We start from the raw sequence: 71,855 nt of genomic DNA on the forward strand, positions 1-71,855 counted from the left end.
CAACATCATGAAAGAGGATATTCACATCACTTACATATTACCTATTCAAAATCTCTAGCTACTGGTCGTGCTCTCGGGAAGATAGAGAATGGGAGTCTGGAGCGGCACAGTATCTGAACAAACCATCCATCTTCATAACAAGAATGCCTTCTCCGTAATCGGGAGAAAGCTTAGCCCCAGAGAGTAAGATGGTGAGAGGTGCTGCATTAGGTGTGGCTCCAGGAGTTGACCTAACTTGGACACTGAGGGAATAAACACATGAGAAACACATGGACACAGAGAAAAGCTGGGATCGGGTGGCCTAGGCTCTCTGATGGAGAAGCAATAGCATCCCAGAATCCCAGTGTTTACACAGTTGAACAGGAAAGGAGACATGGTTATTACATACAGTTGGACAAGGAGGTGAGGGCATACATACATAAAGAAGGAGGCGGTATTATTCTATACGGCTGTAATTATATACAGCAGGAAGCAGGTTTAGCTAATCTAGGTAGGAGCAGTCTCTGAAGGGGAACAGTCTACAGGCTGCAAACATCCAGAGGGAGAAAGTTGTGGAAATCATTGTCTACACGCAAGGTCAACATTCCCACTCAGAACCAGTGACAGCTTCCCCATCCCTCTTAGCCTCACCCCGAGATGGGTTTCCCACTTTCATAGGACTAAGGCCTGTGACTGCTGATATCAAACAATATGCAGTCACTCAAGACTCCAGTTGCTCCCTACAAAAAGGAGTGGCCAAACACAGGTAGAATATGACCTAGTGGCCAAACACAGGTAGAATATGACCTAGGTCAAAGATATAGGATAGAGTCAATAAGATCTGTAAATGCGTGATTCCTCCTACTCTGGGTGATTCAGAAATGCTGTTCACAGAAATGAAAAAGTCCAGGCATTTTCTGAAGAGAAAACGGGGGTTGAATTTCACCTCTGCTGCCCTTCCAGCAATAGCAGAGATGGAAATGTCCCAAGAAATATATTTGGAATCATCACTGAAAAGTTGAACCTTTCGGAAAGAACATGGTTTCCAGGGATGCTCCCAGGTCTGACTGGTGGGCTGGCTCTGAGTCGGCAGAGCTGCAGGGGGAAACAGCAGGTGCAAGGCCGGCAGGGAAAGACTTCTCAAGAGAAGCAAGTCATGGGGGAAAGAAATCTGGCCTCCGAGATAATGTAAACAAAGATAGGGAAATGATGTGAGAGAGGAATGAACTCAAGAAGGTGCTTTTCATAGTGCAGTAGGAATAGAAGCTCAAAGCGGAATCAAAAAATTTAAGAGAAAATAGTGGTAATGAGATGTGCTGGATAAAGGTTGTGGAAACTCCTATGATGTGCTAATCATAATCCCTCCAAATGGAACGTAATCTTCAGCAACACTTTAGAGCAAGGAAGAGACGCTGGTATTAGACATATTGTTGCAACGATACCACTTCACTAACAATGAAAGAAGACTATCTGGAGGGACCAAACAGAAACTTTTGACATCAAAAGTTTCTTCTTGTTTTTTCAATAAGCAGTCTTATTAAGCCTAGACCTGTGATTTAGTACACTTGAGTGTACTGGGGTCCTGGGTTCAATGCCTGGCACTAAACAAAACAGATCGCAATGTCCTGTGAACTAGAAACCATACCCATCTGTCTTGGTAACGCCTCTTTCAGGAAGTGAGAGTAGCTCCGTTGCTGTGTGGTTGCCTTGCATGTGCAAGCCCTGGGTTCAGTCTTCAGTGCTACATGAAGAAAACCTGGGGAGGGGATTCGAACCTGCAATTCCAGCACCCTGGGAGCCAAGGTGGTGCCCGTGATCAAGGCAATTCCCAGCTACATTGCAATTTAGAGGCCAGTCTGGGACACATGAGACCTTGTCTCAGAAAGAAAGGAAAAGGTTAGGGAGGAAAGGAAGGAGGGAGAAAGGGAAAGAAGGAGGGAGGGAGGGAGGGAAGGAGGAAGAGAAAGAAGGAAGGAAAGAAGGAAGGGGAAAAGGAAGGAATTTGAACCAACATTTGCCTTCCAGCAAAAAGAATGATTCTCTCAGTTTATCCATATCTGAGAAACAAACAAACAAATAAATAAAATTAAAGTCCACCCTTACCACGCTGGGTGGGTTGGCCTTAAGAACATCCAAGCACCCGCTGCAGATAGCACTACAAAGGACAAGTGCGTGACAAAGAGATGGGACTAATTAAGTATGCATGCAGTAAAGAGATGGAAGAGAAAGTGAAGCCGAGTAGTGTGTACACTGTGGAGAAAGGTGGAAATGGAGACTCAGAGGCAGTGAGGAACAGGCGGAAATGAGGAGGCTGCATGACCACCTGAGACCACAGTGATGTCTGTGGTCTGTGCTGCCACCGAGGCCCATATCTACGTCCACGATCCTGCTGCCGCTGGGGTTCTGTGTTGATGCCTGTGGCCTGACTTACCACCAGTCCATGGTCTGGGCTGCCATCAGAGACCATGTGGATACCCGAAGGCTGTGCTGCTGTGGGAGGACATGCGGATCTGAGTGGCCTGTACTGCCACCTGAGGCCATGGGGACATCCAGCCCCATGTTCCTTCTGGGAGCCATGTCTGGGTCTGTGGTCCTATGGTAGCTGGGGTCTGTGTTGATGATCCAGGCCTGTGTTACCACTAAGAGGACATGTAGATATCCCTCTGCTGGACTGCAGTCTGAGGCACTGTGTGGAACTGACCCGCTTCTCATCAACAGCCACAATTAAGAGAGCTGGCACCACTCCTCATCTGGACAGCACTGTAGAGATGACTCTGATGGCTGGGGAGCAGGTGAGCTGTCCTGAGGCTGTGAACATAGGAGAGCTGACCCCGCTCCTTGTCTGCCTGCTGTGGGTTGGTGTAGAGATACCCTCCCTGCCACTTGTCCCTCACTACCTGCAGCAGCCAGGTGAGCTGGCCCCAGGGTCAGGAAAGTGGAAGAGCTGGCCCCACCCCTCACCAGGTGCAGCACTCCGGGGAATGGGCACCACAGCACTTTGCCTGGGCAGCATGAGCTGGCCAACCCTGAGGGCATGATGGCAGGAGAGCTAACCCTGCCATGCTCAGGCCATGCTGCAGAGCTCACCTTGATCTTGCAGGTGCAGGAGGCTGGCAGGCTGACCAACTCAGCTACCTTCCAGGCCCAGATCCAGGGCTTTTGAGTTGGCCTACACAATATCTACCCCATTTATGAGATGCTGGAGTTCATGAAAGGGCCAGACCTACAGATCCTCCTTGACGCAGGGCCACAAAAAGATATCTGAGAGGAGTCCCAGGGAAGCTCCAGTATCAATAGTGTAGCAGAAGCCAGAGGCCTAGAAACAGATCGATGCCTCATGCAATGAGCACTTGCAAGTAAATTGGGTGAACAAAAGGGTATCCCGTTACTGTGGGACACACTGTGACACACTACAGCTTCCGTAAGATTGTTTTTATTCTATCTTATTTTATTTTCCTTTGTGGGGAGAGGCCTTAATGGTGGAGGGAAGATATGAAGGAACGGGGGATAAGCAGGATTGGGGTGCATGATGTGAAACTCACGGAGAATCAATACAAAGGTTTTTCATTTTTTTTTAAATAAGGTCCATAGAAAAAGTTTTGTTGGTAATATATTCCAGTGTAAAATAGTCAAGAGAAAAACCTACCATTGTTCCTATCAAGTGGCTAATAATCCATTGTGTGGTAGGGATTCATACTATTAGAGTTGCATATGTTTGACTGCCTCTTTGTTGGCCTCAGGGTCTAGCTCTCTTGCAAATGCCTTAGTGAATATTTATGGGTCTCTCTTTCTCTCTCTCTCTCTCGATCTATATATATATATATATATATATATATATATATATATATAAAATGTAATCATGTTTTATATATACTTATGCACACACGTTGTCAATAAATTTGTGTTTCAACATTTAATAATGAACTTACTGGAGTCTAAACACATTAACATGTTGATAATGCTAAATTTAAATAAAAATATTCTCTTGGTAATGTGATAGAACTTTTATCTCTGCTCTCCTCCATAATATATAAAGTCAATTAAAACAATTTCTCCCAAAAATAATTCCTTTTGTCCCTTACATTGAAATGCCCTTACATTGGTCAAATTGAATATAGGGCATAATTGGTCACTTGAATATAAACTAGTTCAAGACAGCAATTCCAATAAAAAGAAATGTTATGGCCAAGCTCAAGGAAGGAAGTAACCTATACAGGCCCCAGAAAATGACTGTGACCAAGTGTGTCAGGGAACACAACCACAAACTACTTACTGAGAAGAGGGCTTGTCAGGGTACCTGAGTCAGAGAATTGCCATTACTTAGCTGTTTGTTTGGCATTTAATTAATAACTGCTTTTAAGAAATGTTAGAAAGAAAATATTCAACATGTCTATAAGCACACAACAGGCTAATACTGTTAAATTTAAGAGAAAAAAAGAATATAACTAATCAGAACCATTGGAAATATAACCACATATCTTTGTCATTACAGTTTCCAAATGAGCATACAAAAGACAAGGCAATTTTGTAATCATGTTTTATAGAAAAAGCTATCCCATCTTTTGGGATATATAAAAGGGACGTATATATAATTTGGGATGTATAAAGGAATGCCATCATTTAATTATTTACTTCATAACATTTCTGCAGCTCTTTAAACACTGTCTACAGTCTCTAGTTCACTCAGGGAAAATGCTATGAATATTGCATTTTAAATAATTTCCCACCGTTTTCCTTTTAAGAAACAATTCTTGGTTGCCGAATTCAAACAACTGCTTGAAATTCCGAAATACCTGGGTGCTTATCAAAAACACACACACACACACACACATACACACACACACACACACACACACACATACACACACACTTCATAAAGGGCATTCATTTTACAGAATTCAAGTTTATTGAGTAACAAATCTAACTGGAAGTGATAGACTTCAAGTCAAAACACTGAATGCCAAGGTCAAAGCTGAAAGTTCCTCATGGGTTTTATTACTTTGGAGAAGGAAAAGGAAAAAATAAAAATGATAAAATAAATGAATCTCACCTTTGAATTTCTTTATTTTTGTCTATTTGTCATAAATCACAACTTAAAATGTCCTCAAATGTTAATGTTTTCTCATTCTACATGACAGTATAAAAAAGATACATTCATGCATGATATGAAATGACAGAGACCAGAGCATCTTATGTGTAGGAAATTTTATTTCAAATAACCATAAAAGGTATCCAGGTACTCTTCAGAGGAATTTCTGAGATCATGCATGATGTAAACAGAAAAGTCTAAAAGAAGGAAACATTCCGGACGGTTCTAACAAGTGAGCTGAGGGGACGCAGAGACAGACACCAGAACCTTCTACCCAGGGTAGATGCCTGGGTCTTTATCCTTGTCTCTTTCTTGACATTTCAGCACAAGATAAAATGTAATATGGAGAAGCAGAAATCAACAGTGCAAGAGAAGAGAAACTTGCCAATGGATACATGTTTTAGGATGGTTAACTTCTTTATTACTGTTCACAGAGAAATGTAGCAAGCAGGGGATGCTGTCTGATTGAAACATCTATTTTGCAACACAGTTAATAAGGAAATGGACCCTGGCAATTACCTTGCTGCTTACATCCCATTCAGGGACTTCCTTGAGCATCGTGCACAGTTCTGAACTTTTTCTTTTTTTGCTATGAAATTCAGTAAAATAAAATGGGAATGTTCCCAGAAGGCATTGAAAAGAATATTTTAACTTGAGATTTTATTTTCAAGATGAAGGAAATCATATTGATCTGAAAAATATTACAAAGACAAAATAGGCATGACTTTAAAAACACCTAAAAATCAAGAGCAAAACAAAGAGATTCCGTTCCAATTTTTTTGACATTGCCTGTAAAGCGAAGAATTGTACATCAGAGTCCTGTTGTTTTGGGTGTTATTTTTCTTGCAATCTTCAGAATTGACTTCCCATTAAAAATAGAAAATAGATTTACCCACAGGCCAATACAGACCTTCTCTATATGCACAGTTTCAAAGAAAATGCAATATCATTTCTTTAGTCTAGACTAAACCCCGTTGTTCTTACTGTCCCCGGATGTCTAGTGACCATAAAAGATCTTGGATCTCCTTGACAGGTCATAATCTTCCTACAAGTGAAGCTACTGTGTTAGTTACACAGTTGAAAATGAAATAAGAAAACTCTATCCAAAACTTTATACTTGTATAACAACAGCATTATCTTTTGTGTTTCCTTAAAAGCCTAAAATGATAGAACGCCATATTTTTGTCCCAGCACTTCCTACTTCCGATGCCTCACATCACGGTGTTTCCTGCAGGCATACTGCAGTAGAAAATGACGCCATCTTATACATGGCTGATAAAAGCGGCTTTCACTCTGAAAACTGTACAGCAAATTCCACTGGGACTTGGCTAAGTAAAGCTATTGACGTTTTAGGTCATGGAAATCACCAAGGCTTTAAGACTTGCGTGCTTTGGTTTCTCTGTTATGAAGTTTTGCCCTATTTGAAGTATCAAAAGCCTACCTACTAAGTCAATATTACAGTGGTACTCAACCGAAGTTCACAGATACTATCGGTAAAAGTCTGTGTGCCAGGATCAATTTGCCAGAAGTTAGACTTGCCTAGGCACTGGGGAGGTAGAAGCTATAAAATCTGGTGCCCTGTGCACCCATCTAAAATGTCCTCAGGCTTCCATGCCAAACGCTAAATTTGCAGTTGCCCAGACTGAAGACTGTCGTCCATCATAGGAAAGTGAGCTGGACCTTCCAAGTCTGCTTCACGTGCTTTTTCCTCTTCCCTCGCACGTAATTAGTGTTCTTTTCCTCTCCTTTTTTTTAAATGTGCCTGTTTCAAATTTGTATTATTTTTTTCAGATGTCTAATGTCAGCTACGTTCTTTCTCTCTCTCTTTGGTCTCTTCCCACACTTCACATACCAGACAAATAGTTAAAAGTCTGCAAAACCAGGCGAACTTCCAAAATATTTCAAAATGAAACCACCCTCTAGGTGACAGATCAGGAAAAGAAGGCAAAGCTTCCAGGACCAAGATTTCAACACTCTGGCTGCAAACGTGTTGGAAAAATCCATTCAGGTTGCTAGCGCCACGCAAGAGAGTCTGAAGACGCACGGGCATCCAAGGGACGGACAAAAACCAACATGGTCCATGATCACTCAAAGTAGTCCGCTTGTCGTGGTGCATTCTGGGAGCATTGCTAGTAAGCTGGCACCTGTCCTTGAAACTTTTTCCCCCTCTTGTTTAGCATTCAGGAAGTGAAAGTGTTTGAGAAAACATTCAAAATTCTGACAATGAATACAAGTGAGATTATTTTTTAATGTCTGTCATTCGTAAAACTTACATCCTTCGCATACGGTTTATTTGTATGTAATAAAAATTTCATAAGGAAATTTTTTTTCTGGAAAGCGTTCTACATGCTAACTTGCTTAACATTTGCTTTGGATATACAGCTAAGAGTAGCTTTACAAAAATTCTTCCTTCAAGTAGTCCCTTTAACAGTGGGGGGGAAAAAGCCTCATCCCTAAATAGATGCTCTTCTTTCCCATTGGTCCCTTGTTTCTGATGCCTCGTGCACCCTGAACTACACAAAGAACAAAACTTCAGAGCTCAGACTATACTTGTATGCTTCAATAAATCTGCTCATTGCATAGCGAACATGTAAACTCCCAGAGAATCTATAAATGTTTACCCTAGCCTCTAAAAACGGTTGCTGAAATTTTACATAGTAATTTATTCTGATGTTTATTTTTGTTGTAATGTCGGGCTTACTATTTCATTTTCGTCCATGTGTCAACTAAATATAGTAAGTGAAAATAATCCATCAAAAGTTAAAAAAAAATAATTTCACCTCATTCTCTAGTCTGGATCTTTTTTCCCCCGGGAATAACAAATTAAAAGTCTACTACTGTCCTGCCCCTTTAAGACAGTGCTCAAAATTAATTTCAGCGGTATGTGCTTAACATAAAGTTAACTATGTTTGCATCAAATAAAATGTTTATTAATGAAAGCTATTTATCATACAGGAAACGCAGAGTCATCATTACAGAGGTGTACACTAGAGGTAACAGATGCAAATGTGCATGCAGAGCCTTCTGTTAAGAAAGGAAGTATAGACAATAATACGAAAATGACTGGCTTCATCCCTAGCCTCTCATTAAAGGGTAAAAGATATTCTCTGAATTTACAATTGGAAAAATGCCGTTAACAGGTAGGACTGATACACATTAGCAAGCAGATGAAATGGATTTTTTTTTCTTGGACTTTATTTTACAGTTATTGTGCTTGACAAATGTGTGGTATTGTTTCGGTAATGATTTTCTCCAAACGTGGGGAGGGCATGTTAATGCCGGCTTGCTCTGGTTTTAGACATGGTTTCTCTCGCTCTTTTGTTAAACCACATGAGGCTAAGCCTTCGTTGGTGTCAGACATCATAAAGAACAGGTTTTGTTAACATTCAATAAATGACACTTAAGTCTCACTCTCTCTTTCTCTCTCTCTCTCTCTCTCTCTCTCTCTCTCTCTCTCTCTTTCTTTTGGTTCAATAAACTTTTTAATGTATGATTATCATAACCTAATAGTGTCTTTGTCTTCACTGCAGTGGATTTCCGATCAAATCTTTCCCCTTCCTTTAATACTTTAGGGAATTTTCAAACGTCGGGATGTTTGGCTGTAATGCCCCAAGATTTGTTCTCCCTGAAAAAAAATCATAGTGACAATTTATTAACTACAGAGCAACTTGGCTTTTAGGGGTCTGCAATTTCTATTTAGATTTACAAACATCCACTTGTGCTCAATAGACCTGATATTAAATCTTAATCATATTTAAGTTTTCTTTTCATGCAACTACAGATCTGCTCATTTATTTTCATTCTAGAAATTGAACTGAGTCAAATCAGTGGGGCATTACTTTTATTATAAACACGAATATTTAAGAGTATTTCAAGATTGAGTCAGATTTTTATATACAATGGTGTGTGCATTTGATATGAATCAGAAGTTTGGAAACCTAAGAACTATCTGTCCGTTTGAATTTTTTTTTAATGGAGCTGCTATTTCTTAGCTTTTACACGTAGATATTGAAAACAAACTAATCCAAGTGAAACTTAAATAAAACTGATGGGAAATAAAACTCCTTAGATTCAAGATGGTTTATTCACACAAATTTAATAGGATATATCACAATTGTTTGGTCCATAAATATTTAGGGGAAATAGTTTCTATACAATGCATTTATCAATAAACAAAGGAACATGGACAATTTTGCTAGACCACTTACTGTACTATAAACACGAAGCTCAATATATAAGGTTATTGAATTTATCAACTATTTTTGAAAGAGTGCACAACTGCTTTCTATGACATGTTTGTCCCCTCTAACAGGATACACCATAAAAAGAGTTTCAGAAATAAGAGGTAAAACAGTACAAAACTAGTGAGGTGCCGAAAGGGTTAACAGTTAATTTAACAAACAACACACATAGATCCTGATTTCTCACAAACTTACTTCCAAGTTATATCATAAGGCACATAGGAGAACTGAGTTAAAGTCTGTCTACTTAATAAAGCAGACCTGTAGTACCATATATATATATTGTTCTGCCAAAGAACAAAATTTATGTGTCGATATTTTACCTGTAAAAGTGTGTTATATAAGATCTCAGCCTTACCAAGATTGTTTGGTCTGGTTAGTGGTAAATGCCCAAAATGTAAGAGAAATATGAAAGGTCAAGATTTAAGCTCCATAGAAGATGACCACACTTGCTAAATATATAATGGCGATCACACTTTTCTTCTGTTACAGTGTTAACTTCTCTTCCATCATCTTTTTTTTTTTTTTTAAAAATAAGCTACTTTCTGTGCTAATTTTCTAAAGACCCTGAGCAAGAGTTACAATAATGCACTTCAATGTGGGCAGTGAACTGTCGATAGGTAACCACACACTTATACAACCAGAAGGGCACCTTTAAAAATCTATTAAATAGCCACTTCGACCACCAGAGGAGATTTAAGGGGTGCAAAAAAGTGGACGGCATGTGCAAAGTTAGTCTTAACAATCCACTAAAGCAAGACATAGATCTTGACTTCTTCTATTGTTTTAGGAAATCCACAATCTAGTTGGTTTGTTTTTGTTTTTTGTTGTTTTTTGTTTTTTTAAACTACAACAGAAGCAGAGAGATGAACATTCACCACTGCCCAGACCGTTAAGATTTCACCTTAAATTAAAAGGAAAAGAATGCTACTGTAAACTAGGAAATATATTCAGCTTGGCATCCACAAGGCTTCTGAGTTTATCTACTTTAAGAGTCACAACTTCACATCTGTAATGTTAAAAGGATTTCAGACATGAATCAAACCTGTGCCAAAATCAAATAAAGAAAAACCAAATAATTCTCATTGTTGGTGTTAGTTTACTAAGTCGGTTTAAAAAAGAAAGGAAGAAACAAGGAAAAGACATTATTTAGAATGCCAGATACAATGTCATGGTACAGCTGAAGCCAATTAATTAATTACTAATAAATTATGCCAATAATTTTACTTCTTAAAAAATTACATTTTGCTTATTTCCATTTCTCAAGGGAAAAAAACAGAAAAGTAGAAAGAATAGTTTCAGAGACTGGATGAGTTTTCTTTTCTTTGTGTGTGTGTGTGTGTGTGTGTGTGTGTGTGTGTGTGTGTTGGGAGGTCAAAAGTATAAAATTTCAAATTTTAAAGTGTAACTTTTTAGGGACTTTAAGATTTTTGTTTTTGAAAAGCAATAAAGAGTTGGGAGGGGGGCTGTACAACTCTAACAGCAGGAAGTCACATTCCTGAGTTAGACTGCCCACCCAGCTAATCATTATTTAAAATTGATATTAATGATTTTGTTTAATTATATTCTTCACTCGAATTAGTAGTTCAAGGTAAAAAAAAAAAACCAGTAATAATATATTTGGTTTTTTTAAAAAAATTTAATATAAAAACTTTTAATTGTAAGGTTTTAAAAAAACAATTAAGTATATGGTTGCTTAATAACCTGATCACAAGAACAGGAATATAATTTGCCCATCGTAATAGCATTCTTTTTTTTCCCTTCGAGATTCTGGAAATAAGTAACATAAAATTTTAAGAGGCACTTATTAGACTGATTCAAAATCTTCCCTTACCAACTGAAAAAAAAAAACTGATTAAAGAAAAAAGGTCAAATACATCCTGGAGACCAAATTTGTTCACTTAAAAGCGACAATACTGTAAACTCATAGCCAAGGGGTGTAGATGCTACACGCCAAGCTGCTATTTTATTCCCCAAATATCTTGTGGGTTAGAAGAAGGAAAAAAAAAGTCTTGTAAATAATAAAATAATAATATTACAATAATAATAAAAAGCGGAAGAATCCTTTAAAAAAAAACAAAACCCAAAAAAAACCAAAAAAAAACAAAAACAAAAAACAAAAACAAAAACAAAAAAACCCAATGTTAGAAAAGGTTCGTTAAGGTAGTTTGTGAGGGGCTTCCGGATTCGTGGCTGTCCATGTTAGAGGTCACAGTTGTCACTACAGTGACAGTGGGATTGGTCAGGTCTGTTAAAGTGGTCGCAGTGCCGGGTGGAGTGAGAGCGCCGCTGTCTGCTGAGGGCGGGGCCGGAAGCGACGTGCCGTCAGCTTTATCAACACCCCCATTCTCCTGCCGCAAAAGGTTCCTTCTGAATTTGGCTCGTGCGTTTTGGAACCAAACCTGCAAACCAATCCCAATTGATTTCTTTATCGATTTTTTTTTAAGTTCTTTTCTCTCTTCCTTTTTTCCTCCTTTTCTTTTTTTTCCTCTATTTCTCCTTTTAGATATCATTTTCTTTTTCTTGGAAAGAAAGTGGACTTTTTTTTTTTTTACTTCTTTCAAAATAAACTAATTCCAGTAGTAGAATAGATTTATACGCTCTTAATTTACATATTCCTGAATTAAATGTGCCACTTAGGATAACTGATGCTGGAACAGAGATACCACAGAAACAAAAACATGGAGTCTAGGGGGAAATACACCATCCCTCAAAAGAATAGGGAAAACATGGTCACTAAAAGTGTCTCAAAGTAGGACTACTCACTTGAAAGGAACACCAAAAAGTTTAGGCTGTTGGCTAGTCTGTCACCTGACAAATGCTGTAAAACCATAAAATTCTTCCCAGTCACAGACCCCCAAACTTCCAGAGAGATTTTGGAGAGCAGAAAATGTCTGCTATTGGTCACTGAGGAGAGGGAGATGGCAGGTCACTCATGGCAACCCTGTATAACTTTATAGTTCTTCCCAAAAGTCTGGGGAAGCAATTCAACACCAGGAAGAACTCCGGCTTTTTAACTACGACTTGGTAAAATGGAAAAATTCCCAATCCAACTGCTCGCTGAGGTACTAACCTTATTTTTGACCTCTCAAGTGCTAGGGGTGGGCCGCCTGAATGTGGAAAGGCATGACATATGAGTAGGCTGCCGGGAGTTTGTGGATATGGGACAGTAGCTCCTTAGAAACTAGCACATTAAACCCCGCCTGAGTGAATATCTCTACAGGCAAAGCTTGTTTAAATAAAGTCAACGCCATTTATACAACAATGAGGCTTTGGAGCCCACCTCTCTGTCTGTAGGGAGAATGTGAATCCTGGATGCCTCCCTGAGTTCCCTCCAGGAAGTCCCTGTAGGAAGATAGCTAAGGAAGGAGATGACTAGGAAGCAGAATAGGAAATATCCAAGTGATTAGGGAAGAGAACTAGTCGCTGTCCGGGGGGAAGGGAGGAGATAGAAACAAAGCCAATGATGGATGTGTCTTACCTGCAAAACTCTTTTGGTCAGGCCTGTTTTTTGAGCAAGCTGTTTGAGGTCCTTGGCATCTGGGTTATGGTTGATGGCGAAGTAGGATTTCATGGTCCGAAGCTGGTGGTGCTTGAAAGAAGTTCGCATCCGTTTGGTCTTCTGGGAAGGTGGATAAGGCTGCTGGTCCCGGTCCAAATGGTCTGCCTCGTTCTCATTACAACCTGTTGCAGGAACAGGGAACAAGCAACAGCTCAGTGGAAACTTCTACACTGGCTTAGGGGACGTGACAGGCAGGGTGCATGACAATGCTGTCTTCATAAAGCAAAAGGCTGTCAACCCAGTGGTGAATGCTATCTGGACAAGAAGACAATGGCTATGGTCAGCTAACCTAGGCTATTTGGACACAGCTGGTTTATATAATGGAAAACATAAGTTAAATCCTTTCCTCTGCTTGATGCTTGGGGGAGAGGTGGGAAGTAAGAAGAAAGACAACATCAGAAGAGGGGGAGGGAGAGGAGGAAGAGGAAAAGGAAGAAGGGGAGGAGGAGGAGGAGGAGGAGGAGGAGGAGGAGGAGGAGAAACCTTTTCTGATAGTTTATGTGGATCTTCACCCAGGTGTGCACATTCACAGGGTCTTTTGAAACCACATGTTTGCCAGTTTCTTGATTCCCATGTCCTGTGTGAAGGCACTGTTCTTTATCATGATGAATATGGCAAATCAGGTTCCAAATTATCAAACAGCACAACACACACACACACACACCCACACACACACACACACACACACACACACACACACACACACACACACACACACACACACACACACACACACACACACACACAAACACACACACACACACACACACACACACACACACACACACACACACACACACACACACACACACACACACACACACACACACACACACACACACACAGACACACATACACACACACTGTCTCGCACACATACACACACACCACAGGCACACATACACACACATACACACACACACCACACACACGCACACATACATAGAACATACACACACACACACACACACACACACACACATACACCCCTAAAGAATGACCTAAACCATTTTCTTATCCTAATAGAGCTTTCTCAACCAAGGAAAAAGAACATGGTTGGAAAAAGGAAGAGACTTGAGAAAATGACCTTTTGTTGTGAATGTCTTAGAGAATCAGAAGAGCATTGTATTTGAAGAGTTCTAGCTATAACTAGTTAGCTTGGGCTATGCCAGGAAGAAAACACTTTTCCCTTGGAGTTCTTCTAATAAATATTTCTGAAGGAAAATGAGCCCAGCCTTCTCTTCCCTCATGCCTGAGGCATTCCCCATAGCTCATTGCTGAAGCAACACAGATGGTTTCTATCCAGCCTGGTCCCCTGTGCTCTGGATGCATCTAAGTCAGCCTTGAGCTGTGCCACTCACTGGTCTGACAGTGAGAGGGCAGCACCTTCTCTGCTCCTGGAAAATCCTCCTTGGCACCAGGGGCAAAATAAGTCAAACTTTAAACCAAGGGGAAAGTCTTCATCCTCAGGATGTAAACACTCCTCCTATTTAAAGCCAAGGTGAAAAACATTTAATAATACTGACTTACCTCTGTAAAAATCACGACTTTGGTTCTTTAAAACCTTATTTCATATATTTATCTGCTCTGTTGTCAGATCTGAGCATCCTGTGCTTCGATAAATTACTTAAAATCAATCTGACCATGCCGTTATGAAGGAAAAGCTTAAATTTTGAAAAGAGGGAGGCATCTCTTAATATTACCCTTCTCCTGCTTTTTGCAATGTTGTCTGCCTTCCAGGCTGTGGGTAGAATTTCTTTCAGAATTTTTCTAGCCTATCAGTATGTCTGTATATACATGTGTGCTCAGAAAGCAGCATATATACATACATATATATATATATATATATATATATATATCGTGGTAATCAACCAGGAAATCTACTTTGAAAAAAATCTCGTTTAAGTGAGAAATTGTCCCAAATAAAATAAAATGAATTATGACCTCTCTGTGCCATAAGACACAAAGGGGGAGGGGATATGGGAGAGCAGTCCTGAGTTCTCTGAGGGAAAGGATTTTATCAAATTCTCCTTTGGGTTCCCTAGGTCAAAAGCAAGGCTATGACTGAACTCAACAAGCATGAGCTGTTTGCTCACCAAGAAATTACAAGCTCTTGCTAATCCAAAGTCACATCAGTTGGAGACAGTGTCCATGTCAGATGTATACTGCTGAACTTTGAGCTTAACTTCTTAAGCCAGCCAGAATGGAAACAACATTCCCACAGCTAGCAGAGAGGACATATTTTACATGTTACCCTATTTCATCCCAGGGGGGATATGTCAACTTCAAATAGTCTGCGGAATAGCACTTTCTGATCCTCAGATGGATGGAGCAGGATCTTGTGACTATAAAAGTAGGTTATCTCCAGTAAACTGAGCCATATTTCACAGCCAGATTACAAATATACCCTCAGCAAATGGTCAAAGAGGCGCATTCCATTCATCAGAGACCTCTTCAAATGAGATATCCGCCCTAGCCTACGTGAGCAACTTTCCCTGAGCAACACATCAATGGCGACAGAGACATTAACTTGATGTTTACATAATGCACTTACTTAGTCCCCCTCTCCCAGGATAACATTTCCTAAAAATGAATATTATCCCCAACTTAGCTATCTAGCTATTCACCATTGAAATGGATCTAAGGGGAAAAAAAATAAAATAAGATTTGAGGAAATTGCTCCTCCATGTACTCTCTGTTCGGATTTGCCCATTGCAAACTCGATATAGCGGTTGAGTGCATTAGAAAAAACGTTATTGTGTTTGCTGCTACAAACCATCTCCATGCAGAAGAACTGTGCGGTTTTCCTTTCAATATATGATATCCATGTGGCTTTGTTTGCTCCTACATTATCCATCATGATAGAGAAATCTATTTTTGCCACCGTTTAAGTCAGCATATCCAAGTTGCTTGTGTTTAATGGCAAAAGCTTTATGTAAATTAGCAAGTGATCATTTCCCCTGTGGGTAAACTTTAGGGATATTTCCCCCTGAATTATAAGAACAAATAACTCTCTTTAAATCGCTTCAGATTTCCACCTGCAGCTGCACATCTGTTGTCACTAAAGTTAATGAGAGGGGCTAAACGGTTTACATTGGGTTGCTGGGGAGATGGTCACCTATCTAAAAGGAGTTTCTGTTCTGAAAGGTTCGGAACCTTCTGAGAATTAACTAATTCCTGGGAGACCACTAGGGGTCAGTGCCAGGCTAATTTAACAAGAGGAATTTTGCACATTTAGAGGAAAGAACCTCAGGAGGGAGGTTGTGAGAGGTAGCAAAAATCCAGTTTCTTCGTTAACGGTCAGCTACCCAGTGGACACGTCTATCCTAGGCTAATCCTTTCACCTCTGGAGGGTTTTACTTCAATACAGCATTCCAGATAAATTATCTATGCCTCTTTCAAAAATATCAGCCTGAGTAATTTGATTACTATGTTCAGAGAGGTGGAAACTGAGCTAGGGACATTCTCATCGAAAGGTAGCTGCCCTGTGACAAGCACTAACAAGTCTCACAGGCTGATATGAACTTATTTGGGTCCCGTTAGTGCTGTTCTTTATGAAGCTTTACACTGAAGTGGAAATAGAAAACCCAGAGCGTGCCCAAACTCATGGGCTTTGCATGTAGGGGACTTGTGTGTTCTATATTTTCACGTCTTCAACTTGCTCATCCACACACCCCTGCTCCACCTCCATCGACTGTGTGACAAGGTACCATTGGAGTCACACGAACTTTTTGTAAATGGAGGTGATTGGGGTTAGATTACTTTAAACCAGTTCCTCCAGGCTCTCTTCACCTAATCTTAAAGAAACGTGTGCTGTTTGCTCATGCCTCTGGGAGTACCCAGGTAAGGGAGCGCATGTTGAGGAGCTGTAGTGGGTTAAACAGCCTGGGCCACTTTTTGGCTCCTGGAATAGGACAAGTTACTCAAAGACTGAGCAGCCCTAAGGAGCAAACTAAGAATCCACAACAGATTTTTTTTTTTTTGCCTGCTCTATTTGTCTTCAGAAAAGTAAAAACCAAGTGAAGCTAAAGTCTATTATTTTGAAAGCTTCTTGGGTCTGTCTAACGTAATGTAGATCCAAGGGAAAACCAAATTTAGCTAATTAGATTAAATGAAACAAGCAAACAGCCCAGCTCACTCCCAGTTTCACTAGAAATCCCCACCCCTCTGGAGGGCCCTCTCTCCCTACTAGTTGTCTAAAACCCTGTTTCCCTCCTCCCTTCCCTCCGACTTTCTGGTCCCTCCTCTCCTCTCCTCTCCTCCCTCCCCCTCCCTCCCTCCCTCCCTCCTCTCCTCCCCAGTAGCATGGTCAGATCTTAGTAAGTGGCTGGAACTTTCAATGTCATCTTCTATTAATAAAGAACAATTAGTGTCCTGGTTGTCTTCCCTTGGGTACCATGCATCAGAGAATATGGGATGTGTCCTGGGCAATTGGACCCTAGGCAAAGCTCTACCCCAGCTTAGCAGGGGTCCCCAGACCAGGGCGTAGCCAGGCACAGCCACTAACACCCTTGGCCAACCCCTGGGCTTAGCTTGCTGCCCCATGCTTAGCCTCTAAGTTGGCCCCTTTCCCTTGGTCCAGCCACTGCCCAGATGTGAACTCACTAGAGAGAGATGCAGCCTCCTTGAGCTACGGGTTCCTTTTCTCTGAGGTGTCATCTCTCTGTGCCATCCCAAAATGAATTCCTTTAAGTTGGGAAGAGAATCCCAGGACACAACCTAGCTTAATGAACGCACCTGCTCAGGACACCTGAGAAAGAGGAAGCCAGAGTGGGGCTCTCAGTTCAGATGTTCACAGTGTCTGTGACCTCAGGCAGATCGCTTAACTAGGATATTGTCCCACTATCTTCAAGCTACAAGTCACACGCCACACCAGACATTGAAAACTGGAAGATGATAAGTAACAGATACTCACAGCTAGTATGTCACTTTTAGTAGCCCAAGTCCCCTGTGTGCTGAGTTCCCAAATAGGTTTGGGCCAGGGCATGGGAAATCAGAGCAGTCAAGTTCCTTGGGTTTCCCCAAACCAACCTGGTTTCCTTTCCCTTTGCACTTACTCTGAATAAGAAGCTCAGGTCTTCAGGGTCTGCCAGCATCCTGACCTCGAAGACTTGAGGTGGGGACAGGCTATCAACAATAAGTAGCCTCACTTTTTTTGTGAGGCAAATTGATAAAAGATAGGTGTATCTTCCAAAGCAAGGGCGTCTTAGGGACTGCTGTCTTTACTCTGCTTCGAATTGGGAGAAGACTGGCAAAGGTCACACAGCAGCCTGAGAGAACATTAAGTCACCCCAGTGGGCTTGACCTAGAGGTTCCTCTGGCTATCGGAGGTCTAGATGACCTGATGATCTATCAGGCCGAGAGTGAGGAGGTTAGATGAGTAGCTGAGCCTTCAGAGGCACAGCTTTGCAAAGTGAGTCCCACCCTACAGTTGCTCATTGCCAAGATCAGAGATTCAATTTTTCAATACCCTTGCCAACTATGTTGCTGATTAACTTCGGGCTGGTGACCACAGCCTCTGCCCCCTCTAGACAGAGTGGAGCTGGGCTCTGAAGTCTTTTCTTTTCCCCCCATTAACTATTTAGGAAAACCTCCTCCAGGATCTATAATTTGGCTCCAACAAAGGAATTGCCCTGGGGCTGTTTTGCTCCAACCGAGAGCCAGAAACTAATGGGCTCATTAACTAATGGGCAACGAGGATTTGGCTTTGCCTGTTTGGGGGAAGTCACTTGGGCCTCAAGGTTATAAAGCACCACAAGCTCACTAACCAATAACCCATCCTCTCTCCCCTCCCATCTCCTTTACTTCTTTCTCTTCTTCAGACTGAAAGGGGGTTGTGTTGAGAACAGGTTCTGGTCTTGGAGCAGAACCTGCACTGCCAAATCGTCCTCCAGCAATGTGAGATCTGAGCTGAGTGGGTAAAGTTAAGAGGCCCACCTGAGTTGTAATTCACGATGTCCACTCCCAGAGCTGGGCTCTTCCGCTTCCGGGGCCGCCCCTTCTGCACTGTGCCAGTGCCATTGAAGTAAGGCAGAGCTAAGCCGCCGCTCTTGGCCGCCAGCTCCGTGTAGCTCAGCTGAGGTGGATATTCCCCTTGCAAGAGGGTCTCAAAGTGTGCGCGGCAGTATACCAGGCTGTCCTTCATACCGAAATGGTCGCCCGTGGTCAAGGTCTTGTTGCAAGTGGAGCAAGTGAAGCAGCTCAGATGGTAGACAGAGTCTCGGGCGCGCATGACCATCTCCGAGGCGGAAATGCCAAGGTGGCAGCGGGCACATCTCTGCACAGAGAACCTTCTGGAAGCAAACAGGAGAATCAGGGAGCCAGCTGGTACAAGGAGGCCCTAACTCCCATTCGCAGCACCAGGGCATAGTCTACAGGGGCAAGGGACTAGCTAGGGAGTTCTGGCTGAGGACCTCTTTGAATATCGGCTTTCCTTGCTCAATGACCTCTGGTCCTAGTGAATCCGTACATTAAAGTCCGAAGAACCAGGAACTGTGCTTCTATTTCTTTCTTTCTTTTTTTTTTTTAAAGCAAACAAACGAAATTCTGAACTGGTCAATTCACAGCGCTCTTGAAAGAATATTAAATTGCAATGCCAAATGAAAAACCCTGATCTTACTAATGACAAAATAGTATTGAATGTGCCTGTCATCCCAGAAAGAAAAAAAAAAAAAAAGCAAAAAACCGGTAATTCTGCTAAGAAAAAGCTATCCTTTTAGCACCCCCCCTGCTTCTGCTTAGAGGGAAGCCAGATAACTTCCACAGACACAAACATTTCCCAACCTGGGATTTTTGTTTTGTCTTTTTGTTTGTTTGCTTGTTTGCTTGTTTTTTGTTTTGTTTTTGTTTTTTTTGCTTGTTTGTTTATTGGTTGGTTTCTTTTTGTTCATTTGTATGTTCGGGTTTTTTTTTTTTTTTGGTTGTTTGTTTCTTTTGTTTTGCTTTCTTTTTGTTTATTTGGCTGTTCGTTTGGTTGGTTGTTGGTTGGTTGGTTTTGTTTCCTTCGATCTGGTTCTGACTAGCCATTTCCCGAGCAGTGGCCTCTGTGACTTTTTCATAGCCATTATAGGACCTTTGTCATCCACCTGGTTGCTGCTGCCTGGGCCAACAGGGGGTAAGTTGACCAGTTCATTTTAAAAGGGGCCAACAAAACAGAACAACAGCAGCAGCAGCAAAAACAGCAGCAAAACCTTCTCTTGGTTACCTGATACCTGTCCATTTACTCTTCTCCCAGATTTTTCCAGGGGAGCTGTGAAGAACTGAGAACCCTGATGAATCTCACTAGACCCTGTGATCCTTCTCATCCATCCTCACCAGTGGGGTATACACGGTTTTAAGGCAATTTCCCCATTTCAGAAAAACAAAAACAAATACAAATACAACAAACAAACAAACAAAAAACCCCTGCACCCTGAATGAGCCAAAAATGGAGGGCAGCGAGCGAACTCCGGATTCCGCAGTGCTCTATCGGGTCAGAGGAGTAAGTAAATGGGCAGGGGGTGGGGGTTTGGGGGGTACCTGTAGTAATCCTCCTTGCAGTAAATGCTACCGTCCTTGGCAAAGCAGGTGAGCTCCGATTCCAGGGCCAGCTTACATTCACAGCACTTCAGGCACCTAAGGTGCCACTGTTTGTCCACAGCCAGCAGATAGTACCTGTCGGAGATCTTACCCCCGCAGCCGGCGCACAGAGCAGGCTTCTCGGGGCTGAGCGGGGGCATACCCTGTGAAATAAGAACAAGACTGAGAGGGGATTCCGGGCGTTGCCGCACAACCCGGGACGTCTTGGCAGAACAAATCCCCAGGGCTAAACCGAGCGCATCGCTGCAAGGGCCACAGCACACAAAAGCAAAAAGTGAGGGAAACATTTGCAACTTCTCCCTTCTCTACGTCCAGTTTCCTTTCCTAGCATCCCGAGCCCCCTAGTCCGGTGACTCTAAAAACACCTCGATGTCTTGAGCTTGCTAAGAGTCTACAGGATGTTTTGATGGGCGGTCCAGAAGTAGAATAAGGTTAAAATGTGTGACTTTCGAACAATACACAATATAAAAAAAAAAAAAACAAAACAGAAACTGTTGTTGAGAACTACAATTCTGAAGTATGTGGATCTTTTTTTACACAAACAGTACTATAATTCTACTTTTTCTAATGTTTATAGGCGGAATAATTTGGCAGACGTTGTGGTTCGGACATTACTTAGCAGATCTTGCTGTACTCTCCGTTCAAGGCCGGCGCCCTATCCCTGGTGAGAAAGTGAAGATCCTATCCTGAAAGAAGGACCCGCATCCATTCTTTTCTGTACACTGGCTCTTTTCTCGGGCCAGCATAAACAGCACAGATAATTATCTTGAAATTTTGATTCCCGAACTAAGACCTAGGTCACAAATGAAGCTAGCTAAGGCGGTAAAACTCACTCTGAGGATTCCAGTCGGGATGTTTTAAAATAAAACAGCGGTTAAAAGTAAAAAGAAGCTCACCACTGGACCCTTTCCTCAGACTAGCATAAATAGTTTTCCCCTATTACATTTTGGCGACATGGAAAGGATAAATTTCGCCGCTTACTCGGATATTGGGTTCTCATCGAATTAATTGTACAAATGGCGATAGTGGGCTATTTTAACCCAAAACCTCGCTGATTGTCTAGCGGTCAGTTTGAGCTACAGTCCCCGCTGTGATGCAGAGTCTACACAGCACTCTTGCCCTGCCCGGAATCATCTCTGCGGACTTCTGTAGGTTTTTTTTCCTCTCCCGTCGGTAAGTGGAAAGGGGACACGTTTGGGTTACTAGTACTTTCACAAAGACATAACTGCTGTTTCGCGAAGAGAAACAGCAATGGTTGACTACATCTCTTGAGGTTGTAGAGTTCATGTTCTTGATTTTAGACTAGGGAGCCGCTCCTTCGCGTTTTATTCGATTTCCCCGTATCCAATGCACCCGCCCCGTAAGGAAGAGAAACTCAGTTTTGTGACCAGGGAAGCTGAAGAGGCATGCACAGCCCCTAACAATCTCTGGTGAGCTCCGGGAGTCTGAAGACCTGGAAACGGACCAGCGCTTTGGGTTCTACTCTGAAGGTCTGCTTTTTATCCCAGAGATTGGGAATCCCACGGCTCCAGCCTGTCACGGACGCAGTGCTGGCAAGTGGTCCCCTATTACCTGCACCAAGGCTTGCCCTGGGGGCGGTGGATCGGGCCTGGCGGCCAAGTCGCGAGAGACTGGAGTTTGTGGCTGTTGGGGAGCACGCCCGCTCCTTCCAAGACCGGCTGCCCTATCGGCCGGCGATCAGCTGCTATACAAAGACTGGAGAGCTCAGGACTGCAACATCCTAGACACCTCGATTCGGAAAGGGAACCTTGCCTAGCAAGCACGCCTGCGGGGAAAACCTAGCGAGCATCCCTAGGCAAACGTCCCCGGGACCCGCCATCCCCAACCTGGGCGGGCCGGAGATTCGCAGTTTTCCCAGCGCTGCGCCCGGGCTGGTCCTTACCGCGTCGCGGCCGTTGAGCTGAGTGCCTTTGGCCAGGCGGGACTCGGTCTTGGATCTGCGCTCCATTTCCTCCATGATACCTTGGATGTGGCCTCCGGAGATTCCGTGGAAGAGCATGGCTGGGGGGCGGAAAGGACACGAATTGTTTTCGGCTCGGCACCCCACTATTTCCATAAACACACGCCTGGGGCTCTCAGTTCATTCGAGTGAAGAAGCAAAGGCGACCGCACAGGGCTGCGCGGTGGAGAAGCGTAGAAACGCGTGGGGACAGGGACAGGAGAGAAAAGAAGAAAACGACAGAGTAGAAATAGCTCTACTTGGGAGGGAAAAGACTGGGGCAAAAGAACAACGGGGAAGGAGGAGGAGGTGGGGGGGGAGTCCAGCGTTTTCCAGAAGATGTGCAGAAAACAAACAAACGCGGACAGAGGGGAAAGCAGGCGAATCTTACTGCAGTGAGAGATCGAGTTACTAATGGGAAACAACTGCAGAGGGGGGTTGAAGTGGGGGGAGGAAAACAAAATCTAAGGAAGAAAGAAAAATAGTTTTGAACACAAAGAAAGAAAACGAAGTGCTATATTCAGCGGTCCCCGGCTGCCTGCAAGTTCCCAGTGCCTGTAGGTTGCGTTGGGGACTGCTCCAGCCAGAGCTGTGTCCAATTTGTTAAGAGACTAAAGCCAGCCCATTTTTGATAATTTAGTAGGAGGAGTCCTCTCCCTGGAGCTGCCACGGATTTTTATTCAGACAACAAAGACCTGTCATACCTCCTCTCAACCCCCTGGTGATGGGCAAGCAGGGACAAACATTACAAAGGGGTGGGGGACTTGGGGGGGAGTCAGAAGGAGGGGGCCTTTACTCCCTTCCCACACGCGCGCCTGCACACACACACACACACACACACACACACACACACACACCCTCAAGCACATATCCTTCCAAGAGTTCCCAACAGTCATGTTTTAAAGCCGTAAAGGAGCCCTTATTGTCCGCATCCTGGATGGAGCAGAAGACAGGGCCAGCCTCATTTGATCCTAGTTCATCTGACCCCAGCCAGAGGCGCACAGAAGATCCACTCCAAACCTTAAGGTTCCTTCTCATCTACAGACCTTTTTAAATCCCCATTTTTCAAGGCTGTCACCAGAAATGTAGAACGTCCCCCCCTCTCCGCGCGCGCAGACTTTGAAGCACTCCATAGAAACGATACTTTTAATGCGTGCTCCCTTCCTCCCCATCTCTGCTTAACTTACTTATTAAAAACACTCTTCCGACAGTTGTCTGCTAGCCTAACCTTCCCGAGGGCAGGCAGTGCCACCACGCTCCGAGATGTCCACCAAAGTAAAAAGGGGGCGTGGAGAGCCTACTTTTCTGAGTAATACTTTGGGATACATACATATATATATATATATATATATATATCTCCATCCCAATAAATATATCCATATATATGTATATGTATATGTATATATTATTTCGAGTGTAAAGGCCAGGCCAGGACATGGTTTTGTAGACCTGTATGCTAAACAGAACCTTAGCCCGAGGAGTGGGTTACTCTTTTACCTAATTCTAGATTGAAGGTAACTCTTGGAGATTCTAACGTCCCCTTTGGAATTTGTCAACGTTCACGGGTCTTGGGTGAGCTGGATTCCCGCCTGAGGTAGGACGACCAGGCAATAGCCGCTAGTGGTCCGCACACTTCGGAGGGTGTGAAAGAGGCTCCGGGTGGAGGCGGGGAAGTGAGAACTAACAGGCAGGATGGCAGACTGCTCCTCACAAGAGATGGTATTGTTCTGTTGCCCTCTGTTCTTGTTAGCTCGGCCCTTCCCCTCCCTCTGGACCCATTAAAAAGCGTCCACAGTACCACAGGACTCTGATATTGTGGATTCACTGGGGGGGGGGGGAATCCTAGGATCGTGATGCGAGGAACAGCGACAGGAACTTAATCCGAAAGGGAAGAAAGACTGCTCCCGCTCCTTTCTCCCTGCTCGCCACTCGTTTCACCACCACTCTGCGGCCTTGCGGGGAGCAAGCCAAGCCAAAGCAGCACCCCGCAGCACCGCCGCTTCTCTCCACCCAGGCAGCTCCAAGTGGAACTTTAGCCCAATCTGAAAGAAAGGCTGAGAAGAAGAAACTGGAAAAGAGGGTTAGCGAAGGAAAGGAAGAAAGGGGAGAATAAAGGAACCGGGTGAACGATAGGGGACTTGGGAAGGACGGAGGGAAGGAAGGACAGGAAAGGAAGAGACGGAGAAGGATTGACTAGAAAAAAACAACCCACAGTGCAGCAGCCTAACTTCCTGTCCCAAAGCTTTGCTTTCTGAGGTTCCTGGGGTCGCGTCTTCGTGAAACTCAAGTCTCCACTATTTCCTCACCTTTCCCCTCCTCCGGGTCAAAATAATGTTATTTGCAGAGTGGACGCTTTTAGGGTCCTCTGGGTGCCAGAATACAGCTCATAAAACACAATTTCACACAAAAAAATGAAGCCAATCAAGTGAACTAAGCTGGACCCCCCCCCCAATTTTGGCAGCCCTACCTGACAGCAGGACGGCTATTTACTGTAAGTAATGTAATTAGCCCCTTTGGATGGAAATCAATGAGCTCTCTAAACCCACGTGCACACAGGAAGGGCCCCAAGGAGGGGCTGGGTCAGGGGCCCTTTCAGAGACAGCAGGTCTGCTCACAAAGGGGCAGATTTCCTTCATACAAGTCAGTAGTTAAACTGACTCAGAGCCCAAGGAGGAGGAGAAGAAGGAGGGGTCTACCCAAAGAAGTAGTCAATTAACCCAAGGAGGCTAGAAGTACAAAGTAAATATTGGACTGTAGTCCGCTCTACCTAAACACTCCCCCACTTTCAAATAGAAGTGTTTGGAATTGACCTTGGATGTTGGATGTTGCTCTGTCCAGCAAGAGCATTAAAAAAAAAAAAAGACTGCATAAAGGAAAACTGAAAAACATCTCTCAGAAAAAAGTTATAACTTTAGGCCAAGCACAGACATCTTATAAGCCTGCATTCATTCATTCATTCTTTCATTCATCCAATCTGTTTTCTCTACACATATCTTTAAATTGCCTGTAAGTGCAAGCATTGTAGAGTATGTCCTGCAATCCTGATCCTAGCTGAAAGCTACCTAGGACTGTGCTTTCTTATAAAACTCCAGTAACACATTCCAGGGCCAACAGGGATTGGCCACTCCCATAAAGAAGCCAAAAGCCAAGATTTTTTTTCCCTTGCTATGAGGATGCAGGAAGTCTTTGGAAAGGTGGGAATGAGGCAGGGGTCTAGTGGACTTTGGGAGGTCCTAGTTAGTTCTAGGGAAATAGCTCCTCATAGGTCCAGCCCCGTCTTCTCTTACAGTTCCTCAAAAAGAAGTCCTACTGGAGTAGAGGTGTTAGATGGCCCGAGAAGTAGGTGCGTCACACAGAGTACGCTACCTTTTTGACTAGGAACCCGAAGAGACTGGTAAAGAACCCTCTTACCTGCTTTTCTTCTTTTAAAGGGCTCTCCAGTGCTTTAAATAGGGAAAGCATCCTGGGAAGCTTTGCCAAGTAAAAACACTCCTTTCACCCAGGAAGTGTTTCTCTTCCTCCCAATTCCAGACTGAATGGGTGGCTCACGTTCCATGGAAACTAGAGCACTAGAACTTCAATTCCAGAGACTACGACTTCACCTCGGGACAGGTGCACACAGTGGGGACTGCATGGCCTGCATTTGCAGTAGGATCTGGAGTCTTCTTTCCAAACCCAAAATATTAGAGGTAGTGGGACAGAATCCTGGCCTCCTCCCCCTAGGATAGGGAAGAGCTACTGTACTCTTTTTCTGTTCTGTGGCTATCCATAGGGCTATTGTTAGAACTCTCACTAAAGTGGAAGTCTGGATGCTAATGAAATAGAAGGTTTTATATTTAGTGTACCAGATTACAGCATTTTCACAAGGGCATAGGAAGAAAGGATGAAGGCTTATTATTTAGGCTCAGGCAGTCCCACCTGGGCAAAGGTCCCTGGCTTAGTTGACTCCTTGGGGAATGGAGGGTAGAAGAGGAAAAGTAGAGATGCCCTAGTTTGCTCCAATGGCTGTATGACTTTAGACCCTAGAGAGGAAAATAACCCAGCAAGTGCTTGTTATTTAACTGTAAGAGACTCCAGGTCTTTTTGACCTGAGTTTTGGTAGCCCTGATCCAATGCTTGCAGATTTGGCCATTATGGTTCCTTTCCTTCATATCCTAAGAATAGTGCTGTTGGAAAGGTGAAGCTATGGAGATCTTGCCTAGGTGCTGGCATGTGGGAGTATCCAAACAGCCAAGAAAAGTCAGAGGTGTTATGAAGCTAGGAGCCCTGCTTTCACTGGTGATGCCAACTGGCCTTGGAAGATAGGGCTGCTCCCTGTTAGAGGTGAGCAGATGGCCAGCTCTGGACAGCTTTCTATGAGTAAACCTTCTTCGGAATGATACTGGCAGGTCCAGTCTGCTTCTGCATCACAGAGCACCTCCGATTCCTTCCTAAGAGCAAAGTTTTCCTCTAGACATGCAAGTGAGCCTTCAGAGTTATGGCCGCAGGAGCCTGTAAGATGCTACTCTCCCGGCAGACCCAGGCCGCAGTCCAGCTGCACTCACACTGTTGCCTGCTGTTCTCTGGGACAGATGTCTATGCGGGTTAGGGACAAGCAAGTCTATGCCCTGTTAGTGCACGAACACCTGCGACCACAGAGGCCCATGACAACTGCTTGCTGTCTTCAAATCCCCGTTCTTGAATCCTGACCCCACCTCCACCCCCAACAAGGCTCCCACCCAGTCTAGAATACCCGAAAATTTGAAGCTCTTTTTCCTGTGACTTACTGTGCCTTCAGAGTCCCAAAACAAACAGGAAATTGTACGCAGGACAATGGATTAGTGTTGAACAACAAAACAAAATGAGAATAAAATAAGTTGCCATTCAAGCCCTATAAGGAACTTGCTTTCCGAAGCTCCACCAAGGGTCACAAGTCCCTCATGACTGCTCTTTCTTCAGGTCCAATGATACCCTGATCTCTGCCTAGAGTCCTGACCCTGGTCTCGAAGGAAAGTCAATGGCATTGAAGAAAAGAGCCAAAACGCGGAGTAGGGGAAAGGGGCAAGTTTCGGGAAGCCGAAATCTTTTCTAGCTTCCAAAGCATAGCTTAATTTTAAGACAAATACGGACCTTCCACTCAGTAAAGACATGGTCATGGAAGCATACTGGGACACACACACACACACACACACACACACACACACACAAAATCCCCCCCCCACCTCTCTCTCTCCATTCTTATCTGGAACACACGCCCAAGAAAACGTTGGCAAGGAAAATACTGAGGAAACTGCACCAAACTCACCTGCCTCTAGAGTGGTGCCGTTCAGCATTCTCTTTGCAAGAGTAGCGGACCGCGCAGTGAAATGCGGTTGTGCTGTTAGAGAAAGAAAACCTGGTGTGTCAGCTAGACATTACCGCCGGGGAACCAAGAACCTTCTCCCCTTGGCTGGGCCAGACTGTTAAGATTTGGGGACCCAGGCGGTTATAGCCTAACTGACTCTTCCTTCCAGAGGTCCAGGGACACCCCGGACTAGAAGCGCCTCTCCCCCACCCTCCACATCCCCGGGGAAGAAAAGCACACCCCACCACAACCTAACGGGATGTTACCTTGATGTCTCTCGTCTTGGTGTCAGGCGTTCTTCTCAAGAATTTGGTTCTTGGAGAGGAGGTGGCCAGAGGTGGTGGTCAGGGGTTTGGGCCAATCCCCACTTCTCACTCGGTTAATCAAATAAATAAGCCAGTGAATAAACTTAAGCGTCTCTCTCTCTCTCTCTCTCTCTCTCTCTCTCTCTCTCTCTCTCTCTCTCTCTCTCTCTCTCTCTCCCCCCCTCCCTCTCCCCCCCCCTCCCTCCCTCCCTCCCTCCTTCCCTCCCTCTCTCCCTCCCTCCGCTCCTCCCTTCTCTTCCCAGTATTGACCTGAATCTCTCACCTCTGACCTTCAGCCTCCTCCACCTGTCTTTTATTTTCTGTTTATGCTTTCTCAAATCGGAAAAGGCGGGGGTGGGGGTGGCAGAGGGCTCAGCCTCCGGCCAGTGCCCCGTCACCCGTTCTGAGGCCACGCTCAGCCCTGCCAGCCTCTCAATAATCCAAGGAGGTGTTAATGGAAGACTTGGCGGCAAGGGAACCTCATAAAGCCACGAGCATCCCGAGGCTTGGGCGCAGCCGGGGTGGGGAGTGGGAGGGGAGCTGGAGCCCCGCAGTGCACCCTGGGCTCCCGGACCCCTAGCCTGCCTTTGCCATGCTGAAGCTGGTACCTAAAAGATGCTGCCACCAGCTGGTGCCCGTTACATAGACGGTGAATGGTGGTGGCTCCTGGGGAAAATGGGCTAAGCTATTGATTGCTCACACACCATCCCCGCCTTCCTCTCCTTTTGCTTCACTCAGTGTGGGTGCTCCGAAGCCAGGCGTTAGAAACCCAGCAAGTTGAAGAGCATTCTGCTCCGGATGGCGGCCTTTGAGATCGGTCCGCGAGGGAGCCCAAGACACCTGTCCCTCTTGGGTCCTTGAGCAAGGGCTGAAACTAACCTTTTAGAAGGAAACCTACACTCAAACCCGCGTAGATGGCTATCGCAGAGATGCTTGGGGACCCGGGACCAAACGAGGCCCCTGTTACCTGGTCTCAGGTTCCACTGGGACTGCGTAGCCCCGGGTTCCCACGAGCCGCTAGGAAGTGGAGGAGACTCGGAAGCCAGACCTCTGGCCAATTATTTACCCCACTCCCCACCCAGGGCACCCCTCGCAGTCGGGGATGGGGAGGCGGGGGATTAGCCTGGGCTCCCGCGCCTGTGGTGAAGGAGGTGTGAGCAGAGAGATTGGCAGCTCCCGAACACCGGTCAGCGCCGGCGCCGCCCTCCCCCACTCGTCTGCTCTCCAAAGCCTCGCGGTCTTAGCGGCTCCTTGACTTGGCATGGGCCGAGGACTGGATGGGCTAAAGGCATTCGTGTGCCTCGAAGCCACAGCAAAAACCACGGAATTGTGCGGGGATGGAAGCCAGCCAGTCCCAAAAGCTCTCCACAGTTTGGAGGCTTTAAGGGACAGCTCGGGAATGGCGAATCGAAGCCCCCCACTCCCATCCCCCAACGCGTGCTCACTCTGCATCTTGCGCTGCTGAAGGTCGCTCGGAGACCTAGGGACTGAGCCTCCGGTTCCACTGGACTTCGTGAACTAGTCTCTTCGGCCAACCAGGCTTTCCCAGGATCACCCTGGGCTGTTCAGCTTGTTTTTTCTATTGTACCCTCCTGGAGGAAACGAGACTCTTGGGTTCAGCCTTTATGCTAATCATTGAACGAACACTAGGAACTCTTAGAAGTTCTGTCCTATGCAGTGCCTTTTAACTTCTTTTGGGTAACCGTTTTGGGTATTTGATAAGGATATACATAAATACACACACACACACACACACACACACACACACACTCGGGGAGGGGGAAAGGAGAGAGAGAGAGAGAGAGAGAGAATGAGAGAGAGAGAATGAGAGAGAGAGAGAGAGAGAGAGAGAGAGAGAGAGAGAGAGAATGAGAGAGAGAGAGAGAGAGAGAGAGAGAGAGAGAGAGAGAGAGAGAGAGAGAGAGAGATCTCCCCCTCCCAAAGGAGAGAATCCTTTTAAAATCTGTAAATACATCTTGACTGTTGTAAGATAGTGAAAAGGTAACGGGGAGCTTTTAGTTCTCCACCATTGACAGATGACAGTTCACAAGCTTCTGCCATCGGTGGAAGGGAGAGAAGAAGTGACTGAGGCAAGAGGAGTGAAGGGTAAGGTGTGGAAGGCAACGTTCTTTTTGGGCTGACATGGAACCCCGAGTCTTTTAACCGCTGGGCGACACATTGTAGCAACTGCCATTCATCAGGTAGGTAGGAAGCCTCCTTCCCTAATCTTGTCTGGAGATAAATCAAAGCCCTACCAATTTTTGATGTTGCACAGCTGGCTGTGTTGAGCAAAGGACTTAGCGAAAAACAAAAACAAAAACAAAAACAAAACAAAAAAACAAAAAACACCCTTGGAAGAGGGGCACTTTGCTGAAACAAAGACCCCACTAAAAACTTCAGCATCTCATCTGTTGCAAACACACTATTTGGAACTTCAAGTTTTACTTTTAAAAGATAAAATGATTCTTCTCGAACTTCCTAATCAGGGATATGGCCCCTGAAGAGAGGGGATTGTCATCCACAGCTAGGGGTGCCTTCTCCCAGCTGAGAGAATGTAGCCTCAAACATTCATCTCCACCCTCTTCTAGTAACCTTAGTTTCCCTTGAGTCGTTCTGTGTTAGTCTCTCTTGATTTATTGTACCCTGGGGCAGGAGGAATCTCTAGAAACCTTGAGAGTGGAGCTACACCAGAGTTGATTTATATGGGGATATTGGTATTTCTGGGCATCTCCATGTGTTCGCATCTATGCGCCCACTAAGAGACCGGCAAGTTTTTACTTTACAATGTGTGAAAACAATATAGCTTAAACCCTCTTGCAGCAAAGTCCGTTTATGTGGCAATATCGTGTTTACTGTGGAAGCTGCTGCCCTGTTATACCATTCATTGTTCAGATGAATCAAAGCCCAACTTTTTTTTTTTTTTTTTTTTTTTTTTTTTTTTTGATGTTAGGACTTTGTTGAGCAAAGGACTTTGCAATAAATGCCTTTGGAGGGGGGCACTTTGCTGAAACAAAGACCCTTGGTGGAGCCAAGGCAGGTCTCTTCAGAACCATAGCAGACCTCTCCTCCTGGCACCAGGTGTAGGCCCTAACCCAGCAGCTACTAAGCTGCACATTGAAATCTCAAGAATTGCCAACCTCCATAATGGCCAGTGTTTTTGTTTGCGAGGAATGTACTAAGAGAGAGAAAGGGTGTCCCTGGGCGTTCCGTTGTTGTGGGTTGGCTCTAATGCTATTTGTATTAATTCAGCTCCCCAAATCATCCAGAAACCCTCACATCAGCCTGCTCAGGGTCCCTGCCCGCAATTGGCTCTAATTGGTGAATAAATTTGCCAGTGGCCAATGGTTGGGTAGGAAGACAGAGGCGGGACTTTAAGCCCACCCCACCCCCACCCTCCCACCCCCAGCTCTGGGCAGCAGCCTCCTATTACTGCCTAATTCTTCCAAGGTCAAGGACTTCCTGGTAGTTGTTGTCCTATAGAAGCTGAGAAGATGTGAGAACAACTCCCTGGGAGAGCCTGCCTCACTGGAGGCTGGGTTCCCACAGGGGAATCGCCACAATGGACTGTCTAGAGTGTGAATGAAGAACAGAAGCATGTCTGACACCCACACCCACACCCCCATCTAGAGTGTGAACAGTCTAAGAGAAGCATGTCTGACCCCACATCAAGAATGATACCAAGGTTAGGCTGAAAGAACAGATGGACAGATGATGGGAGCATCCCTTGCTGTAGGGTACCATTTTCTGGATATTCATATGCTGCAATCCATCGTACTGTGTCCATCTCCTTGGGCTGAAGATACAAATAAAGAACGTGCTTGCTATTTGCCAGCGACCTTCCTTGATGAGAAAACAATGGAAGAAGCAAAGCTAAGGAAAACTCAAAGCTGCTCCTCCACCTGACAGCTCCTTTCATGCAATAAGACAGCCATTATAGTCTCCTTCAGAGTGTGCCCATGGTCATGCAGCAAAAAGGGGGGGGATACTGTGCATTTTATGGGTCTTTTTTTGGATATATGCACTTAATATTAACTCAATGTTCAAATATTCACAACAGATAATTCTAGATTAGGGCTTTATTTTCTTTCTTCCTTTTTTCCAAAATTTTAAAAGGTTTTATTTATTTACTTCATGTATGTGAGTCCACTGTTGCTCTCTTCAGACACACCAGAAGAGGGGATCGGATTCCCATTACAGATGGTTGTGAGCCACCATGTGGTTGCTGGGAATTGAACTCAGGACCTCTGGAAGAGCAGTCAGTGCTCTTAACCGCTGAGCCATCTTTCCAGCCCCAGGGCTTTATTTTCAAAAACATCAGTTTAATTTGACAAAATAGATGTGAAGTTGTTGTCAAACATAAAAATAGGAGTTGAATTGCTTCTTCTTAGATGGATCTTTCACATTGACTTGGCCATATGGACACTGAAAAAGAAGGATTGCAAATTACTATAGATTTCTTAACTGTCATTGTAAGAAAGTACAAACAAGTGCTGTTGGCAATGGTTTAAATCACTTGATCCACATGTTTTGGAGACTCAAGAATACAGTGGGAACTTTGGGTAAATAGCCCTAATTAGGACCAAGGAACCATTTCCTAAGTATATCTTTCCAACCTGAAGAATTTTATTATCAAACACCCATTCTTACAAAATCCATGGGTGCTAGATTTACACCTCTTACGTATTAGATTAGAAACAGTTCATGGCACAGATAAATGAATTCATAAAAGTGAAGGCTGACTTTTAGAACACTGCCTACAGTTCATAAGAGCATTTACTGTCTAGGCTTCAATTAGAAAGTGGACTAGTAAAAGGAATAACATCTTCTTTTAGAAAAAACATACAAAATGTTCTGTAAACAGACGTTATCTGGTTATAATCTTAACCTATTAACAATGTACCTCAGAGATATGCCTTCCATTAGGAAACAAATTTCTTCTTTGCTCAAAATAGGGGAAGGAATAGTTCATCAGCTTTGATTATTAAACATCTCTTGGAATAAGCACCCTCAGACCTATAGCACTAACTTTGGAGAAATCTAGCCTCACACTTACTTTAAACACAGACTAGAAGAAAGCAGAAAGAATGAGGTGTGGAGGGGAGAAGGGAGGGACAGGAGACAGAGATAGGCAGGCAGAGAGAGGGAGAGACAGACAGAGAGACATGGGGACAGGCAAGCAGAGAGAGAAAGAGAGAGAGAGAGAGAGAGAGAGAGAGAGAGAGAGAGAGAGAGAGAGAGAGAGAACCAGAGCCAGAAATAGAGACAGGCAGGCAGAGAAAGAGACAGAGACAGACAGGCATCAAGAGAGTGAGGGGAGGAGGTCGAAATACAGAAATGGAGAGACAGAGAAGAATATGAACTACAGAAAAGCTGAGGCCCAGCACTCAGATCTGTAGGCTGAGGGAAAGCACATAGAGCAGGGAGTGGAATGGCAGGGAAGGAAGAAATCTTATCATTTCAAGGTCCACCTTCAACCTGGGGCAAATTTCTCCTTCTTAAGGTAGCAGTATTTTTAGGATCTGGTCTGCAACACGTATGTATATATGTATGTATGTATATTTTTGGTTTGGTTTCTCTTCCCACCTTCCTCTGTGCATGCCTAGTGAAAACACCTTCTTTCAGACTTTGTGAGAGCTTCCCTCAAAATAAAGAGCTCCCCTGAATCTCACATCTTAGCATTTGGGGGAGTGGATGCTTGCAGCAAAACGTTACAAAATTCCATTAACTTTAAAGGTCCTGTGTTGGTACTAACAGCTTCATTGTCCTTTGCTAAAACAGCTTGTGAAAAGCGCACTCTAGGTCTACTTAGCTTTTTTTATTTGACTTGTTGTTCAAATAATAGGTATTTATGAAGTCACAGAAGCTCAGCAAACTGCCGGGGTAATTCGAGAATTGTTACTCACGTGTCTGCAGGCAGAACCACAGCAGGCACCTCTCTGCAAGTGGGCCAGCCTGGTGAGAACCACATAGCCAGTAGCTGGATCCAAATAGCTTAGCTGGCCAGCCTGAAGAGTAATAAAACAATGCATCAATCTTCATTAATGTGCATCATATCTCCCTAGTAATATTTTTAGGCCAAAACAGTTGTAAAATTTTTTTAAAAAAAAAGAACAGTATTAAATTTCTTTTCCAGTAATTGTGGTGGCGTTTGCAATTAAAGAGTGCGTGCATTTCGATGCTATATACAAGCTAACCGTATATGATTAGATGGAGAAACATACAGTTTGAGTAAAATGAGACGTTGATGGGAAAAACAAGAACTCCTCTGTATGCGACAACTATGTGGCTGCCGCTCTGATATTTTTCATTCTGCCTCAAGGTAACAAGCTTAATAACAGGTGATTTAGATGACTTTAAGAGCTTAAGAGGCTGGAAATGAACTGCACTCAGAAGCTGCAGTTACAATTTCAGTACTTACAATATGTGGATAATGATTTAAACTCACAGAAAAGGTGCTAATCAAAGCCAAACAGGCCTCACAGACAAGCATTGCCTTTGCCGGTATTGAATCTTTTCTATACCTTCCCGATGTGTTACCTCAAGGCAAGGTCCAGAGTTTTCCTGTCCTCTCCCTCACCAGTGTGGTCAGATCTAGTCTTAACTGAAAAGGTATTGTTTTGCCACGTTAACACTCACTGGCTTCACAAGCTTGATCAACAGCGACTTCCAGTACACCACCTCAGACTTCAGGGATGCATTTTCCACCGATATGCAATTGTGATTTAAAACATAAAGCCTCCAAAGCACTGTGTGTGCAGGGAAAGGTAAATTGTAACTTCTCCCACGGATGTATATCACGTTAATGATGTTTCTTAGCCTCCAGATTTTATAGGAGAACTTCCTTATGGGCTTTTCTACAACACTTTAACCATTAGTAACAGTAACTCAGTGTAGCACTCCTGCATATAGACTTTCGTGAAAACAAGCATGAAGGCAGTAGGTCTTCTAACATGCATATTCATTCTCTCTCTCTCTCTCTCTCTCTCTCTCTCTCTCTCTCTCTCTCTCTCTCTCTCCTTCCCTCCCTCCCTCCACACCCCCCTCTCAGATAGTCTCACTATATGGCCTTGCCTAGCCTAGAACTATGTAGACCAGACTGGCCTCAAGCTCACAGCCAACCTGTCTGCTTCAGCCTCTCGAGTATTGGGATGTAAGGACTGCACCAGTCCTGCCAGCTCAGGCATACATTTTCCAACTGGTCATGAACAACTTCAGCTATCTGGCGTTACACTTAATGATGTCACTCATTATGGTTGACATTTAGGTCAACTTATGTTAGTTCAAGTCTAGTTTCACTCATAAAGGCATTCCTGCACAGATAGATCAGGGCAGTAAGAATCCAGCAAGTCCCGATGCTGGTGGTCTCAGGGGCCACTCAAATCCTGAGGCTATGTGACACCAGATGCACCCAACACTGCTTTAGAAGGACCCACTGTCAGAACCTCATTTCCTTTTCTTTTCTCTTCCCCCTCCCCACAGAGCTCGCGTTTGACAAACTGGAAGGCAAATACACAACACTGCAAAGTCTTTAGACTCTTCACTTATCGTCTGTGCGTTTCCTTGAGACAATGATCTGGCAGCCTGGAAGCCTAACAGGTTGCTCCGCATGTGGATGGTGTACCTCTGAGTTTGCTGACTTCCTACCCACAATTCATTTCTTCGCATTTAAATGAGCCTCGGATAATGAGGCAACAAAGAAGAGGCAAGTTTGCTGACAATGTGACTGGAGAGTGAGATGTCCACAGAAAGCAAGATACCCAGTTGTAGCCACAGGAGAGAGGTAAGGCCGCTATCTCCCTTGAGGCATGGAAAAATACCCTTGTTTGGGAGTTCTTCTTTGTGGGAAAGAGAAATACCAAGCATGCTTCGGGGCTTGTTTCCGGTCTCCTGGACAGTCACGAAACCTGTGAAACCCATGATGAAAAAGTGGGTTCCCCAGTGCAAATACCTTCCTTCCTTTTCCTATGTTGATTTGAACCACTCTATGCCACTGTTGTTTGCCTTGAAAATCATGAGACTTTTGGCTTTTCCCCGCCATATTTGTATGTTTTGTGGAAACGAACTGCATGTGTTATATTTAAATAAGAGCATAAGCAAGAATGGTCAAAGGCTGTCAGTAATCTTTTGATAAATCTTTATTCACTTTCAACACTGAAAGGGTTAGATGGTGGATTTTCGGGGCATACTACTCCCAAGGGAGTGTCGACCTTAGGAAACATTCAAGGTTTTCCTCTGCCTCTGTGGTTCAAGCCAAACAAAACAATACTCAGTGGTCTGATCAAGTACTAGCCAAACACAGAGCTTAACACATAGGTTTATTACAAACCACTTTTATATCATTATAAAACTTAAAATATAAATAATGCTATCTTCAAATATTGTATTCTAAAGTGTCAGGAAATTGAAGGGAGATAAGGTTAGATATTGGTGGTGACAAGCAATTGTCAAATCCATAAACCAGAAGAAAAGGGTTATTTAAGAACGCCCAGGGAAAAATGCAAACATGGCTGACTATAATTTCTTTTGCTCTCTTGTACTGGAGGCAAAGGTTGAGAGGACGTAGAGCAAAAATGTAAAGCGTCTGTCTTATGTTTTCATTATTAAAGTCAATGGATGGCAGGCTATTCAAGCTATCACATGCCTGTGCAACATACTTTTCCAGTAACTGCTCAGTCCTTCTACTCTCAGTTCCTTAACACCCTTTTCCCCACCCAACACACTCACACACTGGAGGGCGCGCACACACACAAACCCCGAGACAAGCCTTTAGTTGGGACACAGATCAGAAAACGGGCTGAGCCACCAATCTCAGGGCAGACACCTCTCTATCCGGAACGCAAAAGTGCGACCGGGTTTCTCGCAGGACCTTCTGAGCGAACGCACCAGGCCGACCCGCCCAGGCCAGAGGCCCAGCACCTCCGGCCCGGGGCCCGCCTCGGGGTCCGGAGGCCGGACGCGCGCAGGCGCAGAGGCCGCGGAGCAGGCAGGAGCGGGTCTCACCGCGCAGGCGGCCCGGTGCAGCTCGGCGATGTGCCTCTCCGCCGGTGTTAACTCTCGGTTTGCTGGATGCCTCTGTTCTTCTTCGGCCGTTCCCCAGGAGCCGGGCGCGGAGCCGCCGCAGGCTCCCTCGGAAGCGGAATGGAGGGTTGAGTAGAGCTGCTGTCGGAAGTCTTCGGCCCAGGGCGGTGACCTCCCAAGTGCTTGTCTCGCCAGCGCCCGGATCCCCTGGGCGGCCATGGCGCCGGCGCGGTGGGAGGCGGGGTCGGGAGGTGTGGCGTGGGCATGGGAGGCGGGGCCGGGTCTAGGGGGCGGGGCGAAGAGTGGAGGCGGAGCACTGTTTAATGAAGATCGAGCTGCTTCAGTCTCCTGGCTCCTCTGCTGGGAAAATTATGCTCTTGAAGTGGAAGAAGGTACCTTCGCAATTCCTAAAGTCTCTGCTATTTTTTCTCAAATAAAGGGCAAATGTTTTAATTTCCTGTCAGGCTAGATCATATTTTGTTTTTAAAAGAAAGCACCTTCACCCCATGTAGAAAAGACTGCTTGTTTGCTGGTCATGTGTGAGAGGGATGAAGCTGCAATCATAAGCTTGGTGACATGTTTTATTGGCCAACTCTAGAATGAAAATCAAGGAAAAGTCTCACACGAAGAAAGGGTGCTATTTTCGTGTAGTGAAAAACCAAACATAAATCCTGTCTTAGAGAGTGACACCTATACTCCTATAAAGTTAATTTAGTGAATTTAGCACGAGCCCAGGAAACAAATTTATGCCTTCAATAAATTAACATCACCCCCAGCCTGAACACCACAGCCTGAATTTCAAGAGAACTCAGTATTGTTGAGTAATTTTGTTAGTGTTCTTGGTTATAAAGAACTAATGGCAGGAGTGGATCCTTGACAGCAGAAGTGGGTTAGTTGGACAGGAGAAAGGTGTCTAGGCCATCACAGACCATCCCAATTTCTTTTTACACTGTCTATATTTACCCTCCAACCCTGAGACCACAATTTGATGTTCTTTTGTTTTTTTTTTTAAAACCCACAATATCGAAAACTATTCTCAACAATAAAAGAACTTCTGGGGGAATCACCATCCCAGAACTCAAGCTGTATTACAGAGCAGTCGTGATAAAAAACTGTATGGTATTGGTTTAGAGACAAGACAAGAGACAGTGGAATAGAATTGAAGACCCAGAAATGAATCCACCCAACTATGATCACTTGATCTTTGACAAAGGAGATAAAACCATCCAATGGAAAAAAAAAAGACAGCATTTACAACAAATGGTGCTGGTTGAACTGGAGGTCAGCATGTAGAAGAATGCAAATTGACCCATTATCTCCTTGTATAAAGCTCCAGTCCAAGTGGATCAAAGACTTCCACATAAAACTAGATACACTGAAAATAATAGAAGAGAAAATGGGAAAGAGCCTCAAACACATAGGCACAGAGGATACTTTCCTGAACAGAACACCAATGGCTTTTGCTCTAAGATCAAGAATTGGCAAACGGGACCTCATAAAATTGCAAAGCTTCTGTAAGGCAAAGGACACTGTTAATAGGACAAAGCAGCAATCAACAGATTGGGAAAAGAACTTTACCAATCTTACATCTTATAGAGGACTAATATCTAATATATACAAAGAACTGAAGAAGTTAGACTCTAGAGAGTCAAATAATCCTATTAAAAATGGGGTAAAGAGCTAAACAAAGAATTCTCAACTGAGGAATTCCGAATGACTGAGAAGCACCTAAAGAAATGCTCAACGTCTTTAGTCATCAGGGAAATGCAAATCAAAACAACTCCCACCTCACACCAGTCAAAATGGCTAAGATCAAAAACTCAGGTGGCTGCAAATGCTGGCTAGGATGTGGAGAGAGAGGAACACTCCTCCATTGTTAATGGGATTGCAAACTGGTACAACCACTCTAGAAATCAGTCTGGAGGTTCCTCAGAAAATTGGACATAGTACTACCTGAGGACCTAGCTATACCATATTCCTAAAAGATGCCCCAACATATAACAAGGACACATGCTTCACTATGTTCATAGCAGCCCTATTTATAATAGCCAAAAGCTGAAAAGAACCCAGATGTCCTTCAACAGAGGAATAGATAAAGAAAATGTGGAACATTTATACAATGGAGTATTACTCCGCTATTAAAAACAATGACTACATGAAATTCTTAGGCAAATGGATGGAACTAGAAAATATCATCCTGAGTGAGATAACCCAGTCACAAAAGAACACAAATTGTATGCACTCACTGATAAGTGGGCATTAGCCTCAAAGCTTGGAATATCTAAGAAAAATTCACAGATCATATGAAGCCCAAGAAGAAGGAAGACCAAAATGTGATGCTTCATTCCTTCTTAGAAGGGAGAACAAAATACTCATGGGAGGAAATACAGGGACAAAGAGTGGAGCAGGGACTGAAGAAAAGGCCATCCAGAGACTGCCCCACCTGGGGATCCATCCCATATGCTGCCACCAAACCCAGTCACTTTTGCTGATGCCAAGAAGGGCTTGCTGACAGGGGCCAGATATGGGTGTCCCCTGAGAGGCTCTGCCAGAGCCCTACTGATACAGATGAGGATGGCTGTAGCTAACCATTGTACTGAACAAGGGGACCCCAGTGGAGGAGTTAGAGAGAAGACTTAAGGAGCTGAAGGGATTTGCAACACCATAGGAAGAACAATATCAACCAACCAAACCCCACCAGAGCAGGAGCTAAACCATCAACCAGTGAGTACACATGGAGGGACCCATGACTCCAGCCATATATGTGGCAGAGGATGACATTGTCCAGCATCAATGGAAGGTCCTATGAAGGCTTGTTTCCCTAATGTAGGGTAATGTCAGGGTGTTAAGGTTGGAGTGGACAGGTGGGAAGGGGACCATCCTCATAGAAGCAGGAGGAGGGGGAGGGGGAGGGCATATGGGAGAGGAGGGAAAGGGAATAACATTTGAAATGTAAATACATAATATCCAAGGAAAATAAAAAAAAGATTATGTATTCATTTGTTTGTCTTATGAATGTGACTACACTTTTGCTCTCCTTAGACACACTGGAAGAGGGAACCAGATCCCATTTCAGATGGTTGTGAGCCATGATGTGGTTGCTGGGAATTGAACTTAGCATTTCTAAAAGAGCAGTCAGTGCTCTTAACCACTGAGCCGCCTCTCTAACTCCCAATTTGATGTCCTTAATCACAGATTGAAACAAGTTTATTGATATATTGTAAAACTCAGTGATTTAATAAGTTGGAATCCTGTGTTCAAATGCTCCTTTATATTGGAATAATAAATTTGTGATTTGGAGACTGCCTGGTGTTCTGAGGGGCTTTAAGGAAATCTGGAAGGATGGGACCCAAGTTAAACCCCCTCAAAATGAATATCATTAAGCATGAGTACTTAAACATAAGTCAGGTTCCCATTCATCCCCAACCAACACCACAAAATTAAATTTATGGGTTCAGGAGGTAGAGGCTTGAGAATTATGTTTGTGGTCAGCCTGAGCTACAGTGAGTTACAGCATAGCAAGATCCAGTCTACGAAAAAGAAAAATAATTGTCCTGGTTAGTCTATGCCTCTGGGCACACGATTTTTGTATTAGTCACATGACACCACTGTTTGCATTCTTACAGATGCATCTTTAAAATGTAATCAAAGTTGAAACATAATGAAGTGAGATGAGAAAATATCTCACTACTAATAATTCCAAAGCATTTTAATGATCTATTTTCAGTATTCGTTTGATTGTCATATCCAGTTTTCTTTTCTGTGTCTCTTGTTTTGGAAGGCTCCTGTTGGCCTTGAATTTTAGCGCATTCTTGTGTGTGTTCTATTCTTTTCAGACGCTCCCTGTTCACAGTAGCCAAAGCTACATGAACGTGAGAGCATCAAGTCCAACCTCAGAAGGTAGATGTGGAGTTTAAGTGAGAATGATCCCCATATACTCACGTGTTTAAACACTTGGTCCACAGTTGGCGGAACTATTTGGGAAGGATTAGGAGGTGTAGTATTATTGGAGGAAGTGCGCCCCTAAGGGTGGGCTTGGAGGTTTGAAAGACCACACCATTCTCATTTAGCTTCCTCTTTGTCTCTGTCCCCCATGCTTATGAATTAGACATAAATTCTCAGCTACTGCTCCAGCATCCTGCCTGCCTGCCTCCTGCCATGCTCTGCACCATGATGGCTATAAATTATAACTCTCTAAAACTCTGAGCCACAAAATTAAACACATTCGTTAATAAGGTGGATTTGTCGTGGTTCTAGAAAAGTAAGTGAAGTTCTCATTTTATTCTGAAGCTATTATAGTTGGATTTTCAAGTAACATGATATTGAGTAGATTTTCTAATTATTCCCCAAATTTTGGGTGTGTATGCTGACTTAAACACGTTTTTTCATGTTTGAAGGTGGGTTTCATGGAAATGCACTCCCACTAGAATTCATTTACATCAATTTTGAAATAGATATGTTAGAACTCTGGGTTGCAAGATTATACACACACACACACACACACACACACTCGCATACATTTACATACATACATACATACATACATACATACATACATACATACATACAGCATACAACTTAGTCCGGTTAGAATAAAAGAACTCTGTTTACTTAGATAATCATGAAGAATAAGTGGGATTAGCATTTGATGAGTTGACCAAAGCATGGCTCTCTCCATTTTCTCTGTCAATTCTGTTAATTCACTTGCTACATAGGTCCATTTCTTACTGGTGTAAAGTGGGTGCCAACAGATTGTAAGGTGTCACAGATTCTCAGACTTTGCAATGAAGCTCCAGCTTAGACGTTCCTTGCCTCATAGAAGTTTGAGCAGTCATCAGCAGTGTGAGAAATAAATATTTTCCATAAGGTTTCCATAAGGTTTTTCAAATGGTTTTTACTGTTAGTTGTCCCTCCCCACGGTCCCTCATTTACCCTTCTCTCCCATCCTTGTCCCTATTTTATGTGAAAGGAATCTAAATAGAATCACCAAATAATAGGGAAGATAGTGACCCAACTAAATGTCATATGCTATTAAACCTCCAGTGCCAGGCATTGGCTGCATCTTGTTGGATAGTTCTCACAGGGGTCCCATGAACGCCGCCCCCCAAACAATATGGGATATTGATAGGGCTATTGTTTGCCGAATGCAACATTTAGCTTTACCCCTACTAACTAGTGTTCATAGTACTGCAAGGTACTGTGCACACTAACAAAGAAGAAATGTAATCATCAATATGTCCATGCTGCAAACCCTGCAACCTACAACAGCGACCTGCCTGCAAGCTATGCTGCTCCAGTAGTGGCACAAATGTTATGGGAGCAATCACACACTTTCTGATGGAACTTAGGGCCAACTCCATGAGATGGAACCCTACCCTGACACTGCTAAAGTGTTCAAGAACCTCAAATTAGATAGACCATGGAACTAGGGGTGGGGAAAAGCTGAATACTATTATTCTCCTAGAGGAACATAACAATAAAATGACCCCTAATGAAATACTGCTACACCCACAGATCAGTGCCATGCTAAGCCCACATACGGAAGCTTCTTCTTGCTGTAGATGGAAATTTACACAGAGACCCACAAGTGGACAAAGTAAATAGAGTGACTTCAAGCACTCAACCTTAAGTGGGATGTCTTTATCTCTCCTGTCAAGACTCAAGAATTTATGTAAAAGAGGAGGCAGGGAGATTGTAAGAGTCAGAGGTAATGGATTACTTCAGGGAAACAGCATTCTTCACACACAACAGACTGATGCCCATATGAACTCACAGAGACTGTGTCAGCAAGCACAAGACCTGCACAAGTTCAGGCCAGATGGGGTTCCAGCGTTGAGAGGAGGAAGAGGACACACAATCCCATCCTTTTACCAAGAAGCCATCTCCAGAAGATAAGTGCTATCAAAGGGCAATTCCGTCTCTCTCCTTCGGAGAGTCACTGGGTGTATCAACCATACTCCAGGGTAGGCCTCATGTCCAGGAGCAATTGACCAACACAAATGGACTCAATGATATTTTTGTGGACCTTTTCCTTTTGTTTTGGAGTTTTCTAAAAAAAAGGAAAAAACAACTCGTTAGTTTTTAACCTGTTTTATTTTATTTTCATTTGTGTGTGTGTGTGTGTGTGTGTGTGTGTGTGTGTATGCTCTCATATTTTTTTTGAAAGAGAGGAGCATTAAGTTGGGTAGACATGGAGGTAGGTAGAAGCTGGGAGGAGCTAGGGGAGGGCAAACGTGATTAGCATCTATCTATCTATCTATCTATCTATCTATCTATCTATCTATGCTAATTTATTGTTTCATTAAAAAAAAAAGCGCCATAGCCTCAAGCTATAGAAAGCGAGGCAGTTTATTTTGCAACTTTGGAAGTTTGGCATGAGACCAGGAAGGCAGGAGTATTGATTGAACGCAGAGGACAGTTTTAAACCAGAGTGAAAACAAAAACCCCTTCCTTCCTCTGCCCTCTGGCTGAGAAATCTGAGGGGACAATGCTAGGGGCCACCTGTGTCCTACCTTTCCGTCTGTCCATTACTTTACATCCTTTTGATTTTTCAGCTTATCAGATGTGTGCTCACGTAGGCAAGCGTGGCTATTAGTACTTCTGCATTCTAAACTATTCGTTTTTGAGGGCAGAAAGTTAATCAGAGTTTGGGTGGGTGGGGGTGTAGCCAGACTATCAGGCTTCAGTATGGGTCTAATATTTTCTGGTTTAAGGGCCCCATGAAAATGAACCATCAAGTTTCATTTCTTACAACCAGGGTCATATTCATTCTTGAGTCAGTCTTATAAGAGAAGGTTATGTTTAATCCAATCGGGATTAATCTGGACCTACCTGTGTGTAACCCACCGGTCCCTGTCTCAAAGTGGACTTCATTAATGTCAAGGGCACAATTAATAAATATCTACTACGGTGCAGCTTCCAAAAGCAAAATAAATTCACCAGCCCACCCAGAGATTTTACTGTTTACATTTCCATCTTAATTTTTTAAAGTTGTTCCTCTCATTTGCCCTGGTTGTTCCTCCTTGACATTTCACAATCACACATACCCTTTTAGTTTTTGGCATTGGATCCTCAAAATACTACAAGCAACGTGTAACATGCCCTTTCCATCTTCCCATCTCACGGCCCATCATGCTCTTCTGCGTGTAGTACTGTGAAACCCAGCAATGAACACAAGATTTGCGGTTGCATAAATAAGCCATTGTCTTCCTCCTACACACTTGTCAGAGATGCCATCTAGAATTGTAAGTTTTCTATAGATGATAATGCATATTCAAGCAAATATATATTACTTGGAAATAATTGTTTTTGAAAAACCTAAATGAAATGATACACTGTGAATTCTTAATGACTGGGTTGTTTTTAGTTACAGCACCCGTGCGTACCTCATCATGGATCTGATCTGAACCCCTAAATTACTGCCTCTTCAAGTAATATTTACATTACGATTGTACTGAGCTGTGAGTGGACAATTGGAGCCTGAACACGCTTCTCGGCCGAATACTTCCTGTTACGTTCATTTATTTTGGATGCTGCTTTATGTGTTTGATGTTTTTCAAATAGCCTGATGTTGTGTGGTGACACAGTCTGCTCCATGCAGATGCACCCTCAGTATCAGTTCCAATGACTGAGAGCAAATGTTACCTGCCCCTGAGGTTGCCTATGGGGAATTTTTTTCTCTCCCATTTAATCAAACATTGACTAGCACATGTTTCACAGAACTGGTTTTTTAGAAATTTCTTCAGGGAATTCCAACTATTTCTATTTGCAAGCTCGGCTGGCTTCCCAGGAGATGCTGCTCCACCAGTGTCACATGCCTGGAGCATAGCTGTCCTTACTCTCATGCTCCTATTTGGAAAGTGTAGGTGGGCCACGTACCATGAAGCAATCTAGACACTTCATCTCCCCATGCCCTCCTCTCTCTTGACTGTTGGCATCGACCTCATTGCCTGTTTCCAGTCTTTCAGATGACTTGATTGTACAGCACGATCACGTGGTACCTAGTTGACTAAGAGATGCTGGCCTCTTCACACACACACACACACACACACACACACACACACACACACACGCTCCCATTAGAGTCATCTCTAGGCGTTTTGTAGTTTCACTTGTCTAACATTACTGCACCCGTATTTCCCTAGGCCCCAACCTGTACCTATTCTGGTAACTTCTCGAACAGCTCACTTTGCTTATGGTTTCCAGTCCTCTCTACAGTCCTCCCTACCTTGCTGATCTCCTAATATCAAGAGCACAACTACATTTGCACTCACCTCTCACATTATTTTGTTTATGAGATTTTCCCCCCTTTTTCCTGCTCCTTTACTGTTGGGTCTTTAAAGATAAAGGTGGTCTTAATTTTATCTGTGGTGGCACGAGTACATAAGAAATGGTGAGAAAGAGTGAGAAAGAAAGAAGAAAAACTGGCCCAGTGAACAGATGAATGTCATAGCAGTAAAGCCCAACTGTTAATTGCATCATCAAGAATACAGTTGCGTTTTCTCCTAATACGCTATGGCTATGAATCAGCTTTGGACTTTCCCAACACATCAGTTTTCCATAGGTTATTGTTCAGAGACATAGTGTACTACGATAATAAAGTAACTATGATTTTATTTGGCAATCGCTTTAGTAAGTTTCCCCGAAACTGTCATTGAATTAATAGTGAGCACTGTGTATGGGCTACACTCCAAATGAAATAAGTGCATGTTGACAGAGAAGCGAAGCCTTGTTAACCCTGAACAATCATTCCAATTATAAACTACACGCACACAATCACTGTCACATGCAGTATCCACACTAATTACTTCTAGCCCTTCTGTTATGCAAGCATTAAAAATGAAACCTACAATTGTGTCTATTCAGTATGAATTGTGGAATCTCCCAAAAGGGCGTGGCTAAATTAAGAAATACATATCATTTTATTAAAATACATGGATTTGATTTCTACTTTGAAAGTGTATGGGTAGCACAGTTTTGCAGACTTTCCCACATAACAACACATTTGTAACAGGCATCTCGGCTAAGTCCACAAACACAGCATACAAATCAGAGAGAGCTGCTCTCTGCACTCTCATTGCTGCCTGAGGGGGAATGCATGTCCACTGTTCCATGACTGGAATGAAAGGCACACTGAGTTTCAGGTCAAATATCCATGACATTGACATGTACGACTAGTCTACTGAGTATGATACATGTTAATATCTTCCCAGTGGTGAGTCGGAATGATACGCTTCAGTGGTCAGCACAACACATGCAACCCCTTTAGGGTTTCCACAGGTATAAAGCTGACTCACCTTCAAAGACTGTGGAATGCAATTCTACTTCTGCAGTAATGTGGTCGTATTTGTTTCCCATCTAAGTACTAACCAGGCCCGACCCTGCTTAGCTTCCCAGATCAGATGAGATCAGGCACATTCAGGGTGGTATAGTCATAGACATTATGGTCATATTTGTATAATTTATTCAAGATGCCATCCACTTTAGTTGCCCTGTCTGATCATGTTTCATCCATTCATTTATTCTTAAAGATTTATTTATTTTAAGCTTCATGTGTATGAGTGTTTTACTGCCCGTGCGCATGTGTACCACTTGTGAGCTTGAAGAGGGAGAGCATCAGATTCCTTGAACTTGGAGTTGTAAACAGTTTTGTGTCGCCATCTCTGAGCTGGGAACTGAACTCAGATTCTCTGCAAGGGCAGTAAGTGCTCTTAACCTGGGACCCATTTCTCCACCCTCTATTTATGCACTTTTGAGACAAGAACTCGCTCTTGTAATCCAGGCTGACCTTGAACTCTCAGGATAGTTAGAAATGATCTTGAACCCTTGTCTTCACCTCCCAAGCCAGGACTATAGGCTTGAGCCCTCTCTTCTAGACTTAATCCAGTACTAGACGCCAGACCCAGAGACTCAAGCATCTGAATTTGAGGCAAGCAGTGTAACAGTTGAGCATCGTCCCCAACCCTGATAATGTTCCATTATGGCACAATTGGACAGTGTTCCTGTAAACCTAACTATTTTCATTAGTTTTCGGAACCAGTAATAGAATTGGATTCAGAGCTTCATGACTGATTAAGCACTGTAAAGTTTGTGCTGTATCTACACAGTGAGTTCTGAAATGATGGACTATTGGAATGTGAGAGTGTAATGTCCTCTACCAGATTTCATGATTGGTAGTAAGAATATGTACATTACACCTGCAATTTTATTCTGCATTTAAGAGCAGTGGCTAAGCTGGGTATAGTGACACATGACTTTAATCCCATCATTCTGAGACAGAGGCAGGCAGACGTCTCTAAGTTTGAGGCCAATCTCGACTACATAGAGAATTATAGGCCAGCCAAGGCTGCAAAATGAGATCCTGTCACAAAAAAACATAAATAAATGAATTAATAAAAACTCTGACTAAGCCATAAGTCCATGAGTAAATAAATTCTTGAGTGGTATCATGATGTGGGGAAAGGTAACGCTGAAGTCTTGAAGAACTGGAATTGACTTGTAACCTATGTACCAACTTTTTCAACTTGTGAGAAAGGGATCGTTAAAACCCTGTAAGAACGTGAACCTTCCTCTGTGAAATGTGACAAATATCCCATCTTTAAGTTATTGTGAACACTCACTGAAGTAATATGTGAACATCCAGGAGGATGCTGGGCAACCAGTGTGGGCCAAACTGTAAGTCGATTTACAGCACTAGAAAGCCCACTTCTGTGCTTCAAGGCTTAGGACTTTAGCTGCCTGCTTTACCACCCATCCTTAAAAGCATGAAACTTAGCTTGGTTGAATGATTATCAATTTTTATTCACAAATGATAAAATCTGGATATATGTGTTAAACAGATTTTCCCATTGATACAAGACAAATGTTTGTATAGCGTCCAAAGGTTACAGCTTAGAATTCCAGAAATCATGTCAACAAACCAGCTTACTTATAAGAAATTAAATTACATAGTCATTTAACAAACCTAAATTGAGCATGTGATAAGGCTATTTAGAAAACCACTTGGTGAGGAAAAGTCTATGACAAAAGCAAAATTTGAAGTATTAACCAGGAATATTATGAATATATATCATGAATATAAGGAAGGCTTATACTTTTAATACCATTGTTAATGTAGGCAGGCCGGAAGCTTTGTAGAAGAGAGCTTTAGTATACGTTATTAATTGTAAACTTTTAATTATAAATAGTTACAAAGACCAAATTTAATTACTTAAAGACATTTAGGATGAGAATGTAGCTAAGAAGCAGAATACTTGCTTAGTATATCTAGACCCTGGGTTCAATCACTATCACAGAAGAAGAGGAGGAGGAAGAGAAGGAGGAGGATGAAGATGAGGAGGAGGAAGAAGAGGAGGAGGAGGAGGAGAGGAGGAGGAGAAGGAAAGGTAGAGAGGAGGAGGAAGAAAATAGAGGAAGATGGAGAAGAGGCAGGAGGAGGAGGGGGAGAAGGAAGGAGAAGAGAGGAGAGGAGCAGGATTTAAATGCTGATCAGGTCTGAACAGAAAGTCCAGAGATGGGTATAACATCTTGGATTGGCTCAGCTTCGTGACAGCAACAGGGAACAAAGTCATTTTCATTCTTCAGCTCTGGTTTTCTGCTGAGTCCAAGGACACACAACAACATCCTTGTTGACCTCAGAAGGTCAGTGTAGTTTAGTGCCAGTTTAGGATCATATCTAGACAAGCAACGTCCAGTGAGGGAAAAATGGTCAAAAAATACTGTTCTCTCTAAAAAGGAGACTCTGTAGTGTGGAGATCAAGAGTTTGAGAATAACCAGTGACACATAATGAGACCTCATATGTAAACATCAATCAACCCAACAATGACAGATAATCAAACCCAGGAATCAGAGAGTGGATTAGTGGTTGCCAGGGGCTGAGGAGATTGAGAAACAGGGAGGCAGTAGTCTCCTTTCACAGAGTTTCAGCTATATAGGATGTGAAGGCCCTAGAAAATTACCCACAGGTAATGGCCTCTCTTCTCTTTTGAACCCATGCCCATGCCATCTCTTCCTTTCTCCTTCACCCCTCCCTTAAGGTCTTTTTCCCCCTTTCATGGTTCTATCACACACACGTGTACACACACACACACACACACACACACACACACACACACACACTGAGGGAGAGGCAGGAGAGAGAGAGAGAGAGAGAGACAGAGACAGAGACAAAGAGAGAGAGAGAGACAGAGACAGAGACAAAGAGAGAGAGAGACAGAGAGACAGAGAGACAGAGACAAAGAGAGAGAGAGAGAGAGAGAGAGAGATTTAAATCTAAGGTTCACATATAAAAAAACGGGTGTAACATTTGTCTTTCTGAATTTGGCTTATTTTGCCTACTACTCCAGTGGCGGCCATTTTTTTTCTGCCAATGCCAGTTTCATTTTTCTTTGTGGCTGAACAGAATCCCATCTTGTATACATATGACATTCTCTTTATCCGTCTATCTGTTGAACATCTCAGGTGGTTTTAGTTGCTTAGCTATTAGAATAGAACAGCAATTAACATGGGTGAGCAAGTGTCCTTGTCATGGGACTTAGACTCTTCTGGCTATATGTGATGGAAAGGTCTAGCTGGGTCATGTGGTACAATGTTTCGGTGTCTGAGGAGCCTACACACTGACTGTACATTGACTGCACAGTTTATGTTCCCATCAATGCTGTGCAAGGATTCCACTTTCCTCACAACCTCACCAGCATTTGTCACCATTTGTTTCCTTGATGATAAGCATTTTTTCTGGGGTGAGATGGAATCTCAATTTGTTTTAATATAGTTCCTTGATAGCTAATCAGTTAAGCAGTGTTCCAAAAATGTTGTTACCCATCTGTATTTCTTCTTTGGAGAAATGTTCTAATCAGTTCATTAGCTCCTTTATTGATTGGATGATTTAGGAGGGTGTTAATTATTGTAGTTCTTTATATTTTATATATTCCTCCCCTGACTGGTGATTGTCAAATCCCCCCCCCCATTTGTAGCTGTCTCTTCACTGTGACAATTGTTTCCGTGGTTGTATAGAAAGCGCTTCATTCCATGTGATTTCATGATTTACGCTATTGGAGTTCTTTTTTAAAATTATCATTTTTATTTTATTTTATGTGTATGGGTGTTTTGGCTGTATGCATATATGTCTGTGAACCACAGGTGAACTTGGTACCTTTAGGGTCAGAAGGAGGCATTGGATCCCTGGAGTAGAGTTAAAGACGGTTGTGAGCCACCCTGTAGGTGCTGGGAGTTGACCTCACAGTCCTCTGGAAGAGCAGCCAGTGCTCTAAACCACTGAGCCAACTCTCTAGCCTATGAGTCTTTTTTAAAAAGAGCTTTTGCTTATGCCTGCACATTGAAGTGTTTAACCTGTGTTTTTCTCTAGCGGTTTCAAAGTTTCAGTTACTGCATTATGAACTTGTATCCATTTTGAATTGATTTTGTCCGAGATAAAAGATATGTATCCAGTTTTATCCAGTTTTTCCATCACCATTTGTTTAAGAAGCTGTTTTCCAATATCTATTTCTGGTACCTCTGTCACCGCAACTGTGTGGGGCTTTTGTATATTCCAATCAATTGATCATTAAGTCAGTGTTTTTGCAAATACCATCCTGCTCTTGATAGTATAGCTTAGACAGTAGTTTGAGACCAGGTACTGTGATCCCTCCAATATTAGTACTTCTACTTATGTTACTTTAGGTATCTGAGGCCTTTGTGTTTCCATATGAATTTTACTTTATCTATCTTGTGAAGAATGAAATAGAAATCTTGATGAGGACTGCACCAAATCTGTAACTTGTTTTTGTTAATATAGCCATTATTACAATGTTAATTCTGCCAACATAACCCTAGCTATCTTGGAGCTCACTATGTAGACTCCCTGGCCTTGGCCTCACATTGATTCACCAGGTTCTGCTTACACAGGGCTGGGATTAGAGGTCTACGACTCTACATCTGGCTAGATTCTGATAATTCTTAAGTGTGGGGGTCTTTTCATCTTTTAATGTCTTCTCTTCCTCCTCCTCTTCCTCCTCCTCCTCCTCCTTCTCCTCTTCCCTCTCTTCCCCCTTCCCCTATCTCTCTGTTTGATTATTTGATAGGTTTTATAGACATATACAATGAGTTTGCATTTTGTCCCCTGTTACTATCTCTCGTTCACCCATCTCTCTCGATGAATCTCCTCTTCCCCCCTGCAACTGCCCTTCTACTTTGATGTTTGTTTAAGTTTTAATCAACTTAATTAATTAATTCAGAGACAGGGTATTACTATGCTGCCATGACTGGCCTGGCGATGCCTTTTAAAGTTTGACACACTATATTTAAATAAGGTTGCTTTATGAGCACGAGTTATTTCCTCATATATGGACAATTTATGGCTACAACACTGAAAGAAATGTCAATCCCTTTCTCTTGATTTGTGCTTTACAAAATAATTTGTTATTCATAGAATTTAACTGTCAAGTTCCATTTCCTCCTTTTTTTTAATAACATGTCTCCTTTGAATTTCTGCTGCTCCCCAACATTGCATAGTCTGTCATCTTTTCAGGTCTATCTTGTGACAAATTCTTCCCAAATAAAATGTACTGCTTCTAGTCTCTAATTCATACTTCACACTGTTGTCAAAATAGCAATGTCTACATGGATGTAATCATATACTTTATATTTTTTTTAAGGTTTTTCTTTTCTTTTTTAAATTCCAGGTAGCCCAGTGTCACCTGGAATCCATGGCAACCCTTCTGTTTTGGTCTCCCAAGTACCAAGATTATGTGTAAAAGATACCACTCTTGACTTAATCCATAAACCATTTTTCCTTATCATTTTCTGTTTCAAAAATCTCCAATGTTGCTACTTTCCATATAGAGTGAAATATGAACTCATTATCTAGGTATTCAAGATGCTCCCACACTTCGACCCCTGCAAAAACCTTTCCAATCAAACTCTCTAGATCAAGCACTCTGCTGTAATCAGACTGGTCTCTCCAGTCTCCTCTAAATTATCTGAGCTGCAGACAAGCTATTCTATCTCCCAAACAGCGATTCCCTCCCTCCTCCCCAAATTGTATTTCACTATCCTTCCCTCCTCCATGTGTCCCTGAGGTATAGATTGCCAACTCTTAAGTCAATTTTGGAAACACCACATTTCTGGCTGTTGATAGATTTATAAAAACACGTGGCCAGTGACCATGAGAGGTAAATCTATCTGGAGCCCAGTAGGGAAGAGATTTTTATTCCTATATAAGAATTTCTGTCTGGAATATAGTGCTACAAATATCCTTTAAAACACCATTTACAGACTACCTCATTAGATAAATAGCACTATTTTTTTTTCATACAAAGACTTATCTGCAAGCAGAGAAATCTGAGTGCCTATACCTAAAAATGGAACCAAATGTCAGTCTGTATTTGTTTCTGGCACTTCTGTGATCCTGGAGAAACCAGACCATCTCGATCATAGTAGATTGGTAGATTTCTGCAGCTGAATGGAGCCAGAACATAGAGAATGACCCTTGTCAGATGAATAGCTTGGCCCAACATTCTTTGTGATGTTGAGCCATTCAGAGCGCTCTACCCTTAATTGGAGAAGGGCCACTTAACTTTGTCACAGCCCAAACTTAGTAAGAGGGAGAATTATAAAGTAAATCTTTTTTTTCAGCAACAGGAAGGACAGACATTTGCCTGTATTTGTGCCTTCCTGAACATATGCTGTGCTTAAAAATAAGCTTTGTGTTATAAAGCATACATTTGCTGAGCGCTGGTGGCCCGCACCTTTAGTACCGGCATTTGGGAGAAAGAGGCAGAAGCAGGAGAATCTCTGAGTTCGAGGCCAGTGGTCTACAGAGTGAGTTCTAGAAAATTCAGGGCTACCCAGAGAAACTCTTGTCTTGAAAGAAAAAAGAACAAATCAAAACAACCAACCAACCAACCAACCAACTAAACAAACAAACAAAACAAAACCCCCGAAAAACAAAAGAAAAGAAAAACAAAAAAGTCATATATTTTCATGAACATCCAAATTAGAATAACAAGACCTTGTGATAGGCTGGTAGAGGCCCTCTTAGATTGCCCGAGAGAACTGAAAATAAGTATGTCCTTTCTAGAGAATGTATAAACTTCATTTTTTGTACCATAAAATCGATATATAACAAACAGCATGCAAGAAATCCAAGCCTCCTGGACTGCAAACAAACAACACCACCAAAACCCCACAGATAGCAAAACAGACACTAACCGCCAATTATGGAGATACCAGACAGACGATCTGATGAAGAGCTGTCATGGATATGTCCGTAGATGTTCAACTTCACCACATAGATAGCTGTGCCGAATCTACCTACACCTATCATTCTGTGTATTTTGACAACTCTAAATTATACAATGTACACAGCAAGTGAATCATTGTTATGTACTGTTTAGAGAAGACAAGAAAACCTTTCTGTAAATGTTCATAATAAACACATCTTGGAAATACTTTTGTGTATATATCTGCAGCTACATATATGTGTATGAAGACCAGTGATCAACCTTACATGTTCCTTACGTGTAATCGTTGAGACAGGGTCTCTCAGTGACCTGGAAGTCACTGATTAGGCTCTGCCAGATAACCAGGTGTCTGGGGATCTGACTGTCTCTGCTTCCTCTGTGCTACACTTAGGAGCACACACCTCCATGCCTGGCTCCCCTTACCCCCATGCTTTTTGAGGGCGGAAATTGGGTTCTCATACTTGTAAGTGCTTTCCTGGCTGAGCCATCTTTCCTGTCACTACAAATATTTTGATCAGTGGTTGAATCTGTGAAACCCATGGAAATGAGGGGCCATCTGCACTGCTTATTCTAAGTTTTAACTAAAGTCACTTCTGTTTACATATGCAAATGATATTACCAGTTTTTTGTCAGTGTCCTTCAAATAATTAATTCTTGGACAATGTCATACACATGTATAACACATTCTTCCCACGCTCATCTCGTCACCATATCTGATCCTTCTCCCTCCCATTTCCCTAAGCCCTCACTCCACTTTCATCTGTCCTTGATTTGATTTTGCGTGGGCTGGGTATGGCTTTAAATCGATCCTCTGTAGTATGAAAAACTCACTGATGCCTACATCATGGACTATAAGACAGCCATCGGCTTCCCTCAGTCAGGTAGAGCCCTGTAAGCTCTACTCCTGTCAATGACTAAATGGGCCGAGTCTTCCAGGCTCCATGCAGGCAACCATACCTGTTATTAGTTCATGAATGTCACAGCCATGTCATGTCTGCATGACCATGGCAGCATTTTGTAGTTGCCCTTCTTAGATGGACTCAATATAATTTTTCCAGTTCCGTCCATTATTCCTGAAAGTTTCATCGTGTAATCTTTCTTTATAGCTGAATAGAATTCCACTGTACATACGTATCACATTTTCGTAAGCCAGTCTTCTATGGATGGGCATCTATGGCTGATTCCATTTCCTTACTGCTAGTAGTGAACCAATCAGATGCTCTTTAAGCTTTGCTGTTGCACAGTACAAGTAACTTTACTCATTTTAATGTGTTTTTTAAATTTTCAATGAGACGTTTGCAACGTATTTATTTCTGCAGTACTTCTTTCAGTCATCAAATATCCTTCCAATTAAAATCAATACCTAGATGTTTAGTCTGGCTTAGGCATATGAGTTATGTAATATTTTATTAGCTTCAATCTTGTTCTCCTAAGGAAAAGTAAGGATTATCTTAGTCACGTAGAGACCTGTGCAATGTATGTCACTTTTATTTCCTCAAATGAAGGGATGAGATGACAGCAATACACCTATAAAAATACTTTTTTTCTATTTTTAAAAAGTTTCAGTGGGTGGGTGGGTGGGGGAGCACCCTTATGGAGGCAGGGGGTGGGGAGATGAGATGGGGGGGTTTCTGGAGGCCAAACCAGGAAATGGAATAACATTTGAAATATAAATAAAGAAAATATCCAATGAAAGAAAGGAAAAATGAAAAAAAGTTTCATGTGTTTCCCTTAACAAGTGTTACAATTTGATCTCCAAAAACTCTCATAAATTATGTTCAAAAGTGGTTAAAATGTTCCCACTTACCACTTAAAAAATAAAATTGTCAAAAAAATTAAATGAGTGGAATTCTTATAGCGTCCATGTATTCTATATATACTTGATACAAGAATTCTCCCTGATTATTTACTATGAAAAACAAAACAAAACTGCATGGAAGGAGCAAAACGGATTGATAAACCAAATGAATGGTTTTCTCTTTTTTTATTGGATATTTTTAAATTTACATTTCAAATGTTATCCCTTTTCCCCCACCCAACCACCCACCCCTTCATGCCTCCCCATCCTGACATTCCCCTCCATTGGGGGCAGGGGAGCAGCCTTGGCAGGACCAAGAGCTTCTCCTCCCATTGGTGCCCAGCAAGGCCATCCTCTGCTACATATGCAGCTGGAGCCATGGGTCTGTCCATGTGTGCTCTTTGGATGGTGGTTTAGTCCCTGGGAGCTCTAGTTGGTTGGTACTGTTGTTCTTATGGGGTTGCAAACCCCTTCAGAATGGTTTTCTTGGTCCACGTGGGCAACAAGACTCTCCCAGGTAACAGACGACAAAGAGGCATGAAAGCAGGGCCACCTTGTTGAGTGGGATTCTTCAGAAACAGGCTGAACCTTTTCTGACACTTAAAGGCAATCTGCTATTCTTCCCACTCAAGCAATCTTCCTCCTTTCATCTTTCTATACATCTTAGACATGTGTGTGTGTGTGTGTGTATGTGTGTGTGTGTGTGTATGTGTGTGTATGTGTGTGTGTTTTCAAATTTAAACTAGAGCTTCATACATACTAAGAAAACACTCCATCATGAAGCTATTCCCCACCCCCTTCTCGTATCTTGCACATCTACTCTGATCCAACTTAACATGAGTACTACTCAGGAAACAAATTATAAGGTGGAAATTTTGTTTTGCATTGAGACAGCTTCTCAATATCTAACCTTAGTTGGCCTGGAACTCATTACTTATATGTAACAGGCTGTCCTTGAATTTGATGCAATCCTTCTGCTTCTGCCTCTGGAGTACTGGGATTACATGGGTGTGCCACCGTGCACATTTGTGATTGGCCTACAATATATAAAGAGAATGTCGTTCTAGTTGTAGGTTGGTGACACATAGGAGAGCCAAGGTGGTGGACTAATTTATAAATATTTCATCAGCTGTGACCTAGGAAGACATCTCAGTGAAAGAGAATGCCTAGGCTGGAGAAATGGCTCAGAGGATAAGAACACTGACTGCTCTTTCAGAGGTCCTGAGTTCAATTCCCAGCAATCACATGGTGGCTCACAACCATCTGTAATGGGATCTGATGCCCTCTTCGGGTGTGGATGAAGACAGCTACAGTGTACTTACATATAAATAAATAAATCTTTAAAAAAATAAAGGGAACACCTTAAAAAAAAAAGAAAGAGAATGCCTTTCTTGAGTGGGTCCTAAGTATTAGAGACATGAGAGGAAGATTTACAGACAGATTTAGCTCTTGTTAAATTGCAGACAGACAATGAGAAACGAAGAGCAATTAACAGGAATCTAAGGGCTGCAAGTGTGAGTCAGAAGGACTTCAGAGTAGCTTACAGACACAGTAGTCACGACTATATACTACTGCATGCATCACAGACATAGCAGTCACGACTATATACTACTGCATGCATCACAGACATAGCAGTCACGACCATATACTACTGCATGCATCACAGACATAGCAGTCACGACCATATACTACTGCATGCATCACAGACATAGCAGTCACGACTATATACTACTGCATGCATCACAGACATAGCAGTCACGACTATATACTACTGCATGCATCACAGACATAGCAGTCACGACTATATACTACTGCATGCATCACAGACATAGCAGTCACGACTATATACTACTGCATGCATCACAGACATAGCAGTCACGACCATATACTACTGCATGCATCACAGACATAGCAGTCACGACTATATACGACTGCATGCATCACAGACATAGCAGTCACGACCATATACTACTCATGCATCACAGACATAGCAGTCACACTTATATACTACTGCATGCATCACAGACACCTAGCAGTCACGACTATATACGACTGCATGCATCACAGACATAGCAGATCAACACCATATACTACTGCATGCATCACAGACACATAGCAGTCACGACCATATACCACTGCATGCATCACAGACATAGCAGTCACGACCATATACTACTGCATGCATCACAGACATAGCAGTCACGACCATATACTACTGCATGCATCACAGACATAGCAGTCACGACCATATACTACTGCATGCATCACAGACATAGCAGTCACGACTATATACTACTGCATGCATCACAGACATAGCAGTCACGACTATATACTACTGCATGCATCACAGACATAGCAGTCATGACTATATACTACTGCATGCATCACAAGCCTCACTGGGCTGCTGTGCCAGCTGCAGTAAGAAGAGGACAGACTAATCTATCTCTCTTGTATCTGCTTTTAAACTGCCTCTGTGCAGTCCTGTATTTGAAACAGAGACCTGAAAGTCTACATTATTTACTCTTCTTATATTACTCTCTACATTGTTCAGACTTTGCCGAGGAGGTCTAGATTTTTTCCATTTCACAGGATATGGAAAATTCTATCAATTTAGAGTTTTGGGTGACAGCCATGTGCCACCATGCCCAGATTTTATGTGAGTGCTGAAAATCCATATTCCAGTCCTGATATTGGGAAATCAATATGGAGGTTCCTTGGGAAATTGAGAATCTATCTACCTCAAGACCAGTTATACCGTTCTTGGGCATATACCCAAAGGATGATCCATCTTACCACAAGGACACTTGCTCAATTGTGTTCATAGCAGCTTTATTCCTAATAACCAGAACCTTAACAAACTACATGCCCCCAACTGAAATGGATTTAAAAAACGTGATATATTTATTTACACAATGGAGTATTACTCAGTGGTTAAAAAAGCAACCTTATGATTTTTGTGATCAAATGAATACAATTAGAAAGAATCATCCTGACTGAGGTAACCCAGACCCAGAGAGACGAACATGGTTTGCATTCACTTATACATGGATATGAGATATTAAGTAAATGATAATCTTCCTACAAATTATAGACCTAGAGAGGTTATGTAAAGAGGAAAACTCTAAGGGGGAGCCATGGATCTCTTTGGGAAGGAGAAAGACAGATTCTGTGAGTGGACTCAAGGTGGGTGGGAACAGAAGAGGGAGGGTTGAGGTGAGGGGGAGAGATGGAGGGTGAAAACATGGGTAGAGATAGCTGGTATTGGGAAGCATTTGGGGGTGTGGAAACCTAGTGCAGTGGAAACTTCCTGAGATCAATGAGGCGACCCTAGAGAGGTCTCCTAAGAATGGAAGACCTAGAATCTGAACTGGTCATCATTCGTAGCCAGACAAGGCTTCTCGTGGTGGCACTGAGTTACATTTGGTTGAGTTGTTGGCTGAAGAGTTACCATGGAGATCCCTGAACAACCAATGCTGATGCTAGGACAGAAGGTTACTCTCTGAAGACTGACAGGTCTCCATGGCTGAGGACAACTTTCACACAGCTCACTGAGCACTAAGAGTCAGGCTGGTGTAGGCTTGGAGCCTTCAGCGCTATGTTCTAGTCTCTTCGGCTCAAGAATGTACTCTGGAAGCTACGAAAAGAGAAGCACGGATACCAACCCAGCCACAAAACTCTCCACCTATAACCTGCCCTGGCTGCGAGATGTGCTGGGTAACTGTGGCCTAGAACTTATGGCAGTAGCCAACCAATGTTTGGTTTAACTGGAGGTTCATACCAGGAGAGGAAGTCCATGTCCTCTACACTGCCTTGATGTCCAGGAACCACATACTGGACAGCCCAAAGACCTAGGGTAGAACCAAATATGACTGGTGAATTTTAATTAATTAATTAATTAAAATGTAAAATAGATGAAATGATTCCTAATGATACCCTGCTGTGCTCATAGATTGGTGACTTGTCCATCTGACACAAAGCAGCTTCCTCCAGCATCAGGTGGGAGCAAGTGTAGACACTCACAGCTACAGGGTGAGTTATGCACGGAGATTCTAAATTGGAGGCCTTCATTGGATTCCTCTTCTCAGGGAACCCTGCAGAAGAGAGGAGAAACGATTGGAGGAGTCAGAGGGGATGGAAGACACCAGAAAAACATGGTTCATTGAATCAACTAAGCAGGGCTCATATGAGCTCACAGACACTGAAGAAACAATCATGCGGCCTGCATGGGTCTGCACCAGGTCCTCTGTGTATGATATGGCTGTTAGCTCAGTGTTTTTGCGAGACTCCTAATGGTGGGAGTGGGTGTACAACTGACTGTTTTTCCTGTTCTTAGGACTCTTTTCCTCCTAATGGGTTGCCTTGTCCAGCCTCAATATGAGAGCTTTTGACTTGTCTCATTGTGTGTTGTTTTGTCCTGTTTGGCTGTTACCTCTTGGAAACCAGCTCTTTTCTGAAGAGGAAAGAGACAGGGGAGTGGATCTGGGGGTAAGGGGAGGTGGCGGGAAGCTAAGAGAAGTAGAGGGAAGGGCAGCTGTGGTTGGGGTGTATTGTATGAGAGAAGAATTTAGTTTAATAGAGAAAGAGGAGGAGAGAGCCACACACACACACACACACACAGAGAGAGAGAGAGAGAGAGAGAGAGGCAGAGGCAGAGACAGAGAGAGAGAGAGAGAGAGAGAGAGAGAGAGAGAGAGAGAGAGAGAGAGAATGAATGAATGAATGAATAATTTCTTCCCCAACTCCAGAGTTCACTCGGAGAAATGAATAAGGCAGAATGCGATTGCATCTGTGCAACCCTGGTGAATTTATGTTGCTTCCTCTGTTAGTGTGTGTACTGTTTATCTGCTTTTAGATATGATTAGAAGGGGGAAACCTCCTTCTCTACTATTCCTTAGCCACCTTTGCTGTAGATTGTTAATATATGATTCTACAAAATTAGTACCTACCTGTGGCAGGTAGTAGAAGGTATGGTATGTGACTCTGTGCATAATGTTCAATTAATGTAGACTAGTGAATAAATTACGACATGACTCGAAAACCATGGACACTTGAAAAAATATTTTTCCACATTAAAAAAAAACCCACAAAAGAAACCCATAGAAACACCAGACTACACAGCTACTTTGCAAAGCAATGGAGAAGCCATCTCTAGTTACTGATCCTGAATTTTCATTTATAAATTTGGTACATAATTCCAATTATCCTAGCTTTGTGGGTAATTGACAAAGAAGTTAAGAAATTAGTGGCACCAATTACAATGACTTACAATGCAGTGCCATGGAAGTATAAATAATCAAATTTTCACAGATTGAACACATTTGTATATCTGGTGCTTACATCAAGAACCAAACATTGCCTTCACACCCACAATTCTCTTGTGCTTCTGCAACTGCTACTTCTCCACTTTCAACAACAGTTATTCTTCCCTGATACTGTTCACCTATCTTACAGGAATTTAGTTTCTAGTTTAGACCATTATAAACAGGACAACTGTGAATATGCTTCTTTCTTTTGATGTTACTATGATACACACACACACACACACACACACACACACACACACACACACACACATTTCTGTTGAATACAATGCTGTGAATAGTACTACTTGGCTATTCAATATACTTATGTTTAGCTCAAACACATATTTCATGGTTTCCAAAGTTTCTGATCCACTAAACAATGCTCATTGCATAGTCACACATACAAACACATTTAAAGTCAATGGGTCATACACACAATAAGACCTAAAAGTAGGAAGGAGTCTAGCTGGAAAAAAGAAAGTTTTCAATGGGAGAAGAATTGGTAATGAGACCCTGTGGCAGAAGAAGAGAGGACCATAATCCATTATATGCATGCACAAAACTATTAACAAATAAAAAACAACTTCCCCACAAAGCATTAACATAACACAAACAGACAATGAAGGAAATAGCCAAAGAACGTGGATAGACATTCCCACCAAGGGTTTTCAATCATCTGTACACATATACAGCTTTTAAGACATGAAGTCGTTTGAAGCCTAAATTTCTCCAACAGAAAGAGGGAAAACATTCTTGACATATTAACATCTGTCTATAGCTTAGTTACAGAGTGTTTGCCTAGCATGTTACTCCTAAGACCGCACATAGCAAATAAATAAAAAGTTTCAGTCCACCTATACAATCTACAATCTTGTATTGATAATTAAAACATCTGAAATAGTTATCAACGGTTGTTTTATCTATATGGTATTTTAGAAGTGTAAAATAGGTCTTTTTTCTTTTTCATTAAAGCAACGTCTGTATTTTAGTTTAGTTTAGTTTAGTTTTGTTTTCAATAAAATTTCCCCTTCCTAAATTCCTCTCAGTCCCTCAGCACATATTTCCTCTCTCCTGCAGATCCTCTGCTCCTCCTTTTCTCTTCAGAAAAGAAGTCACCCAGGGATATCAACTGAACACACCATAACAAGATACACTAAGACTGGGCACACGCCCCATATCAAGGCTGAGCAAGGCAAACCGGTAGCAGGAAGAGTCCCAGGAGCAGGTGAAATAGACACCCCAATTCCCACTATTAGGACTCCCAGAAAAACACCAAGCAAACAACATATAACATATATTCTACATATATGCAGAAGACCTAGCACAGACCCAAGCAGGCTCTGTGAGCCCCTGCGAGCCCCTGTGAGCCCTGCTTAGTTGAGATCTGTGGTCCGTGATCTCCTCATGTCGTTGACCCCTCTGACTCCTACAATTCTTTTTCTGCCCCTCTTCCACAGGGTTACTGAGCTCCGGGGGTTAAGGGGACCTGATGGAGACGTCTAATTTGGCTTCTCTTTGCCTAATGTTTGGCTGTGAGTCTCCGCATCTGCTTCCATTGGCTACCTCCAGAAGCCTCTCTGGGGAAAACGAGGCTAGGCATCGATCTATGAGTATATAAGAATATCATTAGGAATCATTTTGTTCATTTTTTATTGGTCTCTGGACTATGCAGTCTCTGGTTCCTGGCCATCCAGGCAGTGTCAGGTATGGACTTCCTTTCCTGGTGCGAGCCTCAAATGACCAGTCATTGGCTGGCCACACCCACAAGTTCTGTGCCTCCATTGCCCCGAAACATCTTGCAAGTGGTATAGGTTGTAGGTTGAAGGCTCTGGGCTAGGTTGGTGTCCCAGTCCCACCACTGGAAGCATTGTCTGGTTACAGAGGATGGCCAGTTCAAGTACTGAATCTTTTATTACTAGAAATCCTTGTAGGGTAATCCTCATAGAATCCTGGAAGTTTTCTACTGTACTGGGTTTCCACACCTTTCCCATACCCTGTCCAGGTCCAGTTACCTCTCCCTATATTCTCTCCTTCCACTCCTTCCTCCCAACTCGATCCCTCCTGTTCCCTTTTTTCACAGTCCCCAGTCCACTTGCAAAATATATTTCCCCTTCCTAAGTAGAGCCATGTGTCTCCCTTGAGTCCTCCTTTTTACTTACCATCTCCGTGTTTGTGGTTTGTAGCATGATTATCCTTTACTTTATAGCTAATATCCACTTATAAGTGAGTGCATACCATGTTTGTCCTTCTGAATCTGGGTTGCCTCACTCAAGATGTTTTTTTTTCTAGTTCCATCCATTTGCCTGAAATGTCCCTGATGCCATTTTGTTCTAAACCATTGAGTAACACATGTAATATTTCGTTGTGCAAGTGTACTTCATTTTCTTTATCTGTTCTTTGGTTGAGAGACATCTAGGTTTTTCCAGTTTCTGGCTATTAGGAATAAGGCTGCTATGAACATAATTGAGCAGGTGTCTTTGTGGAAGGAAGGAGCATCTTTTGGGTATATGCCCCAAAGTGGTATATCTTGGTCTTGAGGTATCTAGTACCAGTACTCTGAGGAGCCTTCATACTGATTTTCACAGTGGTTGTACAAGTTTGCACTCCCACCAGAAAAGGAGTTCCCCTTGCTCCATATCCTCAGCAGCTCAATCTGCCACTTGGATTATTGATCTTAGCCATTCTGACGGGGGTAATAGAATCATCTCAAAGTAGTTTTGATTTGCATTTTCCTGATGATTAAGGATGTTGAACATTTCTTTAAGGGTTTCTCAGACATTGAATTTCTTCTATTGACAATTCCATTTAGATCTATACCCCATTCTTAAATCTTATTATTTGTTTTCTTGCTATCTAGTTTCTTGAGTTCTTTATGTATTTTGGATAGTAACCTTCTATCAGATGTGAGGTTGGTAAAAAAATCTTTTCCCATTTTTGTAGGCTGTTGTTTTGTCCTATTGATGTCTTTTGCTTTACGGAAGCTTTTCCATTTCATGAAGTACCATTTATTTATTGTTGATCTTAGTGCCTGTGCTATCATTGTTCTGTTCAGTAAGTTGGCTCCTGTGAAAATGCCTTCAAGGGTATTCCCAGCTTTCTCTTCTCTCAGGTTTAGTGCTGCCCTATGTGTACTTTTGCCTCTGGGTAGCCAAGACCTTTGTGCACTGGTGCCAAACTGTACTGGAGGGAGGGAAACTCATCCGGGTATGGGTGAGTGCAGTACAGTTTCTCAGCCAGGTCAGAGATGATTGTTCTGGGCAATGAACACACCCGGGAACAGCTTTGGGAAACTTGTTCATTTATTGGGGGTAGGGTGATGTTAAAAGCCGTATTTAAGGCCCTAGGGAGGTGTCCAGGGTCTCTAGGGCAAGGGTTGTATGGCTGGGTACTGTTGGCCAGGGCAAGGGTTGGACGATGTTTCATCTATATATTCAGGGGCTGTAGGGTTTGGGGGCAGGGGACCTTATGAAGCCAAACACGGAGTGAAGCCTGGTAACTGTAGGATGATAAATTCTTACTAGAGTTGATGGTGAGGAAAGCAGTTTTATGATGCCAGATTAGGAGAGGGGAGGTAGCCAACTCCTCTTGACCTCGTGTTTGAGGTATCCAGGGTTGAAGCTCCCTTGACCCTTCCTCAGTAACCTTGGGTCATTACAGTCCCACAGTTCAGTATATCTGATTTTATGTTGAGGTCTTTGATCTACTTGGACTTGAATTTTGTGCCGGTTGATAAATGAGAATCTATTTACATTCTTGTATGTGCAGATATCCAGTTAGAGTGGCACCATTTGTTGAAGATACTTTTTATCTATTCTGGCTTCTTTATTAAAAGCCAGATGTCCAAAGGTGTGTGTACTTATGTCTGAATCTTTGGTTTGATTCCATTAGTCAGCATCTCTGTTTTTATGCCAATACCATGCAGAGTTTTTTGTTTGTTCGTTTTGTTTTGTTTTAAAGAATTAAAACTCTGTAATACAATTTGAAATCAGGAATGATGACACACTCTTTCATTATACAGGATTGTTTTAGCTATTCTGGGTTTTTTGTTTTTTTCTATATGAAGTTGAGTATTGTTATTTCAAGGTTTGTAAAAATATGGCATTGCCATTTTGATGGGAAGTGGGTTGAATCTGTAGATTGTTTTTGGTCGGTTTGCCCTGTTTACTCTGTTGATCCTACTGAGCCATGAGCATGGGAGGTCTATCCATCTTCTGATATCTTCTCCAACTTTCATCAAAGACTTGAAGTTTTTATCATACAAAGTCTTTTACTTGCTTGGTTAGAGTTACCCCAATACATTTTATATTATTTGAGGCCATTGTGAAGGGTGTTGTTTCCCTGATTTCTTCCTCAGTCCATTTGTCATTTGTATAGCAGAGGGCTACTGATTCTTTTAGGTTGTTTTATATTCAGTAACTTCGCTGGAGGTGTGTGTCAGCGATAGGATTTCCCTGGGAGAATTTTTGGAGTTGTTTATATATACTACCATATCATCTGCAAAACAATGATATTTTGACTTCTTTCTTTCCAATTTGTATGCCCTTAAACTCCTTCAGCTGTCTTATTGCTCTAGCTAAAACTTCAAGTACTATATTAAATAGATATAGGGAGAATGGGCAGCTTTGTCTTATTCTTGATTCTAGTTGGAGTTTCTCTAAAAGGCGATGTTGGCTATAGGCTTGCTGTAAATTGCCTTTATTATGTTTGGATATGTTTCCTGTATCCCTACTATGTCCAAGACTTTTATCATGAAGGGGTACTGGATTTTGTCAAGGGTTTTCCTGCATCTAATAAGATGATCGTGTGGAGTTTCTTTTCTTTCACTTTATTTATATGGTGAATTACATTAAACGATTTTCATTTGTTGAACCATCCCTGCCTCTATGTCTGGGATAGAGTCTACTTGATCATGGTGGATATTTGGATGTGTTCCTGAATTTCATTTGCAAGTATATTTTTTTAAAAAAAGATTTATTTATTTAATGTGAGTGACTACACTGTAGCTGTCTTCAGGCACGCCAGAAGAGGACATCAGATCCCCATTACAGATGGTTATGAGCCACCATGTGGTTGCTGGGAATTGAACTCAGGACCTTAGGAAGAGCAGTCAGTGCTCTTAACCACTGAGCCACCTTCCAGCCCCCATTTGCAAGTTTATTATGGAGTATTTTTGCATAATATGTTCATAAGGGAAAGTGGTATGTAATTCTCTTTTGTTGAATCTTAAATTTTATTGTTTTGATTTTATATGACAGATGTTTTGCATGAATACATGTCTGTGCATCACATGCATGCCTGCTACCCAAGGAAGTCAGAAGAGAACATTGGATCCCCTAGACTGAAATTTCAGGTGCTTGTCAGCCACCACATGTGTGCTGGGAAATGAATCCAGGTCCTCTGGAAGAGTAGCCAATAAGGTATCTCTCTAGCCCCTTTGTTGAATCTTGTGTGTTTGGGGTGTCAGGGGGACTGTGGTCTCATAAAATGAATTGGACAATGTTCCTTTTGTTTCTACTTTAGGGAATAATTTGAGTAGTATTGACATGTGTTCTTCCTTGAAAGTCTGGTAGAATTCTGTGCTAAAAGTGTCTGGCCCTGGTCATGTTTTGAACGGGAGACTTTTAATGTCTGATTCCATTTCCTTAGAGGGCATAAGTCTCTATATTGTTTATCTGATCTTGATTTAACATGGTAAAAGGTATTTACTGAGAAAATTATCAATTTTTATAGATTTTCCAATTTTGTGGAGTATAGGTTTTCAAAGTATAACCTACGACATAGCTGCCCACTCTCCCATATCTTTTTAATGTTCATTGGGTTTCCTCGGTGTTTGTTGTTATGTCCTCCTTTTCATTTCTGATTTTGTTAATTCAGATATCCTCTCTCTATCTTTTAGTTAGTTTGAATAAGGTATTTGTCTGTCTTGTTGATTTTCTCAAAGAACTAATTCTTTGTTTCATTGATTCTATGTATTGTTCTCTCTGTTTCTATATTAATGATTTCAGTTCTCACTGATTATTTCTTGAAGTCTGCTTTCCTTGGGTGTACTTGCTCCTTTTTGTTTGAGTGCTTTCAGGTGTGCTGTTAAATTGTTAGTATGAGCTCTCTACAAACCTTTTGTTGTATGCAGTTAGTGCTATGAACTTTCCAATCAGCACCACTTTCATTATGTCCCATAAAGTTGAGTACATTGTGTGTACATTCATTTCTAGGAAGACTTTCATTTCTCTGTAATTTTAGCCTTGACCCAGTAGTCACTCAGTAGAGAGTTGTTCAATTTGCATGAGTTTGTAGGCTTCTTGTTGTTTCTGTTGTTAAAAATCAAACTTTAGGGGCTGGGGATTTAGCTCAGTGGTAGAGCGCTTACCTAGGAAGCCCAAGGCCCTGGGTTCGGTCCCCAGCTCCGAAAAAAAGAACCAAAAAAAAAAAATCAAACTTTAATCTATGGTGATCTTCTAGAATGCAGGAGACTATTTCAAATTTCTTGTATCTGCTTATCTGCTGAGATCTGCTTTATGACCTCTGGTTAGTCCGGCTAAGGGTTTACCTATCTTGTTGATTTTCTCAAAGAACTAGCTCCTGGTTTTATTGATTCTTTCTATGGTCCTTTTTGTTTCTACTCGGTTGATTTCAGCCCTGAGTTTGATTATTTCCTGCCTTCTACTCCTCCTGGGTGTATTTGCTTCTTTTTGTTCTAGAGCTTTTAGGTGTGCTGTCAAGCTGCTGATATATGCACTTTTCTGTTTCTTTTTGCAGGCACTCAGAGCTATGAGTTTTCCTCTTAGCACCACTTTCATTGTGTACCATAAGTTTGGGTATGTTGTACCTTCATTTTTCATTAAATTCTAAGAAGTCTTTAATTTCTTTCTTTATTTCTTCCTTGAGCAAGTTATCATTGAGTACACCATTGTTCAACTTCCATGTGTATGTGGGCTTTCTCTGATTTTTGTTGTTATTGAAGACCAGTCCATGGTGATCTGATAGGATGCATGGGATTATTTCTATCTTCCTGTATCTGTCAAGGCCTGTTTTGTGACCGATTATATGGTCAATTTTGGAGAAGGTACCATAAGGTGCTGAGAAGAAGGTATTTTTTTTTTGTTTTAGGATGAAATGTTCTATAAGTATCTATTAAGTCCATTTGGTTCATAACTTCTGTTAGTTTCTCTATGTCTCTGTTTAATTTCTATTTCCCTGATCTGTCCATTGATGAGAGTGGAGTGTTGAAATCTCCTACCATTATTGTGTGAGGTTCAATGTGTGATTTGACCTTGCATTTGGAACATAAATATTTAGGATTGATAGTTCATCTTGATTTTTCCTTTGATGAATATGAAGTGTCCTTCCTTATCTTTTTTCATAAATTTTGGTTGAAAGTTGATTTTATTCAATATTAAAATGGTTACTCCAGATTTTTCTTTGGACCATTTGCTTGGAAAGTTGTTTTCCAGTCTTTTACTCTGAGGTAGTGTCTGTCTTTGTCTCTGAGGTGTGTTTCCTGCATGCAGCAAAATGCTGGCTCCTCTTTACGTATCCAGTCTGTTAGTCTATATCTTTTTATTGGCGAATTGAGTCCATTGATGTTAAGAGATATTAAGGAATAGTGATTGTTGCATCCTGTTACTTTTTTTGTTAGAGGTGGAATTATGTTTGTATGTCTCTCTTATTTTGGTTTTGTTTTGGAGATTACTTTTCTTGCTTTTTTTTTTTGGTTCTTTTTTTTTCGAGCTGGGGATCAACCCAGGGCCTTTGCACTTCCCAGGCAAGCGCTCTACCACTGAGCTAAATCCCCAACCCCACTTTCTTGCTTTTTCTAGGGTATAGCTTGCCTCCTTACGTTGGGCTTTACCATTTATTATCCTTTGTAGTGCTGGATTTGTAGAAAGATATTGTGTAAATTTGGTTTTGTCATGGAATATCTTGGTTTTTCCATCTATATTAAGTGAGAGTTTTGCAGGATACAGTAACCTGGGCTGGCATTTGTATTCTCTTAGTGTCTGTATGACATCTGTCCAGCATCTTCTGGCTTTCATAGTCTCTGTGATTCTGATAGGTCTGCTTTTATATGTCACTTGACCTTTTTCCCTTACTACTTTTAATATTCTTTCTTTGTTTTGTGCATTTGGTGTTTTGACTATTATGTGACAGAGGAATTTCTCTTCTGGTCCAATCTATTTGGAGTTCTGTATACTTCTTGTATGTTTATGGGCATCTCTTTCTTTAGGTTAGGGAAATTTTCTTCTATAATTTTGTTGAAGATATTTACTGGCTCTTTAAATTGGGAGTCTTCATTTTCTTCTATACCTATTATCCTTAGGTTTGATCTTCTCATTGAGTCCTTGATTTCCTGTTTGTTTGGGGCTAGGAGCTTTTTGCATTTTACATTACCTTTGACAGTTGTGTCGATGTTTTCTATGGTATCTTTCTATGGTATGCCCCTGAGATTCTCTCTTCTATCTCTTGTATTTTGTTGGTGATGTTTGCATCTATGACTCCTGATCTCTTCCCTAGGTTTTCTATCTCCAGGATTGTCTCCCTTTGTGCTTTTGTTATTCTTTCTATTTCCATTTTTAAATCCTGGATAGTTTCGTTAAATTCCTTAACCCATTTGACTGTGTTTTCCTGTAATTCTTTAAAGGATTTTTGTGTTTCCTTTTTAAGGGCTTCTACTTGTTTACTTGCGTTGTCCTATATTTCTTTAGGGGAGTTATTTATGTCCTTCCTAAAATCCTCCATCATCATCATGAGATGTGATTTAGCATCCAAATCTTGCTTTTCTGGCGTGTTTGGACATACAGTATTTGCTTTGGTGGGAGAACTGGGCTCTGATGATGCCAAGCAGTCTTGGTTTCTGTTGCTTAGGTTCCTGGGATTTCCTTTCACCATCTGGTTGTCTCTGGTGTTAGCTGGTCTTGCTGTCTCTGACAGTGGCTTGACCCTTCTGTAGGCTTGTGTGTCAGAACTCCTGTAGTCCTGTTTTCTTTCAGCCGGATCTGGGAACAGAGAGCTGCTCTTGGATTTTTGTGCCCTGAACCTCCAGATGGGTTGCTTGGCACAGAAAAGTTGGCCTTCCCTCTGTTCTCAGGTGTGTAGGTGCTCCTGGCGGCTGGCTTTCAGGTCTGGGCACAGGTAGAAACTGAAAGCACCCTGCCCTGACTGCTCCTAGGTCCAGAGGGCACTCATGGCCCTAGACAATTTCCTCTTGGGTCAGGGATGTGAGCAGAAAGTAGTTGTCTCCTGTGAGTTCTCAGCAGTATCTACACTTCTGAGGGTCCAGCTCTCTCCCTCAAGGGATTTGGGAGCAGGGAGCGGTGGGACTGTTTCAGTGCAGTTCTGGGTGCAGGCAGAAACCAGCAGGTTTCTGCTGCTGACTGCTCCTATATCGCTGTATACAGAGACACTATGCAGTTTCCTCTTGGGCCAGGAATGTGAGCAGAAGTGGGCAGAAGTGGCAGTCTCATCTGAGGTCTTAGTTGTTCACACCTCTGAGAATTTAGCTCTCTTCTTCTTGAGATTTGGGTGCAGGGAGTGTGTACATTTAAGTCAGAATGTCATTAGTTCCATTATTTCTTTGTTTAGTTTTTCGTCTGGATGAGCTGTCCATTGGTGAGAGTGGGGTTTTGAATTTTCCCACTATTAATGTATGAAGGTCAAAGTGTAACTTTAGCTTCAGTAATGTTTCATTTACAAATGTAGGTACCCTTGCATTTGGAGCATAGATGTTAATAATTGAGATGTTATCTTGGTAGATTCTTTTCATTCGATGAGTATGAACTGTCCTTCCCTGTCTCTTTTGATTAATTTTGACTGGAAATCTGTTTTGTTGAATATTAGAATGGCTGCACAAGGTTCATGTGCTTGGGAAATCTTCTCCAAATCTTTACACTTAGGTAATATCTATGTTTAATGTTGATGTGTGTTGTGATGGATCCTGTTTTCAAATCCATTCTTTAGTATGTGTCTTTTATTGAGTTTTGGTTTTGCTGATGTGAAATTATTTATTTTCTGTGTTTCCTTGGGTGTAGGTAACATCCGTCTGTTGAAGTTTTCCTTTTAGTATCTTCTATAACGTGGGATTTGTGGACAGATATTGTTTAAATTTAATTTTGTCACAGAATATTTTGTTTTCTCCATATATGGTGATTGAAAATTTTGCTGGGTCTAGTAGTCTGGGCTGGCATTTGTGGTCTCGCAGAGCCTGCAAGATATCTTCCCAGGCCTTCCTGACTTTTAGAGTCTTTGTTGAGAAGTCTGGGATAATTCTAATAAGTCTGACTTTACATATTACTTGCTGTTTTCCCCTTGCAGTTTTTAATATTTTTCTTTGTTCTGTATGTTTAATGTTTTTATTGTTATGTAAAAAGGAGACTTTCTTTAATATACCAATCTATTTGGTATACTGCAAGCTTTATGGGCATTTCCTTCTTGAGGTTATGGAACTTTTCTTCTATGATTTTTTTTTTTTTCGGAGCCGGGGACCGAACCCAGGGCCTTGTGCTTGCTAGGCAAGCGCTCTACCACTGAGCTTCTTCTTCCCCAACCCCCTTCTATGATTTTTAAAATAATATTTTCTGGGCCTTTGAGATGGGTTGATATTCTTCTCTTTCCTCTACTCCAATTATTCTAAGATTTGGTCTTTTCATAGTGTCCCAGATTTCCTGAATGCTTTGTCTCAGAATTTTTTTTAATTTAATGATTCCTTTAACCAAAGTATCTATTTCTTCAATTATATCGTAAACACCTGAGGATCTTTCTTCCATCCTTCCATCTCTTGTATTATGTTTTTTAATCTTTATTAACTTGAGTATTTCTTATTTACATTTCGATTGTTATTCCCTTTCCCAGTTTCCAGGCCAACATCCCCCTAACCCCTCCCCTTCCCCTTCTCTATGGGTGTTCCCCTCCCCATCCTCCCCCCATTATCGCCTTCCCTTCAACAATCACGTTCACTGGGTGTTCAATCTTGGTAGGACCAAGGGTTCCCATGGTGCTCTTACTAGGCTATTCATTGCTACCTATGAGGTTGGAGCCCAGGGTCAGTCCATGTATAGTCTTTGGGTAGTGGCTTAGTCCCTGGAAGCTCTGGTTGATTGGCATTGTTGTTCATATGGGGTCTCGAGCCCCTTCAAGCTCTTCCAGTTCTTTCTCTGACTCCGTCAACAGGGGTCCTGTTCTCAGTTCAGTGGTTTGCTGCTGGCATTCGCCTATGTATTTGCCGTATTCTGGCTGTGTCTCTCAGGAGAGATATACATCTGGTTCCTGTCGGCCTGCACTTCTTTGCTTCATCCATCTTATCTAGTTTGGTGACTGTATATGTATGGGCCACGTGTGGGGCAGGCTCTGAATGGGTGTTCCTTCTGCCTTTGTTCTAAACTTTGCCTCCCTATTCCCTGCCAAGGGTATTCTTGTTCCCCTTTTAAAGAAGGAGTGAAGCATTCGCATTTTGGTCATCCCTCTTGC

The 71,855-nt window shown here is 42.5% G+C and overlaps 2 protein-coding genes across 6 annotated transcripts; both read right to left on the reverse strand.

Annotated features, from left to right (window-relative positions):
* Positions 1-7,976: 7,976 nt before the first annotated feature.
* Positions 7,977-28,170, reverse strand: Lhx9 (LIM homeobox 9). Of its 5 annotated transcripts, none has more exons than XM_032915572.1 (7): positions 27,999-28,170; positions 27,694-27,765; positions 22,353-22,471; positions 20,390-20,592; positions 18,809-19,164; positions 12,791-12,993; positions 7,977-8,693 (listed from the first exon to the last, which is right to left on the reverse strand). In XM_032915572.1, exons 2-7 carry the CDS (start codon positions 27,719-27,721, stop codon positions 8,637-8,639), a joined length of 966 nt encoding a protein of 321 aa, XP_032771463.1. In that variant the 5' UTR covers positions 27,722-27,765; positions 27,999-28,170; the 3' UTR covers positions 7,977-8,636. The 5 variants fall into 5 exon arrangements, with proteins under 5 accessions (XP_032771463.1, XP_032771462.1, XP_032771461.1 ...); XM_032915570.1 differs by lacking the exon at positions 7,977-8,693 and adding an exon at positions 10,131-11,711; XM_032915571.1 differs by lacking the exons at positions 27,694-27,765; positions 27,999-28,170 and having other exon boundaries at positions 22,353-22,598.
* A 3,959-nt stretch (positions 28,171-32,129) lies between these two features.
* Positions 32,130-37,298, reverse strand: C10H1orf53 (chromosome 10 C1orf53 homolog). The gene is made up of 3 exons (XM_032915574.1): positions 37,038-37,298; positions 33,941-34,042; positions 32,130-32,459 (listed from the first exon to the last, which is right to left on the reverse strand). The coding sequence occupies exons 1-3, from the start codon at positions 37,272-37,274 to the stop codon at positions 32,388-32,390; spliced, it is 411 nt and encodes a 136-aa protein (XP_032771465.1). The 5' UTR covers positions 37,275-37,298; the 3' UTR covers positions 32,130-32,387.
* Between the last annotated feature and the right edge of the window lie 34,557 nt (positions 37,299-71,855).

This window comes from Rattus rattus, chromosome 10 (assembly GCF_011064425.1).
Source record: "Rattus rattus isolate New Zealand chromosome 10, Rrattus_CSIRO_v1, whole genome shotgun sequence".
NCBI classification, from domain to species: domain Eukaryota; kingdom Metazoa; phylum Chordata; class Mammalia; order Rodentia; family Muridae; genus Rattus; species Rattus rattus.

What these genes read in the sequence shown, in the direction of transcription:
- C10H1orf53 (XM_032915574.1), bottom strand. Translation starts at nt 37,274, where the DNA reads ATGGCCGCCCAGGGGATCCGGGCGCTGGCGAGACAAGCACTTGGGAGG. An exon ending in TGCACCGGGCCGCCTGCGCG is followed by an intron (nt 34,043 to 37,037) that starts GTGAGACCCGCT and finishes ATTACTCTTCAG; the next exon opens with GCTGGCCAGCTAAGCTATTT. An exon ending in GTGGTTCTGCCTGCAGACAC is followed by an intron (nt 32,460 to 33,940) that starts GTGAGTAACAAT and finishes CTTCTTTTTCAG; the next exon opens with TGTCCATATGGCCAAGTCAA.
- Lhx9 (XM_032915568.1), bottom strand. Translation starts at nt 22,526, where the DNA reads ATGGAAATAGTGGGGTGCCGAGCCGAAAACAATTCGTGTCCTTTCCGC. An exon ending in AGCTCAACGGCCGCGACGCG is followed by an intron (nt 20,593 to 22,352) that starts GTAAGGACCAGC and finishes CTTATTTCACAG; the next exon opens with GGTATGCCCCCGCTCAGCCC. An exon ending in TGACCAAAAGAGTTTTGCAG is followed by an intron (nt 11,712 to 12,790) that starts GTAAGACACATC and finishes ATTGGTTTGCAG; the next exon opens with GTTTGGTTCCAAAACGCACG.